General features: G+C 37.5%; 2 long non-coding RNA genes across 3 annotated transcripts; both read right to left on the reverse strand.

Annotated features, from left to right (window-relative positions):
- Window positions 1–496: 496 nt before the first annotated feature.
- On the reverse strand, window positions 497–20,624 carry LOC122219035. 2 transcript variants are annotated; one of them, XR_006202227.1, is made up of 3 exons: window positions 20,548–20,624; window positions 18,998–19,186; window positions 497–898 (listed from the first exon to the last, which is right to left on the reverse strand). It is a non-coding gene; the product is annotated as an uncharacterized LOC122219035 (long non-coding RNA). The 2 variants fall into 2 exon arrangements; XR_006202226.1 differs by having other exon boundaries at window positions 20,397–20,615.
- A 31,673-nt stretch (window positions 20,625–52,297) lies between these two features.
- On the reverse strand, window positions 52,298–60,325 carry LOC122219036. Its single transcript, XR_006202228.1, has 4 exons — window positions 60,274–60,325; window positions 56,367–56,567; window positions 53,806–53,946; window positions 52,298–52,359 (listed from the first exon to the last, which is right to left on the reverse strand). It is a non-coding gene; the product is annotated as an uncharacterized LOC122219036 (long non-coding RNA).
- Between the last annotated feature and the right edge of the window lie 11,764 nt (window positions 60,326–72,089).

The following is a 72,089-nucleotide window of genomic DNA, read 5'->3' on the forward strand; positions in this document are numbered from 1 at the left end:
AACTTGAAATACATCAGTAGAATAGTCACAAAATTCCATGGGCTATCGGTACCATCACCTCCATTGTACAGAGGAGAAAACTCAGGCTCAGAGAAGTTCCATAATTTGGCTAAGGTGCAAAGCTGGCAAATATAGAACCCAAATCTCTGTGTATATAAGTATATACATGAATGTGAAAAAGGGTTTTTCTGACTCTATCTGGTACTTACTTTTCCAAGTTCTTGCTCCTCCAGATTAGGTGATATTTTAGAAGAGAAAAAGCATCTAAAGCAGCCTCTTCCGTACTTAAAATGCTCACACATGCTAATCCATGAAATAGAAGTAGGAGTGGGGAGATATGGCAGGATAAATGGCTTCCATGGCATAGAAAACAATCACAACAATTCTAAGATGATGAGGTTCCAGGCCTCACTAATGTGTTATTACTAGTGATGTCTCCATAGAGAGAGCTAATAGTTACTTCGCACACCCAGGTATTTCACGTGAACCCATCTCCTCTCTCTTGAACGTGTGCAGTTTATTTATTTGTTTTTGATAGAAAACAAATATAGATATTTTGCTCAATTCCTATTAGATTTCAACCTCTCTTTGGTGCCCATTTTTCTGGCCTGTTGATTTTGCCATCCAGTGAGTTAATTCATCATTTATATCCGTATTTTGTCATCCATATATCGGGATGGTAAGCATTCTGGGCTTTCATTCAGGCTCTGAGGTAAATCTTGAAGAGGACCAAATGTAGGACAGAGAGCTTTCACAGAGCTTTCACAGCTTTCTATACCCCAGTTTATACACAGTGAAGATCAGAATTTAGATGATGAAAGGCTTCCCATGAAAGCATGGTCATTCAAGAAAATTCTCCCTGGAATTACTAACAGCAACGTTCCTTTCTTCCTTTTACCTGAAAAAAAATGCAGAGTAAATAAATATGGTATAGATTATCATATCTATCACATATATGATTGTATCTAACAATAATCTGTGTTACTTATAAGTTGACTAAATTTTATAGAATATAAATAGATGCCTTAACATTGCCAATCTAGTAAGTGTTACAGCCTGATCACAAGACTGGTTACTGATTTAGAAGTCTGTCTATTAAGTACTATTCTCTCTAAATACTCACCTAAGTTTTCTTTTAAAATTTTTTTAAATGTTTTTATTTTTGAGAGAGAGAGAGAGAGAGAGAGAGCGAGCAGGGGAGGGGCAGACAGAGAAAGACACAGAATCCGAAGCAGGCTCCAGGCTCTGAGCTGTCAGCACAGAGCCCGACATGGGGCTTGAATTCATGGACAGTAAGATCATGACCTGAGCTGAAGTTGGACGCTCAATGGAACCATCGCAGGTGTCCCAGTTGCCTAAGTTTTCTATGTTTCTCTTTTGTTTCTATGTTTCTCTTTTGGACCTACTTTTTTCCTTCTTAGTCTTTCTTTCTTTCTTTCTTTCTTTCTTTCTTTCTTTCTTTCTTTCTTTCTTTCTTTTCTTTCTTTCTTTCTTTTAAATGTTTATTTATTTCTGAGACAGAGAGAGACAGAGCATGAGTGAGGGAGGGGCAGAGAGAGAGGGAGACACAGAATCAGAAGCAGGCTCCAGGCTCTAAGCTGTCAGCACAGAGCTCAATGCCAGGCTTGAACTCACAAATCGTGAGATCATGACCTGAGCCAAAGTCCGTCTCTCAACCGACTGAGCCACCCAGGCGCCCCCCTCCTTAGTCTTTCATTTAACCTTGTCCTCAGTATGGAAAGCTGGCAGTGGCAAACTGTCAGAATCACCACCACCTTCTAAAAACAGCACTCCAGCTGCCAGAAAGGAGCCCTGAAGATCCTTAAAACTTCTGCTTTATAAGGGGTTCTCCATGGACACTTTTAAAAACACTGTGGCTTCATGTCAATGTATACATGATGTTTCCCTATACATAATTGCTACATAATTGTTTTTAAAGTTGAGTTCAAGCATAGTTCACCAGAGCAAATATCACGAGATGTTTTCCCAAGCAGTATGTAGACAGTCTCAAGGGTTTTAAAAAGTAAAATGGCTTTTCATCTTTGGGAGATGGTGTCACTGTGTTTCTTACTGAAGCATGGAATAACTTAGCATTTCTCTTAGGCGGTCATGATTTAGAAGATAAAATCCATATCACTGGATTTGATCATTCAAGTAAAATTTCAGGACTTTTTTTTTTTTTTGTCTGAATGCTTATACTGTTGCTAGGTGCTATGTAAGCTGCTTCAAATGCAGCAATATGATAACAAAGAATAATAAGACAAGCGCCTATCCTCAGACAGAGGATAATGAGCTAAATAGATGTTCGATAGCATAATGTGCTGGAATCCAGCATATAAACTAGAATCCAGCATTTTAAAATGTAATTGTTTTTGACATTATTGCTGATTGAATCATTGTATTCACTTGGGGTGGCTATTATCAACAGCCATTCTTGAAATACTTTCTAATTTAGTCACTAAAATGCAAACTTAGTTTTATATTGATGGTTTTGATTGAATATAAGTAAAATTTCCCTAAGAAGTAACTGGTTTTCACAGAGGGAGGCTGGGACACTACAGCATGTCCTGAGTTTATCCATGACATTAAATCATAGGATCCAACACAAATGAAAAAATGTGGTGAAAATTTCCTGAACATTTGTGAAAAAGGAAATACTAAAGAGCAGACTTGAACTAGTGTTTGAATCAGAGAAAGTCAAGTAACTGTGGGTCATATTTGCCTTTTAAAAATCTAATTATCTTTTATTTATCTTCTTATCAAATCACAAATAGAAGAACTACTAATACATTGGACCCTTTTTAATGTGTGCCAATTTTATACCTTACTTTACTGAGTAAAGATTGAGATTTACTCTAAATTTCCAAATATCAGTAGCCATACTGGTATATATCTGCTGTCATGTTATTGTCCCTCAGGTTAAAATCCCAAGGAATTCCCTTAAGTATTGAATGCCCCAATTATTCTCACTTATTGAGGTAGTATTCACATTACACTTACAAGTATACACTGGTTTATGCATGTGTAAGTCATGTGCATTCATGGACACACATTGTCATTTTATGGGAAAAAATTAGGAACCCTATGGGAAAGGAAGTTCAGGATTGGAATTCATATTTCTTAGTCCTTGAAAAATATATAAATGCCTCTTGAATAGTGAACGACATAGTAGTTGTTTCACCTGATTTTTATCCTTTGAACTTTCCTGAGGACAAACACTCTATGTGATTGACTAGAGACTTCATCTGTTGTATGCAAAAACCGAGGCCAGAGAGGTAATGTGACTGTCCCCAAATCACGTACCTATTAGGCACTTCAACTACAGCATTTCTAATTATAGTTGTAATCTTTTAAAGCATATATGCATTATAACTAACTCTGAAAGTCATGCAGCTGGTACAATATAGAGAAAGCATTTCAAGCCAGAACTCTAAAGCCTCCTGCTTTTACTATTGTCATGGAGGGAGAGGAAACAGCATGACAGACACGGTCATTTCCCAATGCCCTGTCTGGGAAACATTATTCCCCATTCAAAATTTGAGCATGAGAGATCTTCATTTTTATTGCTTGCTTCACCATCCCCCATCTCAGGGCAAGAAATCCATTGCATATGACAAAAAGAAATGTATTTCATTTTTTTCTTGCTTAGTTTGCTCTATTTTGTTAACATGTTTCTCCGATAACATGTCAAATTCTGAAACGGTCAGTAAGTTGGCATGCTATGTCTTGGGAAGTCCATTTTCTAGAATTTATTTTTACCACCAAATAGTCTTTGCAGATGAAGAACCATGACATTGAGCCAAGTTAACTGTTTGGGGGCAGATTTTTCTCATGGGTGGCATCCCATATAGTTCTCCCTTGTCCTGGTCACCCAACAGATAACTCATTGTTGCCGTAGCTAATTTTCATTGAGTTCCTACTGTGGTTGGCACTTTACATGGATTAGCTTGTGAAAATCTCATAATTACTTTTTCAGAAAGATCTTGTTATAATCCATGTATTACTTGATATCACAAACGAGGCCCACTTTTTGGAATGTTAGGCAATTTTGTAATGATCACCATCTCATCTACAGATCAATGAAGAGATTATTGAGGCTTGGAACTTTCTCTGTAACTTGGCCCTCAATGGTTTCTGCCTTAGCCTACATCAGTTACTTTGGCCACTTTTCATTGCATATGAGCATGCTTATATCCAAGGGAATGGAAACTAATTCTAAAAGTAAAATTTTGTTAACTTTTCATGTTAGCTATTTTATAACATAAAGGAGGAAAGCTTTCCCCTTCTCTTTTAGGTTCTTTGCCTGGTCTAATAATTAAATTGACATGGACCAATTAACAGAAGAAAAAAAATTAATTCTGTACATACAGTAGCCTAATTAAAATGATGAGAATCAAGAAAGTGACCAAAACAGGCAGTTTTATACTTTTTTATAGTTAGATAAAGGAACAACAAATTCGTGAAGAATTGAGACAAAGAAGTTTGAGCTTGAGCTAGTAAATTAGTAAGGAGGTAACAAATTCATGCAGTCTTCTGGGACCTAAATTCCTTATGATCAAGATGTCCCATTTCCTCCTAAATACAGAGGCTACCTTGCACATGGGAGTTAGTACCTGCTCTCAGGGGGACAAAGGAGGGTTAGAGTGTCCTTCTCGCCCTGTCCATTTCTCAAGTAACTTAATTTAAAATATCAATATGCCAAAGTGTCATATTTGTGGTTGCATGTTCTACTCTCCTTAAATAAAATGAAGGGAATGTACATTTACAAGAAAAAGCTCATTTTTATACTTATTAGAAAAAATGCAATAGAATTTGTCTGATGTATGTTCTTTAACATCCTATCCTACTTTTTCTGTTGTTCTTCTATTTTTTTATGAGTCTTTGTTATTAAAAATGTTCTTCCAATTGGCCACATGCTGCAAAGTCATAATTGTTAGAAACAATCAAAAACAATCCCATTTTTACCTTTTGTTCATTCATTCAAGAAATATTTACCGATCATCTACAATGCTCATGGCATCATCTCTGGCAGTGAGAAGGCAATGATAAAAAGAAACCCCTGGCTTCAAGCATACTAAAAGTTTGGGTTGACATATTCTTTGTTAGTACTGTATGCTCTTTTTTTTAAATCATGATATTATGATGAATTATAAGAGATATGTAGTTGATCTTTGTCCCCTTTCTGGGACAGAGCTCCTAAACCCCTTGGAATTTCCTAAGTAATGGGAGTGTTACAGGTGTGGTGGCTCTTGTTATTTTAATGTCTAATGTCCTGACTTTTGGAATGCCCCTAGGTCACCTGAGGATGGGGACTGGTCACTGGAGGAACCAATCCTTTGATAAGAGGATTGGAACATTCAGTTCCACTTCCTGACCTCCCAGAAGGGGTAGGAATTGGAGGAAAAAAAAAAAAAAAATCACTGACCACTGATTTAATCAACTGTGCCTATTCAATGACGTTTCATAAAAACTGAAGGACAGTGTTCTGAGATTTTCCATGTTGGTGAACACACAGAGGCGTTGCTGCCACTCAAATCCAAGTTCAATTGACTGTCACTGGCAAGGCCAATCCTCAAGAGACTGGTTTTGATTGGAAAGGAATAGGAGCTTTATTCAGGAGACCCACCCACCTGGGGAGAAGGTGGACTCTTGTCCAAAGCCCAACACTGAGGTTTCTGCCTGGTGCAGAGATTTTTATTTTATTTATTCTTTTTATTTATTTACGTTGAGAGAGAAAGTGAGCGCAGGGTAGGGGCAGAGAGAGAGAGCAAGAGAGAGAATCCCACGTAGGCTCTGTCTGCACTGTCAGCGCAGAGCTCTACATGGGGGTCGATCTTATGCACGTGAGATCATGACCTGAGCTGAAATCAAGAGTCGACGCTTAACCAACTGAGCCACGCAGGCAGCCCCTGGCGCAGAGATTTTTAAAGGGGTTTACTCAGGTAAGAGAGTACAGTAGTCTACGACGTTTCTTGATCGCGTGCAGACTGGCTGATGCCAGCTACAGAATTATCTGGGTGCTGGGAGGTTGTGCAAGAAGTTCTAGTTCCCTGGTGCTTGGGGTGCGGACTTGTGCAAAGGAATCTGGTTCCTTGGTACCCAGGGACAGTTGGGCGGGGATACTTTGTCCTTTGCGCAAAAGACGGCAAGGTCTACAGATGCACAAAGGGAGGTCAGTAAAGTTATCTGGGTGACCTTAAAAAAGAAAGACGTTTTACTAAGAGATTGCTGGGCTAGTAAGAAAGCCAAGGTGGTTTCAAACAGACTCGCTGGCCTCTGTGGCCTGGGAGAGTTCTGATCCTTCATTCCCCAAGGCCAGTTGTCTGTAAATCTCAAAGAAAGTAAATCGATTCGGTTACAGATCAAGGACCTGAGGTCAGCAAGCAAGGAGTCTGTTACTTTGAGGCTGGTTAACCCTTAAGATTGGCTGCAGCTTTTGTTGGGAGAGTGATGTGTCTGGAGATGTCACTGATGCCAGCACCTGTTCCCACACAGTGCCCTATCCATCTTTTCTGTCTGGCTCTTCCTGAATTATAGATATCAATATCTATATCTATATCTATATCTATATCTATATCTGTATCTGTATCTGTATCTGTATCTGTATCTGTATCTATATCTATATCTATCTATATCCTTTTGTAACAAACTGGTGCTCTAGTAGGTAAAATGTTTCTCTGAGTTCAGTGACCTTCTCTAGCAAATTAATCAAACCCAGAAAGGAGGTTGTGGGAACCTCTAATTTATAGCCTGTCAGTGATAAGTACAGGTAACAACCTGCGCTTGCAAATGGCATCCTGAGTTGGAGTCCAGCTCAGGAGGAAGTCTTCGGAACCACTAATTTGTAACCGGTGGGTCCGAAGCACAGGTAACAGCCTGGGCTGACAACTGGTATTTGAAGGAAGGGCAGTCTTGTGGGACCGAGCCCTCAACCTGGGGGATCTGACGCTACCTCCAGGTAGATAGGGTCAGGAAGGAGTTGAGTTCCAGGACTCCCTACTGGTGTCTGAGTATTGCTTGGTGTTCTGCGAGATGAGCCAGGTCCCCCGCCGCCCCCCCGCCAACACACAGGTTGGAATTGGATCCAGGAACCCCCCAAAAGGTATTCACGACACAACTTGTATTTGCTAAAGTCTATTTTATCCTCCTACTCTTTGGTCTGTGAGACTAAGGAAAGATTTCAATGTGTCATAGAATTTTGGACTTGGGAAAAACTAAATGTACTGAGGGCCTCAAATGGGCTACATGGTTCCTGGAGAGGGTCTCATATGTTGTAAACAGACACTGAAGAAAGACTCTTGGCCGTCTTCATATATTATAATCAACCCAGAGACGCTAAGTGACACATCCAAGTTCACACAATTATTCCACATCAGAGCACTTTATCTTCAGACTCAAATTCCACTGTTCTATGCACATACACTCTGACCCTTCTCTGAAGAGGCTCGCAGTACATTCGACAGCTGGAATTTATGGATTGTGGAGAAATGTACCTACCTGGGGCGGGAGTTGAGAGCATAGATGGGGGTTGACAATCTGGGTTGAGATACCACCTCTGCCTACTGAACCCGTTGTCTCTATTTTTCTCTCTTTAAAATTGAGTGTTAATAATGGTGCCGGATATGAGTGGTTGTTGTGGACTATATAAGTCAGCAGAAACTTAGCACCTAGTAATTGCTATATACTTGTTAACTTTAAAGAGATCATTGATTTTTAAAAATACAGAGACAGAAACCCATGGGGGAGGGGAAGGAAAAAAAAAAAAAAAAAGAGGTTAGAGTGGGAGAGAGCCAAAGCATAAGAGACTGTTAAAAACTGAGAACAAACTGAGGGTTGATGGGGGGTGGGAGGGAGGGGAGGGTGGGTGATGGGTATTGAGGAGGGCACCTTTTGGGATGAGCACTGGGTGTTGTATGGAAACCAATGTGACAATAAATTTCATATATTGACAAAAAAAATACAGAGACAGGGGCTCCTGGGTGGCTCAGTCAGTTAAGCGTCTGACTCTTGGTTTGGGCTCAGGTCATGATCTTGCAGTTCTGTGAGTTCAAGCCCCATATCCGGCTCTGTGCTGACAGTGTGGAGCCTGTTTGGGACTCTCTCCTTGTCTCTCTGCCCCTCCCCCACTCGTGCTGTCTCTGTCTCTCTCAAAATAAATAAATAAACTTAAAAAAATACAGAGACATATTAACTATGACAATAAAGTAGTGACCTTGATTTCGTAATACAGTATATTTCTATAATATAGGCACTGGACAGAAGTCAGTTTTTCTTCCAGTTGGAGGTTGATACCACAGGTATGGGCATTAGGGCTGTTGTTTAGCTAAGAATTGTACCGTGAACATAGAAGTTACTTATCTCCAAAATGGACATGGTTGGGGATAGAACAAATTATCTTAGAACTCTGCAGTCTGAGGAAAGAATGGGCTGAAACAAGTAACCTACTGAAAAAACAAAACCAAACAACAATAAAAAAGAGTTACTTATTACTCGACCTGAGCTTACCTCTTTAGCAGGAAAAATAGATAAGAAAATAATGTGCGGTGAGGGCATGGCAGAGGTAAGCCCAGAGGGCAAGCCGTGCATCTGAACTTGCTGCCCAATTCCATGATTAAGGAAATCAGATACTAGAGTCAGGCCACCTGGCTTTACATCCTGATTCATCACTTACAAGCTGTGTCATCCTCTTGCATGTTACTTAATTCCTCTTTTTCTCATTGTAGAAATAGCTCCCAAGCATAGGTTTTTGTTTTGTTTTGTTTTGTTTTCCCCCAAATGACATTTGTTTCTTAGTTGCAGAATCGAATCCCCCTTCCCTCTGATTCCTTCCTGATAAGGAATTACTTCTCCAAGATGGGTTCCCTGTTGGTCCGCGTCTTGCAAAATTCTATCAAAATCGGCTGTATCTGATGTTGAAGGTCAGCAATCCCAGTTGAAGGCTGAGGTGGCTGAGGCCACAGGACATGTCACGTTGGATGGCTGCAACCACAAGCCTGGGACCCCTCATTGTGCCAAAGATGTGGCTGATGCTACCACAGTCGTGATTACTGAAGGGGCAGATGGTGCACCTGGTCCACCATATTCCATGGCTGCCGCCATAAAGTTGGTTAGACCCCAACCTCTGTCACATCATGGGGAAGGGCTGCTGCTTCCCAACCTATGAATGTTGATAAGAGTGCAAACTTCTGCAAAGGAGCAGAGACCAAATCCATATTCTTTAATCCCAGTTGTATCTGTTCATTTTACCCATCTGATGTTTGTATCTCCATATCTCAATAAAGGCATTTTTCCCTCCCTGAGTCCCCACTTGGCAGAAGCAGCACACATTCCACTTACAGTGCACGACCTGGTCAGAGATCCTGGGGAGACAGAGTAACACACATTTTAACCTGTATTTAAATTACGTCTTTTTCTTTTTGGCCGATTATCCACTCTCAAGCCAGCCTCAGCCACTTAGGGTGAGTCTCTTGTCCCTACTTCAGTTCCATGTTTTGTTTATTTGTTTTGTTCTTTGGCTTGACAGCTTAGCATTAAGGCTTTAACACTGAACTTTCCAATCAGTTCTATCTTCACTACGCCCTGAGAATAGGAAAATTTTGGTTAAAATTAAACTTTAGTCGAAATGGTCAGACAGCTTGTAACTATAAACTTAAGTTTTTATTCTCTCCCAAACACATCACACTTTGCATTGCTTTTTACAAAGTATTTGTATATATATGTACATATTTAGGGGCAACTACCACAATTACTGGCTAAACAATAAATTGAATGCTGATAGTTCTTTTCTCTGTGTTCAATATTTGGTTTTGTGTAACTGTTTCACCTGCCCATTAAAAGAAACAACCAAAAATGTTCATTTACATTCAGATGTTTGCTATTTTCTTTTCAGTTAAACATGCAAATTGTCATCATTGGCAAATTGACTATACAACAATTAGATGGAAATCGCCTCTTTATTCAATTTTTCTAAAGCATGAGTGTCTCTTCCAGTTTCCAAATACATTTCCCTTTTCCTGTGTTTCGGGTTTTGTGTGATTTTTAGTAATCAGTTCCTTTTAATTGCTTTTTTTTTTTTTTTTTCAAATTCTCCAACACTTGCATCAAGCTGCGCTTTAGAATTGGATTTAGATTTTGTTTTGTTTTCTTTTCCTAGGGTATTATTTGCGGAACATCAACGGTGCCTTATAAAATCCAGAATAAAAGATGTCATAAGAGAATTGACTCTTATTTTAAACTGAAATGACAAGAGACCAAAACCACTTGTTTTAGTCGAAAAATAAGTCTTTTTTTTGGTGATACTTGGAATATATTCACCATCTTTGCTCAGGCTAGAAGTCTGTGACTGAATATCCTCTGTGACCTTTTAAACTTTCTTTCTCTGGCTCTAGTTCTTGTTTTATTTGAGCCACGTGTTTTGAATGTCTCCCAAGTCTGGTTCCTTGGCTCTCTGCTCTTCTCTATTTATATCCGTCACTCTTAGAGCTTTCCTTTCACCACTATATATGGGTGATCTCTGACCCTGACCTAAATTCTAGCTTTACCTGTCTAAAAGTTGCTAGAATATATTTTTATTGGACATCTTGAGCTACAAAGCCCACAACTTATGCTTGGTGTTTTATTTTTTATGGTTGCCTCCATTGGTAAAGAATGAGATAAATCTCTACAGTGCCTGCTCAAAAATATTAGTATTCCTGTTTCATTGACTCCTTTTCAGGAAGCCAGTTTGCATGCAAAACAATTTAAGCTGCATCCTATAAACTCACTTCTAAAGAAGTAAATATTATCAATATATATTTATGCTTCCATGCTTTTTCATTATTTATTTTTTACTGGGCTTAAAAAGCATAAGATAAAATTTACCATCTTCACCATTTTTAAGTGTACAGTATGGTTAATTATATGCACATTGTTGTCGCCTTTTTACTCTGTTGATTGTTACCTTTGCTATGCAGAAGCTTTTAAGTTTGAGAATAGTCCCATTTTTCTATTTTTATTTTGTTGCACGTTGGTGTTTTCTGTAAGGAAACAATGCTAAATGCTATGTCATGAATTTTTTTACCCTGTGTTTTCTTCTAGGAGTTTTATAGTTTCAGGTTTTATGTTTATATCTTCAATCCATTTTGAGTTCATTTTTGTATTTTGGTCTATTTGCCAGTACTGGACTGTTTCCATTGCTATAGCTTTGTAATATGTTTTGGATTTAGGATATGTGAGGCCTCTAGCTTTGTTTTTCTTTCTCAAGATTGTTTTGATTAAAGTCTCTGACATTCCATGTGGATTTTAGGACACTTTTTCTATTTCTGAAAACAATACCACTGGGATTTTGATATGAATTGAATTGAATCTGTGAATCACTTTGAGTAGTATGAACATTTTAACAATAGTATGTCTTTCAATTAATGAACACGAGACATGTGTCCATTGATTGATGTCTTCTGTACCTTCAGGCATGTTTTGTAGTTTTCAGTTACAAGTCTTTCATATCCTTGGTTAAGTTTATTTATAAACATGTCATTTGTGAACAGAAATATTTTTACTTCTTTCTTTCAATGTTGATGTTTTAAGTTTTTTTTTTTTCCTTACCTATTTTCTCTAGCTAGGTTTTTCAGTATTAAGTTAAATGGAAGTGGGAAGGGTGCACATTATTATCTTGTTACTGAACTTAGAGAAAAAACTCAGGTTTTCACCATTGGGTGTAATGTTACCTGGAAGTTTTTCATAGATCGCTTTTGGCACGATGTAATTTCCTTCTATTCTTAGTATGCTGAGTGTTTTTATCATGAAAAAGTGTTGAATTTTGTCAAATGACTTTTATGCATTAATTGAAATGATTATGTGGTTTTATCTTTTAATGTGGTATGTAGCATTGATTGATTTTTGCATATTGAAACATTCTGGCATTCCAGAAGTAAATCCCACTTAGTCATAGTATATAATCTTAATTTTGCTGGATTTGGTTTGCTAGTATTTTGTGGATGTTTTTCATCAACATTTATTGGGATAAGGGTACATAGTTTTCTTTTCTTATAGTATCTTTGTCTAATTTTAACATTAGGGGTAATTATGGCCTCATAGAATGAATTTGGAAATGTTTCCTCCTCTTCAAGTTTTTGAGAAAAGTTTGAGAAATCTTGGTGTTAATGCTTCCTTAAATGTTTGGTAGACATATTCAGTGAAGTTGTGTAGTCCTGGACGTTGCTTTGTTTTTTTGTTTTTTTGTTTTTGTTTTTTTGTTTTTACATTTATTTATTTTTGAGAGACAGAGAGAGACAGAGCACAACTAGAGGAGGGGCAGAGAGAGAGGAAGACACAGAATCTGAAGCAGGCTCCAGGCTCTGAGCTGTCAGCACAGAGCCTGAATCGGGGCTTGAACCAACGAACCGTGAGATCATGACCTGAGCTGAAGTCAAGTCAGACGCTCAACCGACTGAGCCACCCAGGCGCCCCAGTGGATGTTGCTTTGTTAGATTATTGATTCAATCTCCTACTAGTTATCAGTTTGTTTAGATTAAAAAAAAATCTTTATGATTCAATTTTGGTATGTTATATATTTTTAGAGATTTATCCATCTTTTCTTCATTATCCAGTTTGTTGGTATATAATTATTCATAGTAATTTGTCCTCTGTTGTTTCTGTGACGTCAGTGATAATGTCTCTTCGTTCATTTCTGAATTTTATTATTTGAGTCTTTTCTCTTTTTTCTTAGTCTATTTAAAATTTTTTTTAATATTTATTTGTTATTTTTGAGAGACAGAGACAGAGTGTGAGCAGGGGAGGGGCAGAGAGAGAGACACACACACACACACACACACACACACAGAATCCGAAGCAGGCTCCAGGTGCTGAGCTGTCAGCACAGAGCCCAATATGGAGCTCGAACCCACAAACCATGAGAACATGACCTGAGCCTAAGTCATATGCTTAACCGACTGAGCCACCCAGACTCATGTGTTTATTTTTTTTTAAGATTTATTTTTAGTTACTTATTTACTTTTTTTTTTAGAGAGAGAGAGAGAAAGAGAGAGAATACAAGTGGAGAGAGAGAGAGAGAGAGAGAGAGAGAGAGAGAGAGAATCTTAAGCAGTCTCCAAGCTCAATGCAGAGCCTGATGTGGGGCTTGATCCCAGGATCCTGGGATCATGACCTGAGCTGAAATCAAGAGTTGGGTACTCAACCAAATGAGCCACCTAGGCAACATCTCATGTGTTTAAGAAAGATAATTTTTTCTTCCTTTTCTTTTTTTAAAAATTTTTAAGTGTTTATTTTTGAGAGAGAGAGAGAGAGAGAGAGAGCAGGGAGGGGCAGAGAGAGAGGGAGACACAGAATCTGAAGTAGGCTGCAGGCTCTGAACTGTCAGCATAGAGCCCAATGCAGGGCTCGAACTCACAGACCATGAGATCATGACTTGAGCTGACGTTGGACGCTTAACTGACTGAGCCATCCAGGTGCCCCTTTTCTTTTTCTTTTTTACACTGCAATACTCATTACCTAAACATGGAAGAATATGTCACATATTCATACTTGTGATTTTAAGAGTAGAAGTCCGAAGATCCTAGGATGAGGCATTGTCTTTGTCTTTTTGGATTGCCATAATAGAATACCATAGACTTCATGGTTTAGTTACAGGAAACGAATTGTCTAATGGGTCCGGAGGCTAGAAGTCCCAGATCAAGGTCCAGCTGGGTCAGTTTCTGAAAAGGGGAGTTTTTTCTAGCTTGCAAATGGCTGCCTTCTGGTTGTGTCCTCATAAGGCAGAGAGAGAATGAACAAGTTCTCTGTTACCAGATCACAATCACTCTTGTGAGCTCATTTAACCTTAATTACCTCCTTATAGGCCCTATCTCCAGTTAGTTACACTGGGGTTTAGAGCTTCCAGATATGAATTCTGGAGGGCACAATTTCATCTAGAGCAGGTGTATATGGAAAGAGGGGAAATATTTTCTGGTTTCGTGCAACATAAATTTGGAACATACTTTCACCAAAAAGAAGATACTGGCAACAAACATTGAAATGGACTTTTATTCTAAGATAAATTTTTCTAATTTTTCAATTTCTGCCAGTATTTTTTATATGGATTCACTTGTGGGAAGGGGCAGAAATTCACTCAAATTTTCTGGGGAAAGAAAAAAAAAACAAGTAATCCTATGGAATTATAATATAGGAATGCAGCCAGATTTCCTAAGTCCTCAACAGCTCTGAAGTCTTTCCTTAACTGTTTGGTACAATGTAAATCTTATACTGAATAAAACTTATACTGAATAGTAACTTAATAGAAAAAAGTCTATTTTAGATATGTGCTGAGCTCCATCATATTATAGAGTTTTGCAGAAACGAAAGAAAACAATACATCACAGAGTTTCAATCATATTCCTAGAGAAAAAAAAATTTCTTTTAATGTATTTTCCTCTCTTAGATTGTCCAAGGTAGAAATGAAGGGAAAAAATTATGTCACACTGTTACCTGACTGTTTCCTTTCTAATGAAGTGATATAGTTTCCCTCTGATAAGAAAATACTAATATCCAGTGGCCTGTTTTCTTTGAATATGAAGGATTTATATGTACATATCACCCCTTCTCTATCATTTGCCATAAATCTCTATACTACCTTGTGGTTACTTAGATGAGGCACCTCCTCCTAATGACTTCAAATAAATATTGAAATGGGCTTAAAAACAAAATCTATTATAAAGTCCAATTTCATATATTTGATTATTTATAATCACATTTAGATGTTCAAATTCAGTTATTTTATTAAAACTCCAAAACTTCCTTTAAAGAAAAATACCAAAGGGGGGAAAAATGACATTATTTAAAAGTCACTGAAAACATTAAGAATTAGATCTGGTCAGAGAAGCCAGTGATTCATAACCTGAATTAATAGTATACTTGTGTTTGTTCAATGTAGTTTTAAATGGAAGAAAAATCACATGTAAATTGTAGTAAATGCTGAAATGAAGAAGAGAAAATGAGTTCTTCCCTGAATGAAAAATGATGGTCAAGGGAAATAATAAACAAAACTTTATATACAAATGCCATGTAAGTGGATGTCCAATTCAACGTAATAAAACTGACCTTATATTGGCTCTAAATTCAAGATGAAGTTGTCAGTTAATGATACTCACTTTTCAAAGGTGATTCTAGCAATCACTTTGAATCATTGGGAAACTTATGAAATTCTTCCAAATGTTTAAAAAGATCTTGCTCATATTTCTCCTTCTCTTAACTCCTTCCCTCTGAGTTCATATTATTTTCTAGAATGCATCCAACCTGTAATGTAACCTAGAGGGTAGTCATATGGCTGTTAACAGAATTAAATCTTAATGTTGTGAAATGCATAAAGTTTGACTTTCCTGTAGGCTGTCACTTTTTCTCCTGTTTTTTGCTTATTCCCTCATTCATACAACCAGCTATGTGCCAGGAATGAGGTCTTCAAAGCAGATATGACCCCTGCCCTCATGAGCTAGTAGTATGAAAAATGGGTGGGCAAACAGATACTAAGTAAATAATCTAACAATTGTGTGAAATAGAAGTATGATAAGCACTATGATTAAAAACAACAACAGGATAATGGATTAGGGAATTTATATAACATGAGGAGTCAGAACAGATGTCCCTGAAGAAGGGTTATTTGATTTGAGACCTTGAGATGGGAAGGGTGAATTAGAGTTGTCTGGGCAAAGGGGTTGTGAGGAAAACATTGCAGACTAATGGAAGGCAGGCCATGTTGAAAAGACTTGATGTGTGAGACTCATGGCATTACAGGGTCCAGAAGAAGGAAATGAGGCCTAGGAGGAAGCAGAGGTGAGAAAAAAACAAAGCTTTTCAGGCATTTAAATAGTTTTGCCTATGTTATATACAGCAGTGAAAGTCTTTGTAAGGATTTGTGGGGGATGGATAATAAGATCTTCATTTAAAAAAAGATCTTTTTGCACTTCCTCTGGAGAATGCATTGCTGAGAGCAAAAGTGGGAGAGAGCTCTTGTCAGGCTAGTGTGATAACCCAGCAGGAGATGACACTAGCTTGGACCAGGATGGTGAAAGTTTTGGAGATGGAAGGAGGAGGGTGGCGTAGAAATATTTAAGATAAAAAAATCAGAAGTAATGGAAGAGAACTATTTTGGTGAGGAGTGCAACAATCCATTTCGAGGTTGAATCCTATGGTTCCACCTTATAAACCAGACGTATAGTTTTCTCATTTGCTGGAATGGGGCGACCCTGGGTAATAAGCAGTTTTGGAGGAAAGAAGATAACGTCACCTTTGGGCTTGGTAGGTTTGCATTCCCTTTAGGGATCTCATGTGGTCATGGAGAGTAGGTGATTGGATATGTAGTTTCTGGACTCAGAAGAAAGATCCTGACTGATGATAATGATTTTGGAGTCATAGATCATCTAAGAGACTGGGGAGGATTTCACGGACAGAACCCCAAGTCAAGGAATATGGGGTCTGGGAGAGGGCCTGGAGAAATGCATATATACAACAGAGGAAAAGAGACAAAAAAAAAAACAAAAACAAAAACAAAAAAAAACACCCACCACTGATTCTCATTTTTTTTTTTTTTTTGAGACTCTTGTTTATCTTTTTTTTGCTGCTACTTTTCTTGGCAGAATCAAGGACAGCTAAATTCTCTTCTCTTGATGGTTTTAGCTCCCTTCCTTCAGAAGTCCAATGTGTTCATGCTTTTCTACACTGTAATAGAGCATAGGTGGTTACCTATTTCAGGGACTATAGGAAAGTCTCTGCTCATAAAGTTTGCTGGTGAATAAAATACCAAATCAGTGGTTTGTCCTTTGGCTGAAGACTTTGCTTCTGTTAATAGGAAAAACTCATTGGCATTGTATAATTTTAACTAGCAACCGTTTAGTTATCTCTTAATTGGAATGTATCTATAAGAGCATTTCCTGAGAATGCCTTAGAATTGATCACTATTTCTTCTATAATTTGATTATTAAGGAGGACAGATTAAGGATCAAATTCAACATGTGAGATATATACTCATTAGTCAATGCTTTTTGTTAATTTATTCCTGGGTGTTTGCATTTTAATAGGGATTTAAATTCTCTTTTAAATCAAAGGAACAGAAGCTCTATCGTGAACTATGCCTTGCGGTTATCTTTTGGGACAGGTAGAAGAATCTTCTTAGAATCAGTAAAATTTTATCAGCTGTCATTTAGCCTAGTAATATCCGTAAGCAAATTTCAGTGAAAAACTAAATGGTGGATTTTTTTCTGGTGGAAAATCTATCCTAAAAATTAGGCACCCTCATTTACATTTCTCTCTCCTCTCATCCCTAAATAAACCTCTATAATTCAGTGTTTATTTTCGTAAAATAGTGCTCAGCAATGTTATGGCAAAGCTATTGTGTAGTTCAAGGACATATCATTAATATTAACTTACATCATAAAGCTTTTAGCCAAGGAGATGAAAATAATTTAAAAAAATAAAAAAACACTAAGTTTCATTTGAGTTCTCAGTTTCACCCTCTAGATATCACCTTGATCCCCCTTATGTCTCCTCACCTCACTTAGGGATTATTGAGACAATTGGTTATGCAACTGTCCTCCTAGAAGTTTGAGTAAATGCTCTGTGTTCCTGTTTAGCTCTTTCCATATGTGTATAACCTCCTTGCCGTACTCTAACAGAGAGGAAGGTTTTGGGTCAGAGGGGAGTGGGGAAAATGAAAAAGAAGTGAACTTCCTTTTAATGTTCTGGAGCAGGTCAAGTGGCTGCCTATTACTCTGACTTTTTATAACTTTACTTCAGGAATTTCTTCAGTAGTTAAGATAACTTAATGATTTTTGTCCAATAGCACATTTAGTAAACACACACAGATAGCTGACTGTCTTTCACAGAGTGGATATTAAAATTACCCATAGCCTCTGCAAAAAAAAAAAAAAAAAAAAAAAAAAAATACACAGAGTGATGGAGAGAGGAAAGCACTCAAAATTAAGTTCTAAAATTGATGTTAATCTAAATGGATGCATGAGAAACCAACATGAGAAATGATATGTTTTACAATCATGATGATTTAGACATTTGAGTGTCAATTTTTGTTCATCCTCTGCATTTGCTTGGTTAGGTTCCTTATTTTCATAATAACCTATTATATATGTACTAATCGATTGGCACTACAGCTTTTATTCTAATATGCAGCTCTCTCACAAGGGATGAGATTGGTTCTTAGTGATAAGGTATCTTAGCTTAGGCTGCCGTAACAAAAGGCCATGGACCAGATGGCTTGAACAACAGACATTTGTCACAGTTCTGGAAGTTAAAAAGTTCAAGATCAAGGTGATGGCAGATTCACTTCTTGATGAGGGCCCTCTTCCTGGCTCACCTACAGTGCCTTCTTGCTGTGAGCTCACATGATCTCTTTGTATGCATGTGGAGAGAGCAAGCTCTGTGTCTCTTTCTCTTCTTATAGGGATACTAATTCCATAATGGAAGCTTTTGTGACCTCATCCAAACCTAATTACCTCTCAAAGACTCTACCTCCAAATACCATCACATTGAGAGTTAGGGTTTCAATGTATGAGTTTTGGGAGGACACAAACAGTCATTTTATAACATAAGGTTTATTGAGTTTGGAGAGGAGATGAGAAGAGTCAGGTGTGGTTCCAAAAGCTGGGGAAAATATGGAAAGTAGAACAGGAAAAAAATGGTAAAGGTTGAAAAAGGAGACTATCATATCTAATGGATTTGCTCAAGGGACTGCTCTTAAATAATACTCAGCTGTCCATAACACAAATGGTAGGACCACTAATGAGGGATGTTGAAAGTAATGTTTAACTGAGAGATTCAGCCTCAGGAGTTCTATTTACTTACTTTACCTTTTACCTTCCTCTCCTGAATTCTGCAATATCACGGCATCTGTATCAGTTATCTCTTGCTGTGTAACAAATTGCTACCCCCAAATAGTGGTATAACAATAAACATTATCTCATAGTTTCTGTAGATCAGGAATCCTAAAACTGGGTGGTTCTGCCCTGATGTCACTCACTGTGGCAGTTAAGAAGTCAGTCAGGGCTGCAGTCACAGAAGGCTTGGTTGACGCTAGAGGGTCTACTTTCAAGGTTGCCCATTGGCCATTATTTGGTACTGGCATTTGGCAGGAGGCCTCATTTTCTCACCACAGGGACCCTTCAACAGGGCGGCTTGAGTATTCTTGTGACGTGACAGATAACTGTCCCTAGATGTCAATCCAAAAGAGAATAAGAGGAAAGTGTAAAGTCTCTTATAACCCAGGCTTGAAAGTCACAGTCCTTTATTTCTGCTGTTGTTAACTCAGGTAAAGCCCTCTGTGGGAAGGGATTATATTAGGCATGAATATCAAAAGGAAGAAATCACTGGAGGGCCATCATGGAGGCTGTGTACCACAACATCTCTTCGAGAATAATTTCTAGAAGTCCACAGAGCAATTATTTTTTTTAATGTTTACTTATTTTTGAGAGAGAGAGAGAGATAGAGTGAGCACGCACACGCACATGAGCAGAGGAGGGGCAGAGAGAGATAAGGACAGAGGATCCAAGCGGGCTCCATGCTGACAGAAGAGAGTCTGACAAGGGGCTCAAACTCAGGAACAATGAGATCATGACCTGAGCCAAAGTCAGACGTTTAACTGCTTAACCAACTAAGCCACCAGGTGCCCCTAGGTCCACAGAGCACTTAACATCTCCTCTCTTGGTCAATTCTGAAATGTTACCACTCTGTTGACAATGAAGGAGGGACACTAAAATATTTATTTCTTGCTGGACCTTGTCACTTTTTGCTAAGAGCCAGGCTTTAGAAATAATTATGAAGGAAGTAAAGCAAAACTATTTTCTCCCTTTGAAGAAATTTCCTATATCTTCTGTCATTCTTAATATTCGTGTGTGTGTGTGTGTGTGTGTGTATGTACATGTGTGTGTGACCAGACTTTTTTTCTGCTTTGTAGTTGATGAGAGATGCCCTTTTCTCCTCTAATATTTGTCCTACATTTTTTTCTTATTTATACTTCTGTTTAATATACTCTCTTTAGGTTCCTTTAATGTTAGCTGAGCTCAATGCTAAAAAAAAAAGTTATTTAGTCAAATTTATTTACAAAGTTATAGATTATATTTTATTTGCCCTTCTAGGTGACTTTGTGTGTTTAAAGAATGTCCACTCTCTGAAAGTATTGAAAATTGCGATGTGGAATGAGAATTAGAGTCAATTCGGGCCTTTTAGATATTGCTAGTCACAATCTGTGTGGTTTTGGGGATGTCTATTTCGAGTAGGATGGAGTAATTGGTGGCATTTCAATTCTTCCTTTGGGCAAAAAATACCTTACAAAACCAAAATAAATTACAAAACTTTAAAAAATATCAGATGTTGCAGAAGCAAGGAGGACAAGAGGTACTAAAATTCCAGAGAGGGGAGACCTTTCATAGTTGAACTCAGGACCCGCAGCTGTTTTTCCTTTTGAAGACATTTGCCAATTTCGGTTGTGGACTAAAGGCTGGGAATCTGGGCTTGTGGGAGCAGAAGATCATTGCTGGGGATGGTGAAAACAGAGAACCCAGTAGCACTCACATCAGGCTGAAGTGAAAAAAGCCCCGGAGATTCAACGGGGATCAACAGTTGGCTGGTGCCCAAAGAGCAGGGGCCCTAAGAAAATGAAAGGCAAAAATTAAAATCTCTTAGAGGTTAGGGAAAAATATCAGTCTGTACATCCAATAAACTTACCAAACCATAAGCTGGATAGACTTTAAGACAGTACTATGTAGGCACATCATGATAAAAGGGTTTTTGAGGCAATGAGAAAATCATAAATGCAGGAAGGAGGAAAACCACTCCAAATAAATATATACCAAACATCCTTACAGATACCTTAGCCCTCCTTTACTTCAGCTTCTCTTTTTGTATTCATTTCCAAGCTTGTTTGGAGAGTGTGTGTGTGTTTCTGTCTTTTATAGTTAAAGCATGGGAAGAATCATGCCGTTAGGCTCAGATGCACAAATGAGGGGTGAATATGAGCAGGAGAAGGGTGAATTATGATGTATAAGAGAGAAAAGCCAAGGATGGTAGGATCTGAGGAATGGATTTGTTTTCAACCATCGCAGTACAGTTTTAGTCTATCCACCTGGGGGGATGAGTCCATGGTTCTCAGTCTTATGGGAGTAACTCACTTCTTTGAGGATCTCATGTAAATTACGGACAGAAAGGAAATTTCAGGTAGTTTTTGGGCAAGAGTGCATGCCATCTTTGAAATTAAGAAGGGTTCAAAACTTCAAATAATGAACATTTTAGAGACAGGAGGCCTTGAGAAGAGGGTGCCATAAAAAATTGGATCCTACTCTGTTCCGGGCCATTTAAAACATGAAGAAAAGGGATACAGAGCATGGATTTGTCATTGACAGCACCAGTAAAACTGGCATCCTCTTTACATGACAAAGTGATGTCGAAACCACAGTGGTCCTCTGGAAATTAATCTATGCTAAATGAATTTCATCTCTATAATTCGTGTCCATTTAATCATGATGTTGGTATATACTTGTGTAAGACTATGGGGGTGAGAAACACAACAATGTATAGTTGATTTTAGCTTCACTTAATTTCTTTAAAGAAAACATAAACAATATACAGATTATTGGAGGGGTTATTTGCATAAAGATGAATCGAGATTTTGTATTCTACTTCATGAATATTAGTAATACAAGTAGAGTTCTGGGAATAAGACAAATGTTCATTTTGAGAGTTGCAGATTGTGATGTCTAGAATTAAAAATGAGGTGATGAGTGAATGTCTCCATGCCCTCACTTTACCTCTATGTGGAGAATTCACTGTACAAGGGCTCTTGTCAGCTCAAGGACCAATAAAGTCACCATGACCCATTTTATTCTGTGTTTTGCCCAGCAGCTGATGTATATTTTAGCAGTTGGGACGTGGACTATACCAGTTCTAAAAGCCCATGGCTAATCTTAAACTGAAATAATTCTTTAACAACGATTGGAAGTTTGACTCCCGCCTAAGTAGTTGCCAACATATTTATAGATTCAGATTCGAGCAATGTAACTGGGAGCTCCTTAACACTAATTCTTAAAGATAAACCTCTATAAAAATTAAGTGAAAGTTTCAACACAGGTTCCATTTTCTGGGAGCAAATAATTAGCCATGAGCATCACCTGGACATAAGGTCTCAAGCAAAAGGCAGTGCATGGGAGCAGTGCTGACCCAGAGTGAAGTATCACTTTCCATACCCAATGCTGGGCTAACAGCGTGGAGCCTGCTTGGGATTCTTTCATTCCCTCTCTCTCTGTCCCTCTCCTGCTTGTACTCTCTCCCTTTCTCTTCCTCAAAGTAAAAAAGTAAACATTAAAAAAAATACAAATTGTCTAGTACAGTACAAGACACATCATTTCACTTCTTATTAACTTACTATATTTAAGAGATCAAGGGCACCTTGGTGGCTCAGTAGGCTAAGTGGCTGACTCTTCTTTTCAGCTCAGTTCACGATCCTAGGGTCTTGAGATTGAACCCCTCATCAGGCTCCTTGCTGGGCTGGCCATGGAGCCTGCTTAAGGTTATCTCTCTTCATTTCCTTCTGCCCCTTCCCACCTAAGAAGAAAGAAAGAAAGAAAGAAAGAAAGAAAGAAAGAAAGAAAGAAAGAAAGAAAGAAAGAAAGAAAGAGAGAGAAAGAAAAAGAAAGAAAAGAAAGAAAGAAAGAAAGAAAGAAAGAAAGAAAGAAAGAAATTAGTGTTGTAATATGGCAAATCCAAACTCAATATCCTGATTTTATGAGTAAAGGTTGAAACCAGATCTAAATTCTTTCCCAACATTTTACGAGGCCACTATACATTCTATGCTATTACGGTAACATCCTGTGATGAAAAATATTCTGGTTGAGAGAAAGGAATCTGGTGGCTAGACATGGATTCAAAGATATCACAGAGTCTCTGGCCCCAACATGTTGTGAAGACGAGCTTAATTTTTTTCCTTGAAGAAGAAGGCCGGGAATTTAATGGGAAAATGACAGGAAGCGGGAGCTCAGATCTAAAAGGAGATGATGATGTAAGAGTCATCTTTTTTTTTTTTTTTTTTTAAACTGTTGAGTTCCACTGTATGAGCATGAAGCTTTTTAGTTCCCTGTAGGCAGGAGGAGTATTATTGCCTTTCAATACTATTTTTGGCCTGGAATACCAATGATAAAGGAAGATATGTTGCAACAGATGGCAAAGATACTCAAAGCCCCAGGGTACACACGACATATTACCAGAGTGGGTCTACTTTAATGAAAGGTTTTGGAGAAATGCACTGTAAGCCAAAGCAAATATAAATATCTTATGACTTGGGATGGTAACTGTATAAGGACTTTTAAATAAAATTTCAAAAAAAAAAATTGCTTCCCAGGTAGACATTTTGGCTTACACTACATTTTCTATGCAAGGCTATGGTGAAATATTTAAGAAGAAATTTTTCAGCTATTTCATGAATTCTCAGTGGGGACTGTATGGCTCCCAATGGGGCAAAAATTGGTTCTTGACAGGCAGAAAAATCTTAGCTTATTGAAATTCTTTGTGACCCTCTAAAAAGGCCAAAATAGATAAACAGAAACATAATATATACAATATTAATTGGAGGAATTAGGAAAAAATATCTAAAATATCTCCTTGGCAGAGGCAATAATGAAAAAAAAAAGTTGAGAAGCATTGATCTGTTCAGTCGCCTGACTTTATTTTCACTGGTTGACTTTAAACTTGTTCTTTGATGATAATTGTCAGATTTTTTCCTTTATCAGTCCTATTCATAATGGAAGCCAGTATAGAGAGATCTTTAGGGATGAATAAAAAATGATTGATATTGTTAATATCATTTGTGGAGATGAAAGGAAGTCACTACATGTGAATTGAACTAAATATTAAACAAACAAACAAACAAACAAACAAAAGAAAACCACAGACTCTGGAGGTTTTGTTTTTATTGACCCTTAAGGTGTTTCATGATTATGATTGCTTTACTGATTAGAAGTTATTAAGGAAAAATATTTTATTATAACTGAGATGCAATGAAGTTAACATAAATGTAGAGAGATATGTTATTGCCCATTGAACAAAGGCATTAATATTTAATTTTTAGAGGAATGAAAATGTCTCCATGTTGATGAAGATAGTTAATTGGAAGGCGAATAGCCAACCCATGGGATTAATAAACGATTAAATGAAAATAAGCTAGAAGGATGCTAGGATTGGTTTTCAAATCTTTTTACCTCTTAATTTACCCCAGCTTTCTAGCATGAATGTAGCTGACGATATTACTTCTTCCCTTTTAGAAAAATATACCATTTGAAGGACTCTTAAAGATTAATTGCTTAATTCTATTGGTTTAACATGCACTAGGAGAGTGTCATACCGTTTTGCATATTACAGCCTGATGAACCAAACTGTTTTGACAACCCTTTACAAGTTCAGTCACAAGGGACTTAGCAATAGGCTTCTTTCCAAATCTTATCTTAAGAAATGATTTCTTCTCTGAAGACATGCTTTGTAAACTCAAAGTTGTTTTCTTTCACTTACTGGGTTCTTTGCTTTGTCTGTGGCCCCAGATTTAGTAGTGGGCAATGTGTATGCGTATACTTTGGTCTTTGCCCCCAGGCTGCCTCCTTCTATGTCTAGCAATGAATTTTTATGGTATGTACTAGAAAAAGGCTGAAGGCCCATAGACTTATACTCCTGTTGCTTTGCACAAACAGTTGGCTTGTGCACCCCATGAGGTTCCAAATTAAGGGGTGCTCAGACAACTCAGATTATGGACTTCAGGCAGAGAATACCTTCTGTATTAGAACTGTATTCTCTTCTATATCTGACGATAGACTGGATAGCTTTATTCAGAGTTTGGTTTTCTTGTATAGCATGCAGTTGATAATGACTATCAGCAGCTGCATGTAATTTCTTTCAACAAGCTTGGATGACATGTATCTGCTACTGTAAGCATCTGAAGCAATTGTTTGGCCAAATATATTACCCTAATAAGGGTCATCTGTGTTGTAGACTACGGTGTACGTGTTCTTTCTGCCTGCTGTCTGGCAAGCTGGCATGTATATTTTGCATTTTAAGCCATATTACACTGATGCGGTTGATTGGGAAATTGTAGATTTCTGTTGCAAAACATAAGCGAATTTGAACTCGGCCCAACAGTACAAGTTAAAGAGACCTGAATGGGCACTTGCACTTGGAAAAACTTTGATGCTTCTAAGATATTGAAGAGATAAACCAATCATTGCTTTTTGCTGTGTAAGAACCTGATGTTTGAGTCTTTGCAGGATGAAGTTAATAATCTCTCTGGATCTTAGTTTCCCTAATACACTGTAAATGCCGTGAGAAGGATTGTCTCTGCCTCACTCAATAGTACAATTTCAGCATCTGGCGCATTGCCAGGGACATAGTTAGGATTCAATAAGTATGTGTTCAATTAATTTCCATGTAGTGATACCATGGTTCCAAAAATTATAGGAAAGGTTAACAGAGCTACCTTTGCAGGTCAGATCAGCTCTGCCGTTACAAAATGAAACCCTTTTCCAGTTTATCGCATTAAAAAAAATGATGGTTTGTGATCTTCTCTGTTAAACTGACAAATTTTGAGTCATGTCTTTAACTCCTCCTTTATCCTGCTTTTCCTTATCTCTCCAGTCAGTGTCTTTTTATCCTTATTTTCAGTACGTAAACACATCTGAAGCTTTTTTTTTTTTTTCAAGGAGTCAGTTACTTTTAATTTATATCAAAATAGTACATAAAGGTAGTAAAAGTAATGATAGAGAAGAGATTGTCATGAAAAGCAGCTGTCTCTTGCTCCAACCATTCTCCTTTCATCTTTAGTCGCTGGCGACAACCTCTTCCAACCGTTATTACTTTAGATCTTCTAGTAGTTACGTTCAAAGCAGGGGATTTCATTCAAAATAAACAAACAAGGGATCATCTTTTGGTAGAAATATTCTCATTTCCCCTTTCATCTTCCCAGCACCTAGAGCAGTGCCTGCACTTAGAAGCCCCTCGTTAAATGTGTATTGCATATATTGAAAAAAATATGACAAAGAAGATTAGCAAAAGGAAAATGTGATATTGCCCCCCAAAGAAGCACCGATTCTTTGATGACAGAGACCACGTAGGAAGCCAGAGGACAAAGGAATAAAAACGTCCGTCAGGTGATATTCCTCGGCTCCTATCAGTCTCAGCACAATTTCATGGAATATAATCCCTCCCTTTCCACAAATGTAATTATGTAACGGGAGGCAGGCTTTCCCATATTATTTTATGCAAGGCAGCTGAACCAAAAGATAGTAGCAGCTGGGCAGTTAAGATAATCTGACTGCATTGTTGAGCAGGTAGTAAACTTTTTCATATCATTTTAAAAACTGTAATGAAAAAGAGAGAGAGAGAGAACTGGAGAACTGTTTGCCCTAACCTAGTGACATAGCCATTTTTTTTTTTTTAACTTTTCACTGATTTGTGAGTAAATTCACTTTTCTTGTATGCTGGTTTCCTAACCCACCCTTAAAATTATATATCATGGCTCATATTTTTGAAATATGGCATCCCATAACAAAAGTCAGCTTTTCCTCCTTTTAACGTCCAAACACCTCATGTCCCAGGATGTTTCACTCAGATCAGATCACCCTCAAAATATAGTGATTAATTATGTTAAAAATGACACTTGATTAGCAAAACCATGTCTGAGTGCATGTTCTTGAATGGACTTGAAATAGATAAGACAACAGTTGTGGTGTTTTATTTATTTATTTACTTATTTATTATTATTATTATTTTACGGTTCTGTGTTCACTGAGCTGGTAATTTGCTAATCCTCAAATATCACTTGCTGTGTGAACTGATCCCTCCAAAAAAGAAGTAGTTTTTCCTGCAGCTCCCATTCTGATGGTTCTCCTCTGTCAGCCCTGCTAGTTTTGCTTTTTCTGGTAACTTATTTTCCTTTTTGTCCCCTTCCACCATGGATTTCCATTGAAATTGAGCATTTGATGAGATTCTAGCTATTCCAAAATTTGTACTTTATAAACACAGAGTATGTCTCTGCTTATACATACAGGGCATAAAGAAGCTTGAAATATGTTTGAGTAAGTTAATAGATGAATGGAAATAACACAAGAAAACCTCTCAGGTTGGAAGCAGAGGACCATGTGTGAGAAATGGGTGGGGATTCGGGGTAGGATCATGGCACAAGTGTCTCAGAAAATGAGACCAATATTCTTTCCCTCACTGGCTTGCAGAGATACAACGGCATTCCTATCCGGTCACATATGGTATAATAGATAGCATACGCTATGGATATAGTATGTCATTTGCATGCTATATTTGAAAGTCCACTATCATGCATTGCCTCCAGCGGAGGGTTGCCAGTGGGCTCGACATGGCAGAGTCTGGAGCTGGTTTTCTGTTCTTGCCATATGTTTCATAGAAGACGTCACCCTCTGTCCTGCATTTGAGAGGATACCTACCAATGGCTCATGCTGGTAATGGTAGAGCAGATAAAGCATACTTGTCTGCTAGACTAAGTTTCTATTTTAACTCTAAACAAGTCATGAATCTTTCTCCCACTTTGCTGAATTTAATACACACTTAATTGTGTCCATCCCAGTATGTAGGCTATTGCACAGAGAAGGCAGGGTAGTTCACAAAAAAAGCAGTGTGGGGCAGAATATGCATCAATAGCAATATTGTATATATCGCAAACTGAGGGGGGAAAGCATGAAGTGTAGTAAGTACTCACTGTATTCCTTTTTTCTTACCAAACACGTGACCTTGAGAAATTCACATAACTAGCTGGACCTCAGGGTCTTTACGTATAAGAGTGGAATAGGGTATTTACTAAATATCCTTATAGATATGAGAAGCCATAATTTTATAAAGGTTGCGTTTACACAATTCCAGAATTGCTGGAAACCAGCAATTCTAATATTTCCCTAGTCCTGAGTCCTAATCTAGTATCTAGGAGAAGATTGAAGCCAGCTAGAATTAGTATTGAAGCAGCCAATGGCAGTGTTGATTGAAAATTATATTCTCTTATTTATGAAGACAGAAAGACTGATTTGCATTAAAGTAACTTTAAAGATGTGGCAAGTTGATCCTGACTAAAGCCTTCTTGACTTCCTATTACTCTCTTAACTTCCCTGTGCGGGGTAGTTATGGGCCTTCCCCATCCACACTGTCTGGAGCTGGCCTAAGCCAGGAGCCCTCAAATCAACATTCCTGGCCTCTGAGAGAAGTGGCCACAGGATCCTTCACTTTAGACTTCCTATAGAGTGCTATGACCTATATATCTCAATTTATCCACATCTGAGTTTGATTTGGATGGCTCAGTTGTTGAAATTTATTTACTTGTCATCCAGGAAGGTGGTGCATAAATTGTCCAGGTAATAATAGACACCTTCACTTGGGCCTGCTTTTCTCATTTATACTTTCCGGTAGAACCTTCATGCTGTTTGAGGGGTGGGGCATCAAGAAAGCCTAAATAGCTTGTTGTTAATGGGATCTTAATTTTTGTTAATGTTTATTTATTTTTGAGAGAGAGAGACAGAGCATGAGCAGGGGAGGGGCAGAGAGAGAAGGAGACACAGAATCCAAAGCAGGCTTCAGACTCTGAGCTGTCAACACAGAGCCCGACGTGGGACTCGAACTCACGAACCTTTAGCTCATGACCTGAGCTGAAGTCAGATGCTTAACCGACTGGGCCACCCAGGTGCCCCTAATGGGTTTTTATTATTTATTTATTTATTAATTTTTTAAAAAAAAAATGTTTATTTATTATTAAGAGACAGAGACAGAACATGAGCATGGGAGAGGCAGAGAGAGGAGGAGACACAGAATCTGAAGCAGGCTCCAGGCTCTGAGCTGTCAGCACAGAGCCCGACGCGGGGCTCGAACTCACAAACGGAGAGATCATGAGCTGAGCCAAAGTTGGACGCTTAACCGACTGAGCCACCCAGGCGCCCCCCCCCCCCACCCCTGCAGTGGGTTTTTAATTTAAGTTTGTTTTGCTTGGCAAAAATCACTCCCCAGTGTGAAAGTAACAATTCTTCTGGAATGGAACTGTAGTCACATACACAATGGCAACACAAACATTGCATGATTGCAGCAGCTTGAAACCTGTAGTTTTGAATATTAAAAATTAAAACTAGAATGCTCCACAATGGAGATGAGAACGATGGCTAAGAAAAATGTGCTCTCCATATAATCATCTGCCAAATAAACCCGACTTCCTGACTCTGGTGACAGGGTCCTACTGAAATTCTTGATGGCTAAACTTACCTTGGATCATAATAGAAGGAAAGTGGGTAGATGGAAAAGAAAGTTCCACTCTTCAAGGGGAATCTGTTGGGAGCTGTGTAATCCCTCCTTGTCTTCCAAATCTTTGGAGATTATTTGAAATCCTAAAACCTAAGGCCATTTAATTTCAACATGGCTGGGCCAGAGTTGCATGCATATGCCTAGCATTAACATTTGCAATTTGTATTTAGTAGAGGAAAAATCTTTCTCTGATGTGGTCAAATCTCAAAGGTTAACAATTTCATTTTTCAATTCCTTTATTTCCTACTTTTATATCACACCCAAACATGTGAAGTCTTAGGATGTGGAAAAAGCAGAAAACCTTATAAAAAAAAAAAGGATGTTTTGATAAACTGTCTAATCCTGACTAGCCATACCACCTCAAACAATTTTCAAGTCATTATGTAATAATAAGTGGAGTCCAAATCAGAGCAGGAATGAGAAATGCCTCCAAGGCATTCCACATGGGCATCGTCTGCAGGAGCCACTCAATGAAGCATTGCTTCAATTTTTGGAGCACTTTGAAAAGCAGTGTCCCAGTCTGGGTTTTTCTGTGAGTTCCTGTGATCTTTCAATTCTAGCCTTCCATGCCGTGCTGTCAAAGGGAGGAGTATCCAGCCCAGACTATAATCCATGGCATGGAAGAACCAATATCAGAAACCCAAAAGCAACACAAAGTGTCAGAGAAAGTGACAATTCAAAGCCACTTTTTGCTTGTAGGGTATTTACAACAACAGCAAATGTGTCTGTGGAATCCCATAAAAACACCAGCCAATGTAATATTATTGCCAAGCCTAAAAAAATACAGCTGAGGATGTGCTAATATACACCCAATGAAAAAAGGAGCAAAGGAGAATGTTTTAAATACACTTATATACTCTGCCTTTTTGCTAGCTTTCAAGGGAATTATTGGAAGCTCCCATTACTAAGAAATAAATAAATGGTCTCGTTTGGGTTCCAAACTTTGGATTAAAGAACTTTGATCTCCTCTTAACATTTTTAAAGGAAAGTCTCTGTGGCTACCAGTCTATGAACAGGTATGAAACAGAAGTAGGATGTTGTACCCCCAAGAGGGTTAAAAGGATTGGTCGGTGACTGAGTTGTGGATCAAGCATAGAATTGAATCTGGCTGAGGTGAGAGATGCTTTACCAGGGAAGGTCATATTCCATATCTACTGGCAAATATGACCTTTCACTCCAGTCATGGAGTGGCCAGTGCATAGTTGAGAAAACAAAGCATAGAAGCATGGCAAGATGAAGGTGTTTACTCAAGAAGACTTACAGTTAAGCTGTGAGTGAGACATAATTCGAACCCAAAGTTTTTGATTGCTACTCCAGTTGTACCTACAGGATACCTTAATATCTCACCTAATTCATTTTACTTAAACAACATTTCATTGAGGTTATTCTGGACACTGTGGGCAGAACTCTGCAGAGAGAGACAAAGTCCCTCTCCTCAGGAGGGCATCAAGAGGCAAGATAAAAAGAATATGGACATTGAATGACATATATTTAATTAAAAAAAATTTTTTTTAATCTTATTTTAGAGTGAGAATAGAGCATGAGTGTGGGAGAAGGGCAGAGGGAAAGAGAGACAGAACCGTAAGCAGACTCTATGCTCAGCCCGGAGCCTGATGCCGGGCTTGATCTCACCACCCTGGGATAATGACCTGAACCGAAATCAAGAGTTGGGCACTCAAGTGACTGAGCCACCCAGGTGCCCTTACATATATTTAAGATTAAATTCCACCTTTGAAACTTACAATGAGACCCTGGGCAAATATCTCAGGTATTCTGTTCCTTTGTTTTCTCAACTCATCTTTATAAACGAGGATGCTTGCAAGATTGTTTTAAGGATCAGAAATAACACAGAAATGTTCCGCAAGTGTCCAGCAGTAGCTTTTCACTAAATGTCCTCTCTTATTATTAATAGAGCAAATGGCAAGGAAACAGGTTGTTCTAAGGCTAGGAAGACTAAAACGAGGGCCATAGGGAGGCACAATGAGTGCCGTGGGCATTTAATATACAAAAAGGTATACTGTGGAAAAAGTGTCTGCGTGTGGGTTTCTCTTCTGGAATGAAAGAGACTGAAGAACTGAAAGAAATCCTACCACCCTTATATCATTTCTTACCACCACCTCAGGTCTTTCTTGTGCTGTTTTGGCTTTCGCTACCTTACTTCTTTCCCTTATATTATTTCCTATTTATGGAGTATACATACCAGGCTCTCAGTGTCATTTCCTTGAGCTCTATGAAAATTGCCCTCACGTTGTAAGGATTTATTTGGACATATAAGAAAAACGCTAATAATATAATTTGATACAGTCTTCTTTTCCTTTTCCATATACATCTGTCTTCAGTATTATGTAGACAGATTTACTACTATTGTGAAGTATCTGTGGGATGAGTATGTTCGTTGAATATTAATTTCTTTCCGAGAGCAAGCCAAATGTATAGGGGTAAATTCTTCTAACGCTTTTGTAAGTTTTTATTTTGTTAAAGCAGCTGTTGAAGCCTCATGAAAGACTTAAAGCATACATTTATTTTTTAGTGCATTTCTCTATTTACGATGTTCTTTTTTGTCTTAGTGCTCATTACTAGCAATATTTGCATAAATATAAATTTCTATCATTTCAATTTTCATTTCTCTCTGAATCTTATTGCCCACACTGAGTTATAATCTTATATTTGTGGAATTACCATCAGATGTTATGAAATCTCTTATGAATTTAAGGCACTAATGGCTATTAGGAAGTTAAAGATTTCTCAGAAGTAGATCAACTTAAAACCATAATCTTTTGTGCATAAAAAAACACTTTGAGATTAAAATTTAAATTGGCGAGGACAGAATAAGCAAGCATGTATCATATCGGTAAACCAATTTTGACAGATTTTTATACCATCACTGAGCTTTCTTGAAACATACTGAGATATGATAATCCTCTACTGTGCTCTGATGCGGGAGAAAGGGTCCAGGGGGCTCAGGAAACTGGGGTCCCTTGTCAGTTCTCCTTCCTCATACCAGAGACAGTGTATGGTGCTTGTTCAGAAGGGGCTCAGGATCCAAAGTATTTGAGTTTTCACCTCCACCCTGGCACCCCATTAATTACAGTCTGTGAAAGCTGAGAAAGTCATCTAACCCTGCTGTGGTTCAGTTCCCTCATCTGTAAAATGGACACAGTAAAAGTCAACCTTATCATGAAGACGATTACTATGGAGATTTATATATCTATGCATATATGTATACACATATATGTATGTATGCATACACATACATATGTTTGTATATACTCACATATTCATACATATTCATTTATATTTATGTTCCTGGCACTCGCTATTCTGATAGACACACATATATAAATCAGAACAGCAAACACCTGGCTTGTGTTGAACTTTCAATGATTGTTATTTCTTTTTAACTTCCATCCTGGTGAGCTGGAGAAGGAGGGAGAAGGAGCAAGTCATGTTTCATGTACTACAGACTTCTCTTCTTACTGAGACTTAGTAGATTTTCATCAAAGCAAAGTTTTCTCCTATGCTGTCTGGTCTTAGGAGAATTTCCAGAGGCATTACACCGTTGTTCATGCTGTTTTAAAAATAATTTTCAGCGGTGCCTGGGTGGTTCAGTCGGTGAGCATCCGACTTCGGCTCAGGTCATGATCTCGTGGTCCGTGAGTTCGAGCCCCGAGCCCCGGGTCGGGCTCTGTGCTGACAGCTCAGAGCCTGGAGCCTGTTTCAGATTCTGTGTCTCCTTCTCTCTCTGACCCTCCCCCATTCATGGTCTGTCTCTCTCTGTCTCAAAAATAAATAAATGTTAAAAAAAAATAATTTTTGCCAGTTATGTTTGGTTTACTGAGGAACACGTCTGTGGGGATTCTCAGGTTGCCATTCAAGAACTAGCAGTTTGATTTTATAAATATGTATTTGAAACATTTTAGGGCGATTACATATCTGTGAGAAATTTTGTTCAAGGCAGAATTATTAGATTCCTTCTAATTAATTTTGCACTCAGCACAGGTCCTTAATTTATATGGACCTAGAAATTCCAAATTTTGCTGAAGGCAGTTTGAAACGAGCTTTCTAACTTGTGCAAACGAGAGATTCATAACCAATCCAATGAAGTGCACAACAGACTGAATATGAATCATGTTCCTGTTACTGTAGTCATAGCAGTAGGTACACTTATGAAGATATATATTGAGAAGAGGTGTTATGGTGATACGTATAATCATTCTTAAATCACTTTCAAGACATTGATTTCTGGCTTTTAATTTATAGTTTATATTTTTATTTAGTGTTCCCTTGCTTTCTGGAACTACAACATGCTCGAGGTTCTTTTTTAAAAATGTTTACTTATTTTTGAGAGAGAAAGAAAGCACGCGAGTGTGTGGCAGTGGGGGAGGGGCAGAGAGGGGGAGCCAGAGAATCCCACACAAGCTCCCTGTGGTCAGCACAAAGCTCGAAGGGGGGTGCGGGAGCTCAACCCTACAAACCATGAGATCGTGACTTTCGCCAAAATCAAGAGTCAGACGCTTAACTGACTGAGCCACCCCCGGTGACCCATCATGCTTCAGGTTCTGACCTAGAATCAGTCATTTGTCTACGAAACCCTGGGCCCTTTTATTGGACAATGGTGTTAGAAACCAAGATCTGGGTGCTGGGTGTGCTCATTACTACTGGTCTCTAAACTGGCAGAACAAGGATATCTATTGTGTAGACCTCCTTTTTAAAAATTATTTTCTGCCTTATACTGTAGAGTAATATGGTAGGTTCCTATTACTTCCTAATATAGAGACAAATTGTACCGTTAAAATCATCTTTAAAATGGAATTGTACCTATGTATCCGATTTTGTTCTCTCTTATCAACTATGAGAAATTCATTCCCAGACTCAGTGCCATTCTGGATGAATTACTTACCTACCTATTTGAGAAACTAAAGGGGGAAAAATACCTTTGCTCCACTATCCCCTTTAAAAATACATCCCTCGGGGCGCCTGGGTGGCTCAGTCGGTTAAGCGTCCGACTTCAGCTCAGGTCAGGATCTCCCAGTCCGTGAGTTTGAGCCCCCGCATTGGGCTCTGGGCTGATGGCTCAGAGCCTGGAGCCTGCTTCCGATTCTGTGTCTCCCTCTCTCTCTGCCCCTCCCCCGTTCATGCTCTGTCTCTGTCTCAAAAATAAATAAACGTTAAAAAAATTAAAAAAAATAAAAATACATCCCTCATTATTTTTACTAAAATACTGAATGGTTCATAACCAAGCTCAATATTTCTTTTCAGTCAAGGAACCTTTGTAAAAGCAGAACAGCTGTGAATGGATTCATTCTTAAAGACAACAGTAATAGCAGGAAAAAAAAAAAATCTCTGACAAAAGAGGTACCTGGCTAATGATGGTATGACAGAAGGAAGAATCCCTGGAATCAGAGAGCATAACAACAGGGGTCTGGAAATAACAACTATTTTCATTCTTGTTTAGGAATGATCCACAACAGCAAATAAAGGAGTTTCGCAGTGACTAGAAGTGCACTTTGCAGTGATAATGTCAGAGTTGGGAGACATGAGTGCCAAAACTGGGAGGGAAAAAAGAATATCAGTGGCCTAGATAAAATGCTAAAGGAGTCGCTACTTGTATTAGAAAATTAGCTGGATAAGATGCCAAGGGGAATGAAATGAAAAACCTCGGTAACAAAATGACTTACAATTATATTATGCCTTTAGTAAGACTCCTGTCCATTTGCCTTAAAAATAATATTTTCATTTCTTCATTCTGGAGATTAAAAAATTAAATTACACAAATGTTCACAATTTTAAGGTAATTAAACACAAAGATAGATTATTATCTCTTCCCAAATTACAGTCAAAGCTAAACTTAGCTTTCTAGGTGTTTGTGTATTGACTCTACATATAAATCACTATAAATCGGGGTAGTTTCCCCATTACCATGAATGTATCTTCAAGATGCTTCCCAAACTGGATTTGAATAGAAGAGCGTTTTTAAAAAACAACTCTGAGTTGCCGGATGAAATAAATTTCCATTTCTGGCTTTTTAAATTGCAGCTGAAGGGCTTACTAATGTAAGTGACATCTTATCAATTATGATGGCCTCCTTTTTGGTTTCCAGTTTGCTGGGCTTCAATGTGCATCTGAAGTGAAATCAGTGGTTTCATGAGGGTCATTAATATTTGCATTTAATGACTTCTCTTTAAGTATCAAATTTAATTTTTCCAGATGACTTTCAATTAGAAGCTCAGTGACTATGCTTGTAAAATTCCAGGGCATTTGGGAGGACAATTGGCTCCAACACTAACAAGATACAGCAATTCTGGGTTGTGTTTAAGATGTCAGATGACCTTAAACCTTGTATCAGCTTATTCAAACTGAATAAGATTTGGAACTGAGGCAGGGGGAGGATCCTTAAAATCATTTCAAAGCATATGGTTTGTCTTTCAGTTAGTTATTACAATGACTTTTTCTGCCTCTTACGTTGATAGGCATTGGAGTATGTGTTAAACAATGCTTGAGTGGGGTGGGGCACCAAAGAGAATTGGTTCAAGGCCCTCTACAATGTGTTACATTTCCTACATGTATTGTAACTTGCCTGCACAACCATAGTTAAAAGTAAATTTGATTATTCCCATTTTATGGCTAAGGAAACTGACTCATAGAAGTTAAATAATTTACTCACAACTCTATAATGGTCCCGATACCCATTCACTTTCTACTACATACCCGTGATAGTTGAGCTCCACTCAAGAGTTTTATTCCATACTTTCGGCAAATAGAAAACATTTTCATACTAATACACATGATCATACTTTCGACAGTACTTTTAAGGTGATAATCCTCTATTTCCTGGCTCATAATAAAGTAATCATGTCTATGGAAAGTGGATGAAGTAAAGAAGATTACCTTAATAACACAAACGAGGCAAAATTACCAGAATTCCACCTTTAATTTCCTGTGTATTTTGTATTTAAACCATGGTTTAGGAAGTCATAAATTCAAACTTCAAGAGAACAGCACCAAAGATTGTTAAGCTACTGTGTTTTAGCAAAAGGAAACCAATTTTTAAAAATCATCGATCCTTTTGTAAAGTCTTTATTGTCTTTGTTTTGTTTAAAGCTATTATTATAAATTTTACACGAGTATGTGAATCAATCTAGGAACTAGAACTAGCTTGTATTTGGGTAACTCATCAGCTTGTTGATAATATACACATTCTAGTGTGAAGAGAAAGATTTTTTCCCCTATTTGGACAGAAATGGTGTAACTATTGCCTAATAAATGCATCCTTCTTGATCAACACACCGACAACAATTGCCTGATGAACAGCATCACGCTCAAGGGAACTTCACATCCCTGCCCTTGGAAAAATTATAGCAAAGACTAGTGAAATTGAAGAATGGAGGAAGAGGAGGCCTGGCATTAAGGAGAAGAAAAGCAGAGGGGAAATGTTCTCAGGGAATCCAGTTGAAGAGGAACACCTGGCAGGGAGTATTATAAAAGATTCCTAAGACTTCTAACCCTAGAATGAGAGCTGCTTGGAACTTTCAAAATGATCAATGTTAAAATTCCCAGGCCCAGGTGAAAACCTGATTCTTAAGATTTTACTTCTAGGGGCACCTGGGTGGCTCGGTCGGTTAAGTGGCCGACTTCGGCTCAGGTCATGATCTCACGGTCCGTGGGTTCAAGCCCCGCGTTGGGCTCTGTGCTGACAGCTCAGAGCCTGGAGCCTGTTTCAGATTCTGTGTCTCCCTCTCTCTGTGACCCTCCCCCGTTCATGCTCTGTCTCTCTCTGTCTCAAAAATAAATAAACATTAAAAAAAAATTAAAAAAAAAAAAGATTTTACTTCTAATTGCATAAACACAGGGAATGTCAGAGGTGGGGAGAGACATTAACAAAAGCAGCCCCTCTTGATGTTAACCTAAATATCTGAAATGTTTTCTCGGTAAACATGGTCAAAATTTCCCTCCTTACCAGTTTTTAAGAATGTCACAAGTTTGGCAGTCTACAAGAGACTTATCTACATAGTGAAAATGGGAACATTTTCAATTGCACGCAGGTTTTCCTGCAAGAATATCTTCCTAACAGCATCCTTTTTAGACACCTCTGTTGGGCTATTTTTCATTTTGGGACTTAATCAGTAGGAGGGCAACTTTTGGAATTAAGCTATTTTGATGAGAATTCAGGTTTTACCATTTAGATAAGTTACTCACTTTCCCTCACCAGGAAAATGATATAATTCTTGCCTCCTTAAAACTGGGAATAGTTAAAAGAAATATATGTGCAAGGCTTGGTACAATGCTAGTCGTGTAATTAGCACTTGCTTCATGTAAGCTGTAATTATTTTTCATATTGTGGATTACCCCTCCACCCACAGGAAGTAGGAAATGCAGTGGTAATTCTCTAAGGCCATGGACTTTTATAGATCTGGGTGCAAACTATGGCTCCATTATCTAATAATTCAATGACCATGGCAGGAACCTCACTTTCCTGGTTAAAGTTTTTCCTCATGTATAAGACGGCGATTGAGGACAACCTATTTTTCAGAGTTGTCAAAATGATTGCATATGCTAATGTACTTAAGGCATTTAGCACTGTGCCTGTCAGGGAGTTAAGAGTTCAAACTGGTGGCAGTTACTGAGGCCAATATCTACTTCAGACAGACATCTTTCTTGCCTACTTTTAAACACTTAAACCAAAGTAGTAACTCATCGCAGGAGAAGTTCCTCGATCTTTTGGCACTCTTAATATACTCTCTGTGATTAGACAAGAAAAAAAAAAAAAACTTTTAAAATACCGCAGCCTTGAAATTCTCATATCTTCTTATGCTTTTGCTCATATTCTCTTTTTCCACACTGAGAACCCAAAGGAAGGTTTTGATGCAGGTGGTGCTTAGAGGTCCTGGAGTCCCTTATTCTGTATCTGCCTTTTTTTCTCTTCGAGTAGATACCCCTTCACTGATTCCTACCCTTGTGTTCTCAGTAATCTCATGCCCTTTCTTCCCCCTCATTAAGCTCCGTTTTCCTTTCTTGGTCACCTTGAAGTCACACTTGATAAAACTACAAATGTTGGCCCTCTCAAAGCCACACGCATTCAAACTGGGATTAAAATCTTAAACCTAAGAAGGGAGAGTAGCTATAATTCAGCAGAGAGGTAGAATTCAGCTCTACAGCTGCAGGCCGGAGACAGCAGGACTTTGTGCTAGTCCCTGAAAATTACGTCTACGACTAAAACGAAACCTGTCTGGGAAAGTAAGATGATAGGATCAGGAGTGGGTAAAAGGAAGAGTGTACATGGCCAGAGAAGATACCAATTAGTATTATGCCTTGCCTTATTTTCTCTCTTCCGGTCTCTATTTACTTTCCATGCAGCCTGGGTCTTAAGTTTGATCTATTTCCATCACCTATTAGATGCTAAACATAAGCAAGTCAAGCAAATCATCTAATCCTCGATTTCCTTATCTGTGACATATTTATTTTTAGTGTGTGTGTGTGCAAATTATTGATGGTATATGAAAATACTTTTCAAGTGCTAGCCTGGAATTGTTAGGACAATGCTTTTCTGATCTAACTCAGGTGCAACTATCAATCTAGACCTCGCCCTTTCTACTTAGACTCTTACCCTTCATACTCTAATAAAAATTAAGGAAGATATTTTGTAAAGACAGTGTGTAAACATAATTTCAGACTTAAAAAAATCACACAAATCCTTATTGATAATTGAGTATAACATTTTACTTGAAAATACTGTGAAAAGTCTGACCCACTCTTTTTCTCATTTATGTTATATTTTTAGTCATTCAAAAGTGAGATCATTGTTTTCTCTTTCCTCTTGTCCAAGAAACACTAAAGGAGCTTTCGTGGTGTTACTGTAAGGAGGCAGCTGCTTAAAACTGCAGAGGAGCTTCTCCAGAAGGAGGTTTAGAAAGGGAGAGTTGCTTTTGCATTTAGCCTCTGTTGGACTGGCAAGCCCTTCGTCAAAGTGTTCCCACCTGACTTTCACTGCTGATGTATTACTCAAGTTTTGGCGTATGTATTATTAGGAAAGAGTAAGCAGAGTCATGAATTATTCTCAATGTACTCATTTAATCAAGAGAGTGACTGTTTCCTTGACTCCTTACTAGATTTTACTTCTGAAAGAATGCTTAAGTTTACATTTTACCCAAAGGAGTCCATTTTGAGTGGAAATACCTTTGATTGAGGCATTGATGTGATAATCAAATTTCAACTAGAATCAAGTTTCATGGAATTTCCTGTGCCTTTTTTTTCTTGTCATGAATAATAATTACTCATTTGTTATTTAAACAGATCTAGCTTATTCTATTCAGGTCTGATATAAGACAGTGAAGGCAGACACGTAGTTCCTGTCGAGGATCTGAAATCACCCAGTCATGCTCCTTATTTAGCAGATGGGGGAGATGGTGCTCAGAAAAGCTAAGAAGAGAAAGGCTTCGTCCAAGGTCACACCAATGTGTGTTGTTACAAAACCGTACAGCAATACCTCATCACTTTCTTTGGAGCGTTTCCTGTGGCCTCTCTTCTTTTTAATCATGTCTTCTTTTCAGCTATTGTCTGGTCTTGTCCTCAAGCTCTCTGAGTGTGCCAGTGCTACAGATGGTGTCAACACTCAGATGCTTTCCTTCCTTGGTCTATATTACAAGATATGTGTCCCTTGTTTCCATGATATGTTATTTCATTATAAAGCACTAACGACCGATGTTGGATTGGCATACTATCGTATTTCCCAAATAGCATGGTTCAGTGTTGTAACTTTATGGATTTATGGCCCGTATATATCTCCAAATGACTTAAAATATTAACTCCCAAGAGTTTTTTGTATAACTCTCAAATACCACCCTCTATGTTTCTGTTTCCTCCAGTTACATGTAGAGTTGTCTGCATTCTCTCTAAGCTACAAAAAAAAAATATTCTGCATCTCCTCCATTTTAAGTGTTTAATAAAGATGTATGACCTTATTCATAAATGATTTTTTTTAATCTCTTTGTTAGTAAAGCACAATCAGTTCCCAAAAAAGCAATTAAAACACTGAATTAACTAAAATGGATTCCAGGTAGGCCATAAGTGGTAAGAAGGGGTATTCAATAACCATGTTTTACTCTACAGCTCATCTCTCTTAAGTCTTTTCCAGAACAAGTCCATGAGAAAAGTGATTCAAGGGAGGGAGGAGAAATATTATGGATTCTTTAGTGAAAAAGGACAAAAAGGATACTATTCATGAGTATTGGTGAAGATAGTAGTACCCTTAAAGAAAGTTTTTACCCAAGGTAAAGTTCAAGTTAATACAAGGCATGGAGTTGTATTTAGGGGAAGCAATACAATTGTTTTAACACATTACACTGCTGAATAGTTACTCGTGAAATAAGTTGAATACAAGGATATAAAATGCAGATAGAATATGTGAGAGAAAAGTGATTTTATTTACATGTGTGTTACAATAGAGTTATAAAATTCTGTGTTTTGGATTTCTATTTTTAGGGACATGGAGTAGACTTACTTTTCCCTGTGCCTCCTATTAAGTACCACTAAAGCCCCTGGACATTTCATTAAAAAATAAACATGAGAATCTGAAACATGGAGAGGGGGTAGAATGATTAGGAACCGTGGAATCTGAGGAAGAGCATGTTTGTTGAGTTCCTTGGGTTTTACTTGTCTTCATGTGCCTCGGACTTGGATCTAAAGAACCCAACAACCAACTGGTGCATACAGAAAATGTCACCCCAAAGCCTCCTTTCTCTAGCCGAAGAGAAAGAGAAGGGGCAGTCTAGCATGACAGAACACTTGTGAGCAATAATTGTTTTACCACAAAAATAGTACCAGAGAAAAAACTATGGCCCCCACGGTGTATGTCTCCTGTGCCAACAAAGTCTGATTAAGGAGCCTAGATTTGACCTTCATGACACTGTAAGGAGGTACCTAACACTCACATAGATGTGGTATCAGGGAAGGCCAAGTACGGAGCTGGGTCCTTCATCGCTATTGACCCATAATGGGGCACACCTCCCTCTGATGTTAGTAGAGACTGTGTGAAGAACCAGTCTGGAAGTAATGAGGGGCCCTTTCACTTCCTTGTTGGCATGGTGCGTGAGGTCCACTGAAGAGTCAGGATTTCCATCGTTGCCCGGAAGCGATGAGCACCTCACACTGTGGTGTAATGGAAGACCACCTGCATAGCTGGAAATCTCACCCCTCCCAGCAGTAACAGTGAGTTGTTTTCCTCAGGTGTCAAGGGAGGCCAAATGGGGAACAAGTTCTTCTACCTCCACTAGGCAGTAAGGAGGTAGTGACCTCCTTCCCCTACCAGAGAAGTGTCAGAGAAAACCGGCTAAAAGAAATGGTTTAAATAAAATCTGGAGCCTCATAATATGATACAACAATGTTCAGGTTATCATGCAAAATCACGAGTCATACCAGGAAACAAGATTTCAAACAGTATGAAGAAGACAATCAAAAGATGGCAACACCAAGATGACCGAGATGATAGAGTTGGATGACAAAGATTTGAAAGCAGCCATATAAAAACATGATTCAATATGTACTTATAAAAGTGATTGAAAGAAATGAAAAAAAAACAACAGAAATTTCAGTCAAGAAACAGAAATTCCTGGGAAAGACTAGAAGATATCAATGGTAACCTAATGAAAGAAGAACAATTGGAAATAAAAGGCTCAGTAGATAGGTTCAACAAAAGAATGGAGGGGACAGAGGAAAGAATCAGTAAACTATAAGACAAACAATAGAAATTGTCCAAACTGAGCAACAAAGAGAAAATAGACTAGAAAAATGAACGGAACCATAGGGACCCATGGAACCATAACAAATGATCTAGTATTTGTACATTTAAAATGTTTCAGTTTATAAATTAAAACCACAAAGTGATATCGTTGCACACCAGCTAGAAGGGCTAAAATAGAAAATAGTAACATCACCAATGCTAGAGAGGAAGAAGAGAGATCATATCATTTACATATTGCTGGTGGGAATGGAAAATAGTACAGCCATTTGGAAAAACAGTTTGGCAGTTTCTTAAAAACTGAAAATACAACTACTCCACTCAGAAATTGTAGTGCTGGGAATTTATCTCAGAGAAATGAAGACTATGGTCAAACAAAAACCTGTATGTGAATGCATACAGCAGCTTTTTTCTTAATAGCCCAAAACTGGAAGCAACCTTCACATCCTTCCACTGATGGATTAAACGTTGGTATGTCTATACTGTGGATGAATGAAAGGGAATAAACTACTGACACATGCAACAAGCTGGATGACTCTCCAGAGAATTATGCTGAGTGGAAAAGCCAGTTGCAAATGTTTACCGTACTGTTTCGATTTATATAAATGTCTTGAAAGAACAAATTTGTAGAAATGAAGAGCAGATTAGAGGTTGCCAGGAATTAGGAAGGGGGGGAGGAAGTGGGTGTGGCTATAAAATGGCAACATGAATAATACATGAGGTGGTAGAAATGTTCTGTGTATTGACTGTGTCGATGTTGATATCCTGGTTGTGATATTGTGATGTAGTTTTGCAAGATGTCACCACTGGGGGGAAAACTGGGTAAAGGGTATACATGATCCCTCTGTGTATTATTTCTTATTGCTGCACATGACTATACAATTTGTTTACAATTAATTTTTAAAAATTATTTTTTAAAATTTATTATTTACTTTTGAGAAAGAATGAGTGTGTGGAGGGGAGGGGCAGAGAGAGAGAGAGAGAGAGAGAGAGAGAAAGAGAGAGAGAGAGAGAGAGAAAATCCCAAGCAGGCTCCGAGCTGTCAGCACAGAGCCCGACACAGGGCTTGAACTCCAAACTGTGAGATCATGACCTGAGCTGAAACCAAGAGTTGGGTGCTTAACCAACTGAACCACCCAGGTGCCCCTATTTTTTTTAAAATTCTGTGCCTTATATATATATATATATACCTTCGAAATTTTTCTGTCTAGGAAGGAAAATTCAGTATGTTGCATATTTTCTTTTGAGGAAATCTAAACAACATGAATAAACAATTTTAGATAGGTATGTATTTTCCTCGGAAAACTTGCACATGAGAACATATTGGTCTGAGTGAGGCAGTTAATGACTTCACAAGCCTTGGAATACTGCAGTCAAATCCATTCATTTCTATTAATTACCTGTATTAAAACTGCTAACAGTTCTATCATATATGTTGAGGAACTGAAATAGTATGTTCAAGATTGATTCTCAAGCGGTTCTCAAAGTGTGGTCCAAAGATCCCTGGAGATCCCTGAAACTATTAAAGGTATCCCCTAGGTAAAAAGTATTTTTATAAACATGATTTTCTTTCCTCATTGTGCTGATTTTCCCATGGACAGTGGGTAAAACTGATGGCACTTTAGCCAGAATCAAGAAAATAGCTCTAAAGTTTACTAGCAGTCATTACATTCTTCACTGCCATGAACCCACAGTAACAAAAGTGACAGTTACACCCTAAGAGTGCCCTTAACAAAGCAGTACAAATTATTAATTTTATTAAACTTCAACTTTTAGGTAAATGTTGTCTTTAATATTCTGTGTGCTAAAATGGGGAGTGTGCATCAATCACTTCCTATTCATATCAAAGTGTGATGGCAGTCTAGAACAAAAGCATTTGTGAGATTCTTTGGATTCTGAGTTGAGCACGCCGCTTTTTTCATGAAACATCATTTTACTCAAAGGAACCACTGACACACAAACTTTGGTTATTCACACTTGGGCAATTGGCAGACATTTTCTCGAAAACAAACAATGTGGGTCTGTCATTTCAAGGAAAACAACTGTCAGTGTTTGTTGCCAATGAGAAAATTTGTGACTTCAAGTAAAGATTAGAAATTTGCAGCATTTGAGTCTGCCACTGTGAGCTTGGCAACGTTCTAATACTTAAAAGTTCTCTGATGAGATTGATGGTAATATTAACAAGTATTATTTTTAATGTGTCAATATTTGGAAGATATGTGTACTTAATGGACCCATATTTTACAAATGGCCAATGAGTTATATAACACAATCATGCATCAGTAAAAGAACATCTGACATACAAGATTTTCTTGTACTGGATTTTCTTGGAACTGAATAGGAAAAGTCAATTGATGTCTCATTGCAATTTTCTCTTCTTTTCTTTTCTTTTCTTTTCTTTTCTTTTCTTTTCTCTTCTCTTCTCTTCTCTTCTCTTCTCTTCTCTTCTCTTCTTTTCTCTTCTTCTTCTTCTTCTTCTTCTTCTTCTTCTTCTTCTTCTTCTTTTTTTGAGACACACTGAGAGAGAGAGAGAACAGGGAAGGGGCAAAGAGAGGAGAAAGAAAATCTTAAGCAGGCTCCACCCCCAGCACGGAGTCCAAGATGGGGCTCGATCTCAAGTCTACAGGATAACCTTTTTAAAAATGTTTTTATTCATTTATTTTGAGAAAGAAAGTGTGCACATGTGCAGAGGAGGGGCAGAGAAAGAGGGAGAGAGAATCCCAAGCAGGCACCATGCTGTCAGCACAGAGCCCGATGTGGGGCTTGATCTCGTGAACCAGGATATCATGACCTGAGCCAAAATCAAGAGTCAGATGCTTAACCAACTGAGTCACCCAGGTGCCCCACATTGCAACTAGTCTTTAAGAAAGTATGTCTGGTTGTGGTGTGCTATCAGAGGATAGCCCCAATTATCTCAAAAAGCTGTTTAAATAATCTTCCTTTTTCCAACAATACATATGTGTGAAACTGAATTTTTGTCATCTACTTTAAGCAGAATATATTGCAACAGATTGAATGCAGTAGCCAATATGAGAATCTAGTCACTTTTAATTAGTCCAGACATCAGGAAAACTTGAGAAAAGTATACAGCAATGCCACTCTTCTTACCAAGTTTCTGAAAATATAGGTTTTTTTGTTTGTTTGTTTGTTTTATAAATTAGGTCCTTTAGGTTAACATGTAATGGAGCTATTGTTAATTTTTAATAAATATTGTAAAATTTTTAGTTTAGATTTTTAACAAAGAATAAGCATAAATATAACCCACATTAAAAAAATATATTTAGAGTCTTTTACAATGTTTAAGAATAAAGAGGATCCTAGGACCCAATGTTTTAGAACCACTGAGGTAGATCATTGCTACCAACAGATAAGACAGATTGGAACACAGAACTCAAGATCACTGTGGTAGTAGCATCATTCCCTTAAAACATGGTAATCCTTCAAATAATTAAACTGTTGGTAAAACATCTATATTGAATCTGTACTTGGAGAAGTACTAAATATATCATTTTCCAAAGCTGCACAAAAATTGGAAAGGGGGGAAAGTTATCTTCTTCCCAGTTGTACTTCCAGGTTGCACAGACTGTAATTTACAGTCTTTTAAGATCCTTTTAAAGTCCTTTATATATGGAATTTTTCAGATGTATATTTATTTTTAAAAGTAAAGAGAATAGTGCAGTTAAAGTCCATCGACTTATCCCATTACAACAATTATCAACATGCTGCTATTCTTTGTTCAATTATCACCCTTCCATTTTTTTTTACTGTTAGTATTTAAAAGAAAATTCCAGACATCATATCTTTTCACTCACAAATGCTTTAGTGCTGCTAACAGATAAGGATGTTAATAATATAACCATGCGGTAAATCCAGTAAAATGAGACTCATAATGAGAATATTTTTTTGCATTCCTGATAGTCATTCTATATGATCAATTGCTCTCAAAAATGTCTTCATAGTTCATTTGCCAGTAATGCGAGAGTGTAAACCAGACCATATATATGTTGCCTATGGATTATAAATTCTGTAATCCATAATAGTTCCCCTTTCCTCTTTAAAATGCCAATTCTTTTTTTTCCCAAATGTTTCATAGTTCATATATTTTATGTGTTCACTGAGAACAGTGCCTATGTGTATGACATGAAGTAGATCAACAAAGGGACGTTATATTGCACAAAGGGTCATCTTCACCCATGAAAGCTATAAAGCCACTCACTGTTTTGTTTTGTTGTTGTTGTTTATTTTATTTTTTAGTTTTTAAAATTTACATCCCAATTAGTTAGCATCTAGTGAAACAGTGATTTCGGGAGTAGATTCCTTAATGCCCCTTACCCACTTAGCCCATCCCCCCTCCCACAACCCCTCCAGCAACCCTCAGATTGTTCTCCATATTTATGAGTCTCTTCTGTTTTGTTCCCCTCCCTGTTTTGATATGATTTTTGTTCCCCTTCCTTTATGTTCTGTTTTGTCTCTTACAATGCCAATTATTTATTGAAGGAAATAGTCAATTGTCATATAAAATTCTCCTCTTTCTGTATTTTGCTGATAGCAATCTCATGGTATTGTTTAAAGTGTTCCTTTATCCCATTTACTTCCTATAAACTTGATAGGTAGAGAGGCTTGCATAGATTCAGATTCAATTTATTTTTTGGAGGGAGGAGCTAGAATAATTCATAGGTGGGGTTGTATATTTATTGCTGCCTTATACCAAAAGGGATATTAGTTTTAATAATATGGAGATTGATCAATGGGCTCTGGTTGTTGTAAGACTGAAACTTCATTTAAACGTTCCCAGAAATCTTTCTCTGAAAGGCTTTAGCAGATATCGATAACCATTGCCTATGCATAAAATGTCATTAGAATATTCGAAATGGTGATTTTCTGATTCTATCATTACCTCTGCTCTTATTAGCTTTGATTCTTCTATAAAAATAACATTCATTGACTATTTATAGTCCACACTGGAAAGGCAAGATAAACGCATACTTTTTTGTACTTATTTACCAAATTTTAGAACGAGTGGGTATCATAGCAACCTCCAAGAGTGACCAGTAAATAATTTTTGAAAAATAGCATTATGGTTTTGACATATTTTCTTTACTTTAATCCATTTCTCTCACTATTCTTTTTGATGTTCCAGTTGTTCCATTTTTGACCATTGGTAGTCCCTTGTCAGCTCCTGTATGCTTTGACATTTCTGTGATTTGCCTATTTTATGTAATAATGTGTTTTGGAAATGTCTCTACAATGTTTTCATTATGTCTTTGCTATGGTGTGTCAGGAACTTCCAGGTTTCCTACCCCAGTCATGAATTAGCCATTTCTCCAAGGAGCTGGTACGTTTTAGGGGAAGTGATGGTATTTAGAGGTTGCAATCTGGGTACCAGGGCTTCTCATTGACTTCAGTCTATTGCTGCTTCTTGGTATTTACCATGAAGAGAGCTAGGGAACACATACTTTTTTATAAAAAGAGAAAAATAAATCGGGGCACCTGAGTGGCTCCGTTGGTTAAGCAACCAACTTTGGCTCAGGTCATGGTCTCATGGTTCATGAGTTCAAGTCCTGTGTCTGGATCTGTGCTGACAGCTCAGAGCCTGGAGCCTGCTTTGGATTCTCTGTCTCCCTTTCTATCTGTCCCTCCTCTGCTTGCTCTCTGTCTCTGTCTCTCAAAAATAAACATAAAAAAATTTAAAAAAAAAGAGAAAATAAATCAAGATATTGTAAAATTCAATTTAAATTCAACTTTACAGGCTTTTTACTTCTATGATTTCATATTTTAATTTTTTGCTTATATTGAAAGCTTGAATTCTAACAACATTAATGTGAACAATTGTTTATTTGATTCTTCAATATATAAATGTATGTACATATTTTATATCCATTTTTACAGATACATATCCAATATTTTAATATTCTAACAGTAAGATTATTGAAAGCATTTTGTTTTTCTCTGCCAAGATGTTGAGCTATTCCATATCAATATCTTACTAAACAAAATGGTTATAGACAATAAGATTTAGCTGTGGTTGGATAACTTATTTTCCAATGGTGTTGGCGTTACAAGAAGTTACATGTTTATAGTATTCCTGAAATCTACTCCATTGGTCTTATAATGCCTCATTATACATTTGGAGCTTTGCTGAGGTTCCCTACCTAGCATTCAATTTTCTACTGATATCTGGAATGCTTGATAAGCAGTTTCATTCCTGCTAGAGGTAAGTGCAGAATCTTTTTCTTTACACCTGTGTCAGGCATTAACTTTTTCTGTAAAGGATAGATAACAAATATTTTAGGTTGTGTAGGTTATATTATCTCTGTTGCAACAACTCAGCTCTACTGTTGCAGTGCAAAAGCATGTTAAAGAATGAGTGTGGTGGTGTTCTGATAAAACTTTATTTACAAAATCCTATGGCAGCAAAACTCACCTCTTGGAAGTAATCTCTCAGCAAATGGAGCCCCTGTGCTATCACCAGACCATGATGGGACCTGGAATTGAAGTAAAATCAGTTTCAGGATCTCTGGATGATGCCTTCTGTCTCAGGAATTGAAGTGAGAGAGAAGAGAGGGAGCTCTGTTCCTCTGAACTCCATGCCTAATTTCTCAGAAAAGTTCTGTCTGTTGGCCTTCACTCTCCTACTGAAATGGTTTCTGGGAAACGCCAGTCTGGACTTTCAAAAATGACATTTCAGGTTAAAGGCGAGGAGAAATTATTAAGTTACTTAGCAGGAGTCTCAGGGTCTTTACTGCAGCTTCAGTCAGGCTCTTGGCTGGATCCCCCTTTGGCCAGGATTTCCACCCCATGCCATATTCTTTATCTCATTAAAAGCACAGTTTTTACAAGGAAAAAGAGTACACTCAACTAGGCAGCTCGCATGGTCAAATATCCTTTATTGTTCATTCTGTTGTCCCCACAACCTGCTTACTTCCTTGTTCAGGAGATACAAAAACCTACATGGAAGGGTTAGCCTATATGGATGTGCCTTTGAGGGTCTCTCAGATGATGTGTCGGGCGGGGGGGCGGGGTATTGTTAACTCCGAGAAGTCTACTGAGTCATATCAGGGACCTGTCTGCTGTACATGGTGTGATACAGAAGTAGGATGTGGGTGGTGTGGGCAGGTGGAGGGAATTTCTGCTCTACCTAACAGTGGTTCTCCAGGTTCACTCACCCAACACACTCAGTTCCAATTTCTCTCTAGAGTTAGCATGTATTACATGTTATTTTCTTCCAGAAAGGCTTTTCCTTGTAAAGAAGAAGGACATTTCCTCTAGGTAATGACACTGATTGAAAAACAGAATTTATAAGGAATAAAATGTTGCTGCTGCTGCTGCTAAGAAGTTGCATAAATTGTAGGAACAGAGAGGAAAATAGTGCCAGGAGCTGGAGGTGGGGAGAGAGGCTGAAATTTGGGGGGTTATGAGATGTTCTTTATCTTGATTTTGATGTTGATTACACACTGTATGTATTTGTTAAAACCCATAGAATTACACACACATGCACACACACATCAGATGATGGGCTGTATTTGGTCTGTAGGTTGACCCCTTATCCTACTTCATTAGTTAAGATCTTTCTGGAAGCATATGGCACATATACTCTGTCTGGAGATTTCCCACTGCAAAATCAGTTAGCAATGCCTTTTTGAGCCATGACTGAGGTCTTTCAAATAGGAAGTCAACATTGACCCTTGGAGATCACTATCTATGACCAACTTGGTTTTCACAATCTATTCCCTCTTGGATCTTCACTGAGTGTTACTGAGCCCTAGTTCACTCCCAAGGTTATACAAGTCTTAAGTTCTTAAGACAAAGAAACCCCTATGTAAAAAGTCCTGAACAAGACAGAAGTCTATTACTTTCTCACTTAACCTCCTATTCCAGGATAGAAAGGGCATGGCTGACATTCTTAACATATGGCTTCCATCTCTAGATCCCATGATACTAGTGGCTTCAGTTCTCATAATCCCAGTTAGTAGGAAGTGAGAAAAGAGACTAGGCGATCCTATGTATGTTTCTTTTTAGGGCTCCAATACAGAAGTGGCATGCCTCACACATGCTCACTTATCATTGGCCATTTCTTAATCACCTGTTATATCAAGTATCAAGGGAGGATGGAAAATACAGTTTCTAGCTGGCCATCCATATATCCACCTAACACTCAGGAATTCTGTCATTAAAGAAGGGGAATATAGATTTTGTTGGTCAACTAGAAGTCTTTATGGGATTATGTTAGGATGAATGAATGTTTAATGAAAGAAAAGCACTTTGAGAAATGTGTTGTATATCCATAAAATGTGGAGTTTTTTGAGAGCCATAATAGATTGATGATCTATTCATTCCCACATTTTTAGGATATCATTAAAAAAAAAAAACAAAAAACACTCCACAGTCTCTATTAGGACCTAGTTCAAGATCTAGTACTGTGGCAGAATATGACATTAAAATCCCTAGAAATCACTCCCTAATAAAAAACATATAAGCTTAGCTTGAACGAAAAATGAAACTCCAGATGCCAGAAATGAAAGGGAACTCAAAATGAGAAAACAAATTGATGTTGCAGTGGCTTGGGGAATTATTGAATCTGGGTAAAGGTCCTTAGGGCTTAGGGCTTGAGTTTGGTAAACAGAATATATTTGGGCTGTAGTTTTATTTAATCCACTCTCTCAATCTTTGTCTTTTCATTGGTGTATTTTGACCATTAAGCTTTAAGATAATTACTGATATGTTAGAACTTAACACTGTCATTTTATTATTTGTTGTTTCCTCTGGTACTTACGACTCTTTCTCTTTTTCTACCTCCCTTTAGGTTCCTTGAATAAGTTTTAACATTCAATCTAGCTTTCTTTATAATGCTTTTGATTTATCTCTTTGTATAATTTTCTATGTGTTGTATGTATTACAGTACACTATGTGACTTATCATGGTTTACTGGTATTAACATTTTACCATTTTTTTTGTGTAGTATGGAAACTTCACTTCCCGTTCAGTTCCTTTACCCTCCCCACTTTCCATATCATTGGCTGGAGTATCCAATGGTATAATGTTTATTTCAATTTCAAATATAAAATTCACAAGAGAAACTACTGCCTATTGTACGTGACCATACTTCTGCTTTGTCTATTGATCTTTCTTCCTGATGTTCCGAGTTTTCCTTCCTTATTTCTTTTTCTCTTTTTTTTTTTTTTTTTTTCTGCATTTCCTTTGTGTTAGAACTCTCTTCAACCAATCTTTATGGATAGGGCTGCTGGCCAACCACAAATTCTTCCCAGATGAAATACCTTCATCTGGGCATGCTTTTATTTCTCTTCATTCATGAAGAATAGTTTTAACAAAAACAGAACGCATGGTTGACAGTTCCTTTCTTTTGGCACCTGTGACATGTTTCGCCACTTGTTTCTGACTCCATGCCTTCAGATGAGAAATGATCTGTAACATCAATTGGTGCTCCCCTATAGGTAATCAATCATTTCTCTTTGGCTACTTTCAAGACTTTTCTGTCTTTCCTTTTCAGATCTTTAATTATGATGTGTTTTGGCATGGGCTTCTTAGGAAAAAGCTTTCTTAGCCTTTTGGTCTGTTTTTGATAAGATTATAAAAGGTTTTTCTTTATATTTTTGGTAATCTGCCTAGAAGACAAAGATTCTGTGTTTTCATCGAAATAATTTCCTGTGCTTCATGTTGTCTTTATCAAGTGTTTGATTACCTCAGAAGACGGACTTTTCTCTATTAAAAGAGATAAGTTTTTTTTCACAACTATATAACTTCTGTATTTGCCTTTGAAATCTTTAATTGCCCCGCAGTTAAATGGATTTGTTTCACAGTGACCTATGATCTTATTTAATCAAATGTTTTAAGTCTTTTGATATTTTTGACAAACTTTTCAAAAATCAAACTTTAAATTAAGTTTTGATCTTAAACTGACTTTGGGTTTTTTTCAGGTCTTCTGGAACAGCTCAAAAGGTTTGTTATCTCTCCTTATACAAGAGAGATATTAAAATAATTAGGCTTATTTGATATGTTAAACCATGTGGGAAGCATTGTCAAGTAAGAAATGATGCAAAGTTTTCTTTAGGTTATATTTATATAAAAGTATGTTATTAATGTAAGTATCCTTGCAAAAGTGCTTCCCCAAGCTACCTGCATAGCCCCACAATAAGTCATGGGATGGTAACCCAAGATCTGTCCCTGTTCTCCTTTTCCACATCAGTAAAATGGACACATTACGTCAATAATATAATGTTAATATGTGAAAGACTTGCCTTGTCTGCAGGACACTTTGCTGGAACATCTATCTGCAAGGAAGAGGGTGAGTAGTGAACCTGCAAAAATTCAAAGTTTAGGCACCACTGTAAAGTTTTGGGGCATCATATGGTTGGGTAAGTTGTGTGTTGTCCCAGAAGCTGTGATTGAAAATATGTCAGCCTATGTAACCCCTAAGAACATGAAAGAGACAAGCTTTTGTAGTGATTTTGAAATTTGGAGGAGTTTTATTTCCCCCTGCCACGGTGCCTCTGTATTTCATACTGCCTGGCGAAGGAAGGGCACATGTGACTGGGTATCAGAGCAACAAGTCACTTTTCAAAGGGCAAAAATATTAGTGAAGCAGATGCTTGGGCATCTCCCAAGCAGGGCTACCATTTGAGTTAGATGTGTCTGTGGCTCTGGAAGGTATAAGTTGGGCATTGTGGCAAAGACAACAGAAGGGGAGAGTACCTCTAGGATTTGGGTCCCAGTTCTGGAAGGGGGCAGAAACCAAATATATCCCCATAGAGTAACAGCTCCTACCAGTGTACCCAGAACTCCTACAGGTAGAGCCAGTCATGAAGGAACAAATGTTATATCTTGGTAAGAATCCCCTTCCTATCGAGGGATGGCCTGAGGATATGTTCCATTAATCCATCTCTACCATGACTTAAAATCCCAGCGTGCCTATTTGCAGCAGAGGAGCATCATTTCTAATAGCCTAGAAATGCAAGCCCTACTAGGTTCTATAGAGTATGTAAATCTTCCAAATGCCCTTGCCCCTATTTCTGTGGTGGCCCCTACAGCCTATGGAGAAGGAATGGGAGCGATTCCAATGACACAGGGGCCTAGAACCTGTAACAAATCACAGCAGCCAGTGGACTACATTCAGAGCAGTTTGGCTGGTGATCACTCATGAGTCCTTGGCCATGAAGCCTTTGTAGTTGTAGTTGGGCCATTCGAAAGGGATTGACTCTATGATTTGACAATAGGAAGCCAAAGGGTGGGTGATCATGAATAAATGCTTGAGGGATCAGGATATGTGGGGAAAAAAAGTTTTGGTTCACTTGCAAGAGCCTGAGGCAGTCCTCACTGTCTTCCATATCCTGGCTTCTAAGGTGCTAACAGCTCCTAGCAGTCAGGAAGCTGCCCCAGCCTGGGTATGAGTCCTAGTACCAGACCCAACAGTAGATACAGCAGACTCGGTACATAGGAAGAGTCTCCATAGTGGTGCCCAGGTGGGATGGCACATTGCCAAAGACGCCAATTTCCTTTGAAATACAGTTCAGTAATAGCATGTTCTGTGTGTTCTAAACAACACTCAAGACAACTGCCAAAGGAGTCTGGGGCCATCCACTGGAGTTCTAAACTGGTGAGGGATTGGGAAGTTAATTGTATTGTCCCCCTTCCTCCAACTGAGGGTTATAAATATGCCTTGGTTCTTGTGGAGTGTTTGGCCTAACCAAAATTTACCCCGTCATCATGCAAACCAGGATGCCACCATTAGGGGATTAAAAAAGTACCATGTTCTGATAACTTTGTTGAATAGTCAGTAATCACGGGTCACATTTCCAAGGTCATGATGTCCTGATGTACAAGACTGGGTAACAGAACATGACATTGAATGGAGGTTCCATCTTCCTCATAACCTGCAAGCAGTAAGACTGATAGAAAGGAAAAACATGAAAAATTAAAGCAGCAGATTAAATTATTAACAAGTAAAACTATCTTGGCCAGGTGGATTAAAATACTATCTCAGGCTTCAATACATCTGAATAATCAACCAGTAGGGCCTGTTGCCCCACATGCTAGATTGGGATTCCCGCTAAGACACCCAACACTGTAAAGATATGGAAGTCACAGGAGACAGCCATTGTACCAACTCTCACTGTGAATCAATGTGCTATGCTGCTGAGAACACGGGGCCCCATCATGCCTGGAAAAGCATTATCAACTAGAATTTGCAATGAGCTTCCCACCAGGATGGGTGAGTTACTTCATACCCCTGGTTGAGGGGGAACTACTCAATCTCCACTGGGATCCCACTGCCCTGATAATAAGCTGAAGCTGTTGAAACACACCATACTTGCAATGAAACACAAACCATTGAAAGAGGGGAGAAAGTGGAGATCCTGGTCTGGCATATCCTGGTCCCAGTTCATCTCCTTGCACCTGACAAGGCTGCCTCCCTCATCTAAAATGTATGTTATGTATAACCAAGTCAAGTTCCTAAAGCTGCCAACCCCCCTCTCCTCAAGGCTAAGGGGCACCTTTTTTTTTTTCCCACTAGTACAATCATTTGGTGGCCACTTTTGCCTCTGCATTGTCCTAGAGGACATCATAGCACACATAGAAGCCCTTACTAAATTCACCCAACAAGCCTTAAATGATAGCTCTCAAAGTCTGTCTTTACTTAACACTGTTAATGTTTCTAATGAGAAAAGCTATCCTGCCAAACAGCATGGCCTTGGATATTATTATCACCTGTGCCGTTATCCAAAAAGAATGGTATCTGTTCATACCTGAAGAGTCTGCTAATGTATCACTTTTATTAAATCACATGAGGACACAAGTGAATGCTCTGAGTGATCCAACCCTCATTTCTAGGGGACTTAGTAAATCAATGCTTTGGATCTTGAGGCTCTTGGTGGAAAAGATCATTACTTATTTTGGGAATCATTATCTTAATCTATGTTTTCTCTTGCATGTGCCTGGGTTGTTGCTATAGTGTGTGCTTTCAATACAGCCCGATAGCTGCCAAATGAGCCACCGCTATGCTAATGGAATCCTTGCTGATGGCGTAGCACACAATGTGGGAGAAGAGGGCGGGTGAGGTTATAATAACCAGTCTTGAGGGGTGAAGGTTGGGCGGAGGTCATCCAGAGGACTTGACCTCCAGCCGACCCAAGACCTGTACCAGGGCAACTGGAGGCTCCTCTCTCCTACCCCATCCTTGGAATGTATGTTCTACCCACCATTCCCACAATCATTTGGGATTTCATAAAATTTCATTTTATTTTAATTTTTTTAACGTTTATTTATTATTGAGAGACAGAGCATGAACAGGGGAGGGGCAGAGAGAGGAGGAGACACAGAATCCGAAGCAGGCTCCAGGCTCCCAGCTGTCAGCACAGAGCCTGACACGGGGCACAAACTCACAAACCGCGAGATCATGCCCTGAGCTGAAGTTGGCCGCTCAACCGACTGAACCACCCAGGCCCCCCATCAGAACCCTTTTAAAGGACGCAGCCTTGGGAGAGCAATGCGGTCTGAGGCCACCTGCACGGTGTAAGTGAGTGAACCCAGTTAAGGACTCTAGATAAACTTTTATGATTCTGGTGGGCAGGTGTGGAGGTCTATTTGCTTTGTAGCTGCTCACGACAAGCCTCCTATGTAAGTGTCCTTGCTCGTTGAGCCTACCAATCTGTCACCTACTGGTCTGCAGTGGTCTGTTTGCCTTTCTTCTGTCTTTGCATGGGAGCCAGTTTGCAAACCCTTTTTCTCTCCTTTTGAGACTTTGATTATGTGAATATTGGATCTTTGTTAATATGCCAAAGCAAACAGACTTTGGTAAGTTTTTTCAGACTATTTTCTCTGTTTTTTGTTTGTTTTGTTGTTGTTGTTTTTATATTGGATAAATTCTATTGATCTGTTCTACTGATTATATCTTCAGCCATAATAACTTCTGTTTCTTTGCTGAGATTTTCTATTTTTTTGTTTGTTTCAAGAAGACATATAGTTGCCAATGAAACATATTTATGATGACTACTTTTAAAATCTCCATCAGATAATTTCAACATTTGATTCAGCTCGGTGTTGGCCTCTGTGATTGTATTTTGATAATTGTTAAGTGATTTTCCTGTTTCTTGTTATGATGGGTGGTTTTTTATTGTATCCTAGACATTTTTACTGTTATGATTAGGAAACTGTGGGTCCAATTTGAATTTTATTTATTTATTAGCAGAAAAATACCCTGTTTAGAGGTTTATTACGAAGTGACTGGCCTGATTTTATGTGCTGTGGTTTCCGATAAGAGTTAAATTTTCAGAGTCTTTGAGGTATTATTTTGGTCTGGTTGGTTTACCTGGTCCTGCTGTTTTCTTACTGTTTCCTGCTGGGGCTCCCTACAGAGGCAGAAAGAGGTTTTACCAGATGAGGCAGCTTGTTGTATTTTAGTGAGGATGAGGAGGTTTCCCAAACCAGGTGCTTGTTATTGTGATTTTTTCCCCCAGCGCTCTTCAGATGTTGAGGCTTGAGTTTTGATCTTCAGTATAGGAACTTGGATCTAGAAAAAGTACATATCTCGATTTGAGATAACTCCTTAAAGTTGGGACTGCAAAGAACCATTCAGTCTGTGAAAACATAATCGAGAAACTCTGCTCCTAGTCTCCGAGAATTCTACCCGCTATTAAAGACTTAGGTGAGTTTCCTCCAGGCATTGGGCAGAAAAACATTTTTTGAAAAAATCTAGCACCACACATGCACATTGGGTCTAAATTTACATTACTTAAGTGAAGGGTGAATTTCAGGCTCAGAATAAATTCCACAAACAGATCTAGCTCTTGTAAAATCCCTGATCCCTTAAGAGAGTCATTCAAGGATGCTTCTTCAAGATATTCCTAGATCGGGTCTCTCTTATCTCTGACAGAAGAAAAGGCTGAAAGTTAGAGTCATAAATCAAAACACAAATGGAATGACCATAAAAAAGTGCCAGTGGCTGCTATAAAGAGTAAAACTGACATCCCCAAATGAAGTAAAATAGAACAATCTAAAAGAGATTATAAAATTACTATATTTGTAATGACGAAAGAGGTCAAAAAGGAAGAGAAACCATGACAAATGAAGAGGATGTTACGAAAGAAAATATATCATATGAGGAATTAGGAACATCATTCATGTTCCTTGTTACAAAGTTCTTCCACCCAGGTGGTACGTGCCTGGGACTGTACTTTTCCAAAAGGCACCTAATGTCACAAAAAGACAGGCTGTGAATTAATGAAGGTAATTGTAGGCAAATCTCTAAATTTGTCTCTAAATTGTCATCATAACAATCCTTATTGAAAAAGTCAAAAAAAAGAAAGTTTTACTTTTAAAGCTTTAGGTGAGAAGAATCACAACTGAGAAGAAACACTTGTGTTGTCTCCTACCTGAAGCTTTTACATTTCAAATGGTGTTTAATGACCCATGAGATGGATTAAATTGAAAGCTTAATGTGTCTTTAGGTTTTGGGCATCTTATTTTTTATGATTTATAATTTTAGTTCTCAGTTTATCTGAACTCTCCTGTGTGCCAGAAAAAAACAAAACAAAACAATTTTCATGTTTGTGAAGATTCAATGACATCTCTTACGAATCGGATCCGCATCATTCAAAGCTGGATGGTTTTCTCTTACACACACTGTACAAGCATAATTCGTATATCAAGAGGAAATAAGTCAGTAGGATTTCAGACTGGCTTACAGCAGACATCCTTGAATTTGATGTAAAGCAAAAGCTACATGGTCAAATACATGTATTTAATCATCGTGTATGCGATATGCTATTATTTTCTTCAGGCAGCCACACAAATTAACAAGTATATGTTGTTATAAAGGATTGCACAAGGAGAAGCTTGTGCTTCTCCTATGAGATGTTTATTTATGTTAAAATGTGTTTTTGGCTTGTATTTTATGTTGAAAGGTACTGGAAATTTCCATTGCTCCATTTTCTCCATCTCTGATCAGGTGACATACATTATTAAATTTAAGTAGAGAATATCTTATTCTCTTATTAGGCTTAATTGGAAGTCCTTCCACTTAGTGTATACTTTTTGTCAGCATTAATCTCGCAGGTAACTGTGAAACAATAGAAGATTTTATTTGAAGCATTGCATTTTTCTTGTCCCATCCCCCTTTGTGGACTTTCTTTCATACATGCCTATATTTCTGAAGACATGTTTTGATATTAACTGTATCTTCCCCAGACATGGGTCATCCTCAATCATGATACTGTTTCCCCATCAAAACTTTCATTCCTACATGTCTTGGGTCACTGTTCTTTACCATTGTTGAATATGAAGTTTTCTTTTTGTAACCAAATGAATATTACAAACTCCTCTCTTAGTAGCAATTGTTACCTTGATGTCCGATGAATCAGAAATTAGTATGGTGACGAGCTAACTAAATATGCATGCACATGACTTTTGAAGCAGTTTGTATTTAGTTACACTCTGTGAGACGCATGTATGAAATGACAGTGCATTGGAATGTAACACACTGACTCAATCTGCGAACAACGCCTGCTCTGTACTTTCATTTGTAGAACCTTTGTGGTAATTGACCCAACTATTGATCAAAATGATTAAGAACCAAAGCCTACACCTTTTTCAGGGGTAATTGCTTCGGTTTCCCATTTTCATTTCCTGCTCTGATATTATCCTCTCAGGGATTCGCGTAATAGGCATTTAAAAGATTTGTTGAATGAATTAATGGCCCCATACCTTTCTTCACGATGGGTGGTAAAGCCTTTATTGTATAAGATGTTTTCTGTTAATGTGCAAACTGGCTAATGTGCTTTTCTTTCCAGGTGACAACGTATCCAAACCCAGTTAAAGGGCAAGAGTTTTATTTTGCTTAGTTTAATTTTAGAAGACAATTTAGGAATAAAGCTTATTTTGTGACCGTAAGATAGTGGAGCAGGCTGAAAAGCAAATCTCGTGTCACCTTTTCCACAATTGGGATTTATAAGTACAGTAGCCTCCCTCAGAGGTTTCTCAGGAAGATAGATTGCCGGTGCCATGTGGGTGGTTTCCATTAGGCTGATGAAATTTTTTCCAAAGACATTTTATCTCTGTTGAATGAGGATGAATAGTTTGCCTATCACAGGAACTTTGGGTAGGTCGCAGGAGATTTGACCTTAAAAAGGCAACAAGCTAAGATCTGGAAAGAACCTAAAATTACAATTCCGACAAATAAAATAATGTAGAGATTCTCCAGGGTTTAGAGAGATCAGTATATTTGTTCTTAGATGCAATTATCAAGTATTTGGTGATGCACCAGATTGGGATAGCCAAAAAACAACGAAAAGCCAATTACCGCCATCTAAAGGAAGGTGAAGCAATAAAAGCAGTAAACTTTCTTCACTTGATCTTTGGTCTTTATAAAGTAACTCTATTTATGGCCTTGCTTAAAGTGATTATTGTTAACCTAAGCAGCTCAGGAACCTAATTTAAGCCAGAAGGCACTTCACAAAGTTTTTGTATTTTATAAGTCAAAGGTCTCTAAAAACAAGCTAACAAAATTAGCCACCCATATCCTGTGGTTTCAGTGATATCTGGCTGTCAGTTTTCAGGCACTCTCCAATTGATTTTATTTCTTTTTTATTTTGTTTTGAAGCTTATTTGTTTCTATGGAATGCTTAATCAGTCTTATTGGAAAATAATGCTATCTGGTGGAAGGTAGAATAGAGTTTACTCTTATTTTTCTGGATTGAATTAGATAAAACCTTTTTCAAGGAATCTTGAACCAGAGTATAGGCAGACATAGATTAACTTTGTTCTAAGTGTTATGTGTATTTCAGCTTTAATGACTTCCTTTCATTTGTGTGTATTTTTTTTTTCTGGGAGGCAAGCTATTTCTGTCTTGAAAAATGATAAAAGTATTGCAGAAATCCTCTTAGTGAAAACAATCGTGATTAATGGCTGATTATTAAATCCAAAAATTTAGTTTATATGTGGAATTACAAATATACACATGCGGTAGGCTGGCTTATCCACAGGGGATACATTTCAAAACCCCCTGTGGATGTCTGAAACCAAGGATAGTACCAAATCCTCAATATACTATGTTTTTTCCTATACATGCATACCTGTGATAAGATTTGACTTATAAGTTAGGCACAGTAAAAGATGAAAAACAATAACTAATAATAAAATAGGACGATTATAACAACATATTGTAACAAAAGCTATATGAATGTGGTTTTTCTCAAAATATCTTATTATGCTGTACTCACCTTTTAATTTCATGTGATGATGTGAGATGGTAAATGCTTATGTGATGAGATGAGGTGAGGGGAATGACTTGGGCATTGTGATGTAGCATTAGGCTACTATTGACCTTGTGACCATATGTCAGAGGGAGGATCATCTCCTTCTGAAGTGTGGTTGACTGCATGTAACTGACAGCCAAACCGAAGGAGGGGTGAACTGTGTAGAGTTCTTATTCTGCAGGGTTCTTGTTATGCACACATAGCAGTGACCAAAAGTGATTTAAATAACACCCATTCCTCAATAAAAAGGTTTCTATTTCAGTTACCGTGTGACATTAGCTAAGAGTAATCACATGAATTTCAAACTTTGTTGCTAGATCATCAAATCCTCAAATTACTAATTAAATAACAAATGTGCATCATGATTGGTGACCAATCACATCACTTCTGTCAGATTCTGTCCACGACCGGTCACTGCACATCTGTTATTGAGTTCACACACAGATAGCACAGGTGTAGTTGTGTTGCCCTCTCATTGCCCAGTGGTAAATGCATGTGATATTTTAAAACATGGATAATCCAAAAAGGTAACTGACCAACCAAGGTGAAATGCAGCAAAAAAAAACCCCACAAAAAAGCAATGACACTGGAAGTAGAATTCAATTACAACAAATTATATATAGTTATAGAAGTTATGTATAGCTATAGAGGAAATAGTTACATATAATTATAACATATATACATATATATGTATATATAGAGAGAGAGGGGCAGAGAGACAGAGAGAGAGACAGAGAGAGAGAGTTAGGGAAGAAATAGCTAACCAAGGGAATGTTGATACTTTTGGCATTCTAGAGACTCTACATATTTATCCAGAGGAACTTAGTCAAGGAAATTTATCAACATAAATGAGGTTGTAATGAAAAGGATGCCAGCAAAAATCTTAGCAATAAGAGAACTCTCAGAGATATTTCATAAACTGAAAGAACAAAAGATAAAATGTTGGAAAATGATCCAAATTTAAGAATAAGAGAATTCTCTCTCTCTCTCTCTCTCTCTCTCTCTCTCTCTCTCTCTCTCTCCTTTCACTCTTACTCTCTATATATTTATTTTTTTCAGAACTTTTAGAAAGTTGCCTATGGAATACCACCTTTCACTGTAAATATTTGCTCATTTTCTAAGAACAAGTACAGTTTCTCACAAAATGATGATGCAGCTATCAAATTCAGGAAATTTAACATTGATAAAATAGTACTGTCTTATCTACAGTCTATATTTCAATTTTGCCAATCGACCAAAATTTCTTTTATAATGCTTTTATTTTTCTTGGTCCAGGGTCTAATGCAGAACCATGTGTTGTGTTTGATTGCTGTATGTCTTTCTTTAGTTTTCTTTTACCTGGACCAGTTCCTTTGTTTCCCTTTGATGAGTATAGGTCAGTGACTTTGTAGGATACTCTCCAGTTTGGATTTGTCTGCAGTTTCTTCATGATTATATTCAGGTTATATATTTTTGAGAGAAATATTTCATAGATTATGTTATCCTCCTCTTAGTGCATGACATCCGATTGCTTATCATGTTGCTTTATCCCATCATTCCTTATGTGGTGGCCACCTGTTCTCCGTAAATTTATTATCCTTCCTTTGTAATAACTGTGCACTGTAGGGGGAGGTTCTTTGACACTGTGTAGGTCTACCCTTCCTCATCATGTTTCCACCCACAAGTTTAGATTTTTTTTTAAATTTTTTAATGTTTGTTTATTTTTGAGAGAGAGAGAGAGAGAGCGAGCAGAAGGCAGAGAGAGACAGAGACACAGAATCCGAAGCAGGATCCAGGCTCTGGGCTGTCAGCACAGAGCCTGACATGGGGCTTGAATCCATGAGCTGTGAGATTATGACCTGAGCCGAAGTTGGATGCTTAACCAACTGAGCCACTCAGGCACTCCAAGTTTAGCTTTCTTGTATAGTTGTCTTACTGACACCAAGATGGTGTGTATTTTTCAAAAATAACTTGTCTAATATTATGATTTTGTAAAGAATTCAGCTGATTTTTAAGAAAAACAACTTTTTACAAATTTTATAAATATATCATATGTATATATACATATGATATACATATTTACATATATATAATATATATTAAAGCAGCTCATTTTGTTTCATTATAATTTATATTTTTAAGTAATCTCTAAGCCCAACATGGGACTTGAACTCAAGGATCCCAAGATCAAGAGTCACCTGCCCTGTAACTGAGCCAGCCAGTCACCCCTACAAATTTTGTTAAAATGAGAAGTACCTCTAAACAGGAAAAGTGGTATACACCAATGACTCTTGACAAACAGACAACTCAAGATTGGGAGAAGTGAAGGGAAGACAAAGTAGACAACTAGTTTTGCACACTTAAGGTGTAGTAGATATCATTCAATAGTTTTTAAAGAAAAAAGGGAGAGTGTTGGTTCATCCCACAAGTTGGTTAGTTAGGGATCAATAAATATATTGTTTGTATTTGTCAAAATTGTTTTCTTTGAATATAGCTTTGGCTTCATTGCATTGGTTTTATTAAATAGTATTTTCATGGGCCAGGACTTCACGAATAATGGAGTAAAAAGCTTAGTAAACTACCTTACCAGCAAAACAACTTTAATTGTTTGAAGTTTAACTTTAACCCATTTTAATTGGTGAAAGTTATGAAAAAAAACAAAACCCTACTTAAGGCCACACTGGAATTATTTTGTAAGCATGCAGAAAATGGAGAAACATTCATTCAAGAGAATTTGCTAAATCTTAGAAATGAAAAATTCTGTGGCCTTGGAGCCGTCTCCTCTTCATTAATACCACCCAGATCTATGCTATAGAAGCTGTATGTGAGGCATGTGTAGCCAAAAAGGCAAATGCTTACTCTCCACTGAGCTCCAATTCTGGGATTAGGCTTCCATACTGGGAAAGGCAGGTTTCTGGTGTTTCTCACCACCCTCCTCTAGCCTCACATTGCAGAAATTCTATTTTAAGCAGCTGTAGCTAACACAATTTTGCAAAATCCTGAAACTAATCCTGAAACCCATCTTGAAACTCATATGAAAGTACAAAGGGTGCCAGAAAGCCAAAACAATCTTGATAAAGGAAAATAAATTTGAAAGACACATACTTCATAATTATAAACTTACTACAAAGTTATAGTAAACAAAACAGTATGGTACTGCAATAAGGCTATGACATGTAGAACAATGGAAGAAAACTGACAGCGTAGAAGTAAATCCTTGTGTTCATGGTCAAATAATTTTAAACAAGGATGCCAAGTCTATTCAATGGGAGAGGAATTAGTCTTTTCAACAAATGGCATTGGGACAACTGATATCCATACACAAAGTCATGAAGCTGGATTTCACATCGTGTGCAAAAATTAACTCTAAATGGATTGGAAGCTTAAATGTATGAGGTAAAGCTATAAAGTCTTAAGAAAAAAAACAATTAGTTACTGTTTTCTTACAGGTGACACAAAAAAGGCAGGTGACAAAAGAAAAAAATAGTTAAATAGAAAATCATTAAAAGTAACAACTTATGTGCTATAAATGATACCATCAAAAAAGTGAAAGATAAATAACAAATTAGTAAAAAAATATTTGCAAATGATATATTTGGTAATGGGCTTATACCCATAATATATTCTTAGAACAATGACAATTAAACAAACAAAAAAAATAGCTCAATTTAAAAATGGGCAAAGGATTTATATAGACATTTCTCCAAAGAAGCTATACAAATGAACAATAAGCACATGAAAAGATGCTCAATAACATTAACATTTGGGGAGTGTAAATCAGAACAACAATAAACTCTAACTTTATACCTACTAGAATACATATAATAAAAAAGTTAGGCAAAAACTGAATTGTCAAGGATGTTAAGAAATTGGAACCTTTATACATTGCTGGTTGGAATTTATTATGTTGTAGCTATTTTGAAAAACAGCGTTAAAGATAAAAAATAGAGTTATCATACGATACACTTCCAGTCTCAGGTATATACACAAGAAAATTGAATGCATATGTCTGCACAAAACCTTGTACATGAATGCTTACAACAGTATTATTCATAATAAACAAAGTGGACTCCAATGGACAGCTCAAATGTCTATTAACTGATGAACTGATAAATAAAATATGGTATATCCACCCAAATGTTATTTAGCAATAAAAAAGGAATTTAGTAATGATAAATCCTATAACATGGATGAATCTTAAAAATATCATTCTAAGGTAAAGAAGTAGTTTCAAGGGATTGAATATTACATAATCCTTTTTATATAAAATGCCCTGAATAATCAAAGCTGTAGAGACAGAAAAAATATTAGCTGGCGCTAATGGGTAGGGACAAGGAGTGGTTTGATGGGGTGTGGGAAAAGGAAGTCACAGTTAGTGATTACATATTTCACTTAAGAGAGATGAATATACTGTACAATTAGATTGTACTAACAGTTATATAACCCTGCAAATATACTGGAGAATAATGAATTATACCCCATAAATCAGTGAATTACATGGCATGAGAATTATATCTTAGTGAAACTTAAAAATTTAAGTAATTAATTAACTAATTAATTAACTTTTATTTTAGAGACAGACAGAGAGCATGAGCAGGGAAAGGGGCAGAGGGAGAGAGAGAAGCTTGTTAAGTAGATTAACATGTTGGTCATGGAGCCATCCCACAACCCTGCGGTCATGACCTGAGCTGAAATCAAGAGTTGGATGCTCAACTGACTGAGCCACCCAGGAACCCTGAAACATAAAAATTTAGATTGTGATACTGATTTTATCAATGGTCTAAGAATTATTCAAAAGAGTTTTTTTTTGTTGTTGTTGTTGTTTGGTTGTTTTTTTGTTTTTGTTTTAGTTTTTAAATTGTGATTATTTTATTATTTATTTCTAGGATTATATTGTTTTCTAGTCAAACAATACCATGTTCACTACTTTCACTCTTCATTGAGATTTTTTGTGATTATTTATTTAGGCATCACACATGGTTGATTTCTGTTTCATGGATATTGGATTATAAGATGCATTCTTTGTATGTGATATATATTTGGATATATATTTATAGATAGTGGATCTCGGGATCACTATCATAGCACCGAAGTCACACTTTTATAAATTTTGATTACATAGGCCTCTATCATTTAAATGAAATCCTTGGTAATTCAGATGCAACATGGATTTTGAGAATTACTCTATTAGGTCAGTTTTATTAATGGCATTATTTGCAATATGTCTTTTTTTTTTTTTTTTTTTTTGTCTATTTGGTCTATGAATCACAAATTTCTGTTAAATTTTCTCTCTACTGTCTTGTTTGGTGAAAGATTTTCCTCAGAGGATTTTTTATGAACTCTTGTTGGGACAGGTTCTTTCAGATTGGGGCTCACCCTGTTCTGTGGGAAATGCTTTCTTTCTGTACCTTCTGGTGAGAGGGTGAGTTAAGGTGATTCCCAATGGCTCCATAGTTTTTAGTTGATTGGTGTTTAATTTACATTTGGGCCTGCACAGCTGTCTAGGGTCTGTACTTTCAAAATACGCTTGCCTCTCAATCTCAGCCATTACTTTGTATACCAGAAAAATTGTGTTACTTGGCCACACAACTTACTTCATTCTCCGCAAGTGGTGGCCTTTGCCAATTTTCAGCATGAGAGCAGGTTTGATCCTTGTCATCCACACAATTTACCCACATCGCCAACTACAGCTTTATTTAACATTATTGGAATATGCCTGATTTTCCCCTATTTAATTACGGAAACACTTAACTGAGTCCAAGAATTTCAAAAGTGTTTTACTTCTTTTTATCAATTTTCACTCTGGTTGCAAGAAGTTTTTTAAAATTGTGATTTTTCTGGCTCCTTTTATTTGGAGTTATAGTATACAGTTTGAAATTTTCATACATTCAGATAGAATTTGATTCATTATTTTGATCTTTGCCTTTCATGTTGTAGGCATTAAAAAGTACGCAGAACTTTTTTATCAAATGCATTTTTGTAAGTTATCTCTACTGTTAAGTATTGGTTTTTAAATTTCTTTTTGTTTAGAGGTTTAATTTGGATGGGATTCAAAAAGAGGAGTTTCAGATAAAAATGACGTAATAATGGTGGTTTTGAAGATGTTTTCTGTTTGTTCATATAATTAATATACACTTACGGAAGCATTGGATGCTCATCAGGACCATGTAGTACAATGGGGCAGAAGGAGGCACAAGTGAATGTTAGAAGTTCCATCCAGCAATTGAATAGAGTGAGCATTTTGGGAAACCTAACGAAGCAGGGAAACTGACTAGAATCTATTTATTACAAGTATTATTACAATAATCTAAGCATGATCAGAGAGAAAGAAGCAGAGGCCAGAGATGCTGAAGAGGTAGAATTGCCAGCACTTGGTGGCTGTTTGTATTTGGGGAGATTGAGGAGGGAAACAGAAGGAGGAATAAGACATAATTCTCAGTGCTCTACCTGGGCAACTGGCTGGACAGTAGAGAAGACTGGAGAAAGCAGGCTTACAGTCTCAGAGGGCATTTGAGACACCAGAAGAGTTTTAAATTAACTTGATTGAACTTTTTGTTTCAAATCAGAAATCTGTACCATGTATTTATGGATGAGTACACTCTTTAATTGAATTAAATTACCATTCTTGGCCTTTGAGGCAAGAGGATACAACAAAGCCTGCCTTCTGCCTTCAGCGGTTTTCTGTGCCCAAAACTGAAAACCAAGAGACAAAACATTGTCCGTAATTGAAGTGAGGAAACCCTGGCCTCAGTGACCCTAACATTGCAGCAATAGGGAAATGATTTAAAAGTTCTTTGTGGAAATGTTGATTTACAATGTAGAGCTAACTAATAAAGATGGACTAAATTGCCCCCATATGTTCTATAAAACAGTCATCCATAACCCCCGAATTCTCCCTAATTGTGTACACTTGGAAGACAGTCAGTGCTATTTTTACCCATTGATGCATTTTTTTCCCCCTTTTCATTGTGATTCATTGTGTGCTTTCCTTGGAGCAAATATAATCTGAGATTGAAATAGCCCCATTGGGAATGCTCACATTAAGCATGAGCTATTTTTTGATGCAGACTATCTGTTATACCTTAAGTAGAGTAACAGTTTTATGATCTTCATAGGCTTAGGGAGGCGGAGGACTTAGCAGGAAGGACAGTCGCACAGGTAGACTAAAGCCTGTGATTCGATAAGGCTGGATGGAGTTTCTAGAAGGAGGCTCTTTTGTGTATCTACTTTAGCTACAAACCATTCATTGTGAATAAACATGCCATGGACATTCTAAGAAGTACTTTCCCCTCTCCTCACTTACTTAAATCATATAAACGTTCCAAATTAAGCATGGTTTACTCTGTAAAACCTATCCCCGCCCCTTTTTTTTTCTGTCAGATTTATGTGTCTCTGCCCTTGACTCAAAGAACATTTCTTATTTGCCTCTTTCATTTGGTCTTTGGCAAATGCTGCCTTGTATTGGTGTTACTTTTTAAATTCTTGAATGTGTTGTGTGTGTTCTTTAGGTTTCCTTCATGTGATCTTTTTAATGTTTATTTATTTATTTTGAGAGACAGGGAGAGAGAGTGAGAGAGACTTTTGTGCTTTTGTATGAGCAAGGAAGGGGTAGACGAAGTAGACAAAGGTTGAGATACCTTCGAAGAGTTCACATGGTAATATGCAAACTTAGAATTAAATGAAAAAAAAAAAATCCAAAGGGATAGAATAGAGAAAATGATGCCTTTTCCAATTTCAACATATTTAACAATACTTAGGAAGGAGCAATGATAAGTATGGAGGTCATACGTGATGGGGATTTAAAAACTTACCAATAGAAATAAAACGCATGAATAAATGAAGATAGATACCATACTACTGAAACTGAAGACTAAATTGTTTCAAGTATTCTTTCCAAACTAATTGTGTTTTAATGTGATTCATATCAATGCCAAAAATAACTTTTAGCCAGCATTATGAAACTGAAATTTAATCGTAAGAATAAACAGAGAAAAACACTGGAAAGTTTTGTAAAGAAAAACTGAAGGGTAAATTGCACCCTTCAGCCATACAAATGACACAGTCTATCATGATTAAAGCAGCATGGCAACTGTTGGGAAATAAAACAGGTTATTGGACCAATCACCAGGTCCAAAACTAAATATTTAACATAAAAGTAGACGTGACATTGAAGGAACAATTAAAGGCTGTACTATTAAATAGACGTTTTAGAGATAATCGGGTTAATTATTTGGGAAAACGAGTTAGATTCTAAGGAGTTCAGCTTCTGACCAGAAACCTGCCTGTGATCTTGCAGGCCAGACCACAGGTGATTTCGAAGGCTTTACCAGGCGGGCCTCCTGGGGGAAGCTGTCCTCTCCACATCAGAGTTGGTGCACAGCAAGACACTGAGGCCTCTGAAGGAGGCTCAGCAAAGACTCATTTGCCCCTGTATGGCTAAAAGTCATGCAGGTATTTTTGAGGCACGTATACATTTTCTTAAGAAATATTATAAAAATATAAAACATATTTTGCAACCAGTAAGGGAATCAGCACCATAGCATTAGTAATAAAGGTAGGGGCCAAAACCACTGTCCATAATAAAATAGAAATGTACATGGCCAGTAAACATACAAAAATGCTTATGGTCTCACTGGATAAGACAAAAATCAATTTTAAGGCAAGTGAAATGCCGTGAAAGGCACGGCATTGGTGGGGGGCTTGAGTGCCTGTGAGTCTGAGGGGTGGGGCTAGAGCAGGGCCAGGCCCCCAGGTCTGTGCCTGCAGGGTGAGGGGAAGAGTATCCTGACTGCCCCAGGGCTGGGCCTTCCCTGGCAGGCCTAAGCACTGGCTTCCCACCCGCAGTCCCATATAGGAGTCTGCAGAAGAAGGGTAACTAGTGTTGGGCTCAGAAAGGAGGGTTGGAGGGTATTCTACTAGGGACTCAAGGGCCATAATCCAAAGCAGGGACTGCAAATAGTTGTAATCCTCAAAAGCTTGTTGTCTTTAGGGTTTACAGGAAGAGGAACCTCAACAAAGTATTATTTGATTTTTTATAAACGTCGAAAATGTCTCGTTTTGGGCTATTGAGTTAATGATTTCCATATTCATTGAGAACATATACAATGCCATTTTCTTTGAAATTCCTGAAGATTTGGTTTCTGGCCTACTATATAATTTTTAAGATAGTCCCTGTGTACTTAGAAATCATAGGAAGGTTCTTTACAGTGAGGTATATAGATCTCTGTGTATACATTTGATAAAACGTATTAAATGTGTTATTTGACTATTATGGGATTGGCTTAGTTTTTCAGCTAGATAAATTTTGAATAAGTAATATCAAAACATTTAGTATAATTATTTGTTCATATATATTTTCCCATACTACTGTTACTGTTTTTAAATATTTAGATGCATATCATGAGTATGTATATATGAATAACAACATATTAATGAATTCATTAAATATGTATATATTGCTTCCTATGTTCCACAAGCTCTACTAATAGTTACAACGAATTCATTTAATCCTTGTAGCAACCATAGGAGTTAAGACTATTTTTAGACTTACCAGCCCAACTTTTCTTGCACTCATTATCAGTTGTTTTCATGAGCCATTTCCGGGCCATCATAAAAGAACAAATAAACATCTGGAATCATGATAAATCAGGGAAACTGAAAATATTATTATTGTATATGGTGGTGCCATATACATTCTGCATGTTAGCACCACAGGCGAGTAGTTTAGCTCTCTTACAATCTTCTGTCCAGTCCAGGTATTGGCAGAAAGATGGTACAGTTTCATTAAAACAAGAATTTAAAAGATAAAGCAATTTCTAATGTATTTCAGAAATGTTGTGTAAATGTCCTATATTTTAGCACATTGCAGTGACAGTATTCTATTTATTTGTACTTCTCTAAACCCAAGGAAACACTCTTAAATAGGAATTTGGTGAATAGTCATAATTGGCCAAGGGATCATTTCTTTGTTTTCTCAGACCTTCCGCTTTGTACCCTAACTCACTGCAGAGATGTAGTCTAAGATTATCAGGACAAGCAGAAATTTTAAATTTGTTGAGCAGAAATTTAATTTTCTTCCAGAAATTGTTGGTTTTTGAAAAAAATTATTCTATCGAAACAAAGTGTAATTTTCCTCTTTACAAATAAACAATTGCCAAATGCTTTGACTATGATTACATGGGGTAAATGCGTTCCAGGAAGTTATATTTAATGACACAAGTCCTTGCTCTGTGTGGAAGAATATACTCGTTGGAAACCACTTCTTAGCAAAGAAAAGAATTAACTTTGAAAATGCAAACTGTAGTGTGTCACTGAGATTTTGGGAAGACTTGCTTATTTATAAATGCATGAAAAATGTGTTGTCATTATTATGGCTTGTAATTAATTTGTAGGAACAATGGTTTACAGATACTGCACATAGGAAACTAAACAGATATTTGGAGGAAACGCTGGGTTAAAATTCAGTTCAACTGTGACCTAATCTCATATTTTTTGGCAAGTGGCTCTATAATTGAAACATTTGTTTTCTTATCCGTAAAATTGGGATAATAGTTCAGACCTATTCTGATATATTTTAGTTTTTACAAGTAAAGTTTAATATAATAGGTAGAATAATGAAATATACATTTGTGAATACGTGTGTGCATGCGTGAAGATGCAGTCATGAGGTAAACCACTGAAAACATAATTTGTTACTTAAGGTATGTGAGCATGCTGTCAAGACTGTAAGCGTGTAATTATAAAGATATTACTTATATTTGTTTTTCTCCCACGCAATAATATTTACGTCTATGGTTTGCGTTGGTAGGGATACCCATAGTACCGATTCAGTAACAATTTGTATGATCCCGCAACCCAGTGGTCCTCCTTGGTAAGGAACCTTGAATACCTTGATATTGCTTTCAAATTGAAGAGGAACTTAGGGAAAGGAAAGAATATGGAAGAAGCAACCAATAATTTGTCTCTCAATTTCTTACCCTTGTAACACTCTTGTTATATATTTACATGGCAAGATTAGCATTCTAACAAATTTCATTATGAAAGATTACACTTTTTATTTAAAATATCTCCCTTTATCATACTCCTTTTTCATTTGCATTCCAAACAATTTCTATTTATTACAAAATTCAAGGAATCCACACTTCCACAATTTCTACCCATCTATCTACTACTATGGGAAGAAGCAAAAAATCCAGGTGGATAGGTCAACACCCAGGTCTTAAAGCAGAAGAGTCCATGCAAGCACCCCTTTATAGCTTAATCATTGAATAGGCTTCCATTCAGTTGTCAGTTTTTATAAACATTAAAAACCACCCAACATGGCTCTTTTTTTTTTTTTTTCAGTATCTAGGTAGTTTAGTAAGTCCTACTTGCTTCAATGCGGATTCTGTGCCTAATCTCTGGAAAAGACAAAGAAATTCAGAAATGTTGACACATAGAAGGGAGCTACAACAATATATTGATTGTACAGTCAGTTCTCCTTATTTCTGGTAGGTATGGTCTATAAAGTTGCTGTGAGCACCAAATTAGGGAATACTGAACCGTTGCTCCTAGGAAAAATACAAGGTTAGGGTCTGTGAGCCTATTGTCACACTTTGTCAAGAAATCAATGCATGACTTTGTTTTATATGTGTTTCTGTTTATAGACTTTATTTAACATATGTTGACTCATTAATGTTGAACACCCAGCCAGTTGTATCTTGCCTAACTAAAGTTTATCTGACTGACATCAAATGGCTGAAGCTTATCTAGTACACATCAGGCTGTAAGACACATCCCAGTCTTCTTGGGCTTAGAAACGC

The sequence above is a fragment of the Panthera leo genome, chromosome B2 (assembly GCF_018350215.1).
Source record: "Panthera leo isolate Ple1 chromosome B2, P.leo_Ple1_pat1.1, whole genome shotgun sequence".
In the NCBI taxonomy this organism is placed as follows: Eukaryota; Metazoa; Chordata; class Mammalia; order Carnivora; family Felidae; genus Panthera; species Panthera leo.